This window comes from Dreissena polymorpha, chromosome 6 (genome assembly GCF_020536995.1).
Source record: "Dreissena polymorpha isolate Duluth1 chromosome 6, UMN_Dpol_1.0, whole genome shotgun sequence".
Classification (NCBI taxonomy): domain Eukaryota; kingdom Metazoa; phylum Mollusca; class Bivalvia; order Myida; family Dreissenidae; genus Dreissena; species Dreissena polymorpha.
In genome coordinates, this window is record NC_068360.1 from 51,931,666 (window position 1) to 52,003,754 (window position 72,089).

Here is a 72,089-nt window from a genome sequence, read left to right on the forward strand (position 1 = left end):
AGGGAATACAATCGGTTTTATCATACAAGAACTGTGCACAAGTTCATCGTGTCCACGGAGACATTTTTCTTGAAGTATGCTGTACGAATCGTCTTGATTTGCGTATAAAATATGCTAATGTATTTTGAAATCCAATAATCCAAATATTGTGATAGGCTGAACATAAATATATACTTTCTCGTTATCCATATTATTGACAGGCAACATACGATTATCCTTTAAATGAGCCATTTGATTTTTACACGCGCCACGCTGTCATGATATAATGATTACTATGACGATTTATTACGAAATTTCATAACTAACGGTACAGTTATGGACCGTATATGAACATGAACTTTTACTGCATCCATTTAAAGAATAAAGGACAACTGCAAGTACCCACTGTGACCTTGACCTTTAAGAAAGCGACATTGTTGTTTCAGTCACAATATTGTCTTTATGCTATTAACATTTGTATAGTTTTATTTAGAAATCTTACGATGCATGACAACTTCTTACACAAACATGTATAACACTATCTCAGTTTAAGAAAGCTTCAAGTATCCATATTGATCTGTATCACTATACAAATCACTTTTTTGTTTTACTTATCGACACAAATAAGTAAAAACTAAATCTATATACGGAGTATTTTGAAAATAAATTGCGTCTCCTGTGACATTTTATTAAGCGATGTTGTTAATGCAAACCCATTTATAGCAGCATGTATTGGACTTCTCTTCTGTCTGCTGCTGACTATTGATATATCGGCTGTTTCATTAAAGTGATATGGGTTTAAATCTTACGATATGTGCTTATAATAATATGCTTGGTGCTTGTCATAGTATGCTGTGTGTGTTTTTCATTGCTATGTGTTTGTGATGGTATGCTGTGTGTTTGTGATGATATTCTGTGTGTTGGCAATAGTTTGCCTCGTGCGTGTTATGGTATGCTGTGTATTTGTCATGGTATGCTGTATATTTTTCATGGTATGATGTATGTTTGTTGCACTATCCTGCAGCTTTATCTAACACGATGTCATTTTCATTCGCTATAATGTAAGTTGACGTTATTTTCATTCGGAAAAATCGGTAATTTAACTAATTTTCAATGATCTAATTGTTGCGTCATATGTCTGTCTGTTTGTCTGTCTATCTTCTGTCTGTATGTCCGCCCGTCCGTGTGCCTGTCTGTCCGTCTGTCCGTGCGCCTGTCTGTCTGTTTGTCAATGCGCCTGTCCGTCCGTATGCCTGTTTGTCCGTCTGTCCGTGCGCCTGTCTGTCCATGCGTCTGTGTGCCTGTCCGTCTGTATGTCCGCCTGTCTGTCCGTGCACCTGTCCGTGCGCCTGTCCATGCGCCTGTCTGTTTGACTGTCTGTTTGACTGTCTGTTTGACTATCTGTTTGACTGTCTGTTTGACTGTCTGTTTGACTGTCTGTTTGACTGTCTTTTTGACTGTCTGTTTGACTGTCTGTTTGACTGTCTGTTTGACTGTCTGTTTGACTGTCTGTTTGACTGTCTGTTTGACTGTCTGTTTGTCTGTCTGTATGATTGTCTGTATTTCTACCACTCGGTCTGTCTGTCTGGCTGGCTTGTTGGCTGGCTGGCTAGTTGGCTGGCTAGCTGGCTAGTCGGCTGGCTGGTTGGCTGGCTAGTTGACTGGCTGGCTGGCTAGTTGGCTGGCTAGCTGGCTAGTCGGCTGGCTGGTTGGCTGGCTAGTTGGCTGGCTGGCTGGTTGGCTAGTTGGCTGGCTTGCTGGTTGTATGGGTGGATGGTAATTAAAATTAAACTTATTTGTATAATTGTTCTCTGTCTGTCTCCGTTTTACTGAATATCAGCTTTTATGTGATAAGAGATGGATTCTCTATACCGAGTAAAGTCCACTGTCGTATGTTAATACACAAACAATGCAATAAATCACACATCTACTTTTGCCCATATTTTAGTTTCCGAATCCTGTGGTTAATTTCATGCTTGTTCAAGTTTTAATTGTTGTCTGATTGCATCAAGCATGATCCCTATTCCAGTTTATAACATTAACAGGAATTGCTCACATGCTATCAATACGTTATTAATTACAAATGTAAATACAAGTGTACCTTTGTTAATGGTGTTATGTAAAACTAAGATCTCAAAACAATTTCTTAAAGCTGAGACGTATGTACATAAGAGTAATCATAATCGATTATTCTGACAAAAAAGGCCGACGTATATAAACCATTCAAATAAAACAAAAAACATAGTAATTGATTCTCAATGGGAAGAATCAATATTACATACATAACTTTTAATATGAGACTGAGCAATTTTAAATATGAGACAATACAACTTTAAATGTGACACTATACAACTTAAAATGTGAGACTGTACACCTTTAAAGGTGTAACTATACAACTTTAAATGTGAGACTATACAACTTTAAATGTGAGACTGTACACCTTTAAAGGTGTAACTATACAACTTTAAATGTGAGACTGTACACCTTTAAAGGTGTAACTATACAACTTTAAATGTGAGACTATACAACTTTAAATGTGAGACTGTACACTTTCAAAGGTGAAACTATACAACCTAAAATGTGAGACTATACAATGTTAAATTGGAGACCTTTTTCAACTTTAAACGTGAGACTATACTATTGTATAGCATATCTTAAGAAACAATAGATGTGAGTTGAATACTGTAAGTGTATGAGTACTTGACCACTCACGTTTTGTTATGGATAAGACACAAATGAAGAAATACAGATGGACGTCTATGATGAATTGAGCCTACGACATTCTATCTTGTCTTCAAGGGGCTTTCATAATTTTACTAGTTATTATTGCCTAGCTATTCTGGTTAAAACAATTCAATGTAAGTGATATTGAATCAACACTAGTTATATCTACATAATATGGCATCTTTTTATAAGACAAACCTCAGATTTAAAGTTTCACTTCTAGTCACTCGTGTTTAAATTGTGTGCATAAGATATAAAAGCAATATAGCGCCATTGTTTTTCGCAAACATCTGGGTTCTGATTTGAATAATAATGAAATCCAATTACAATCCAAAAGCTGTATCGAAAGCATTGACTTCACTTAAGTAGAATAGTAATGATTAACGCTCATTGTTAACAACTGTATTATCCATTGTGTGTTTTTCAGGGGTGTTGCAGGCAAACAGCGGATCCGGATCAAAGACAATAAACGCTTTGTGACCAACAACTGACTGATATAGATTCTGCACTTTTATAACAAAGTTTCCTGCAAGTTACTTTCAAGGGTTTTCCCCTTTTTCCCACTGCAATTTATCGCGGACATGTACGACAAACAAATCTGATATTGACTGACACAATTGTATTAATTAATTTTGTTGACAGATCCTTGTCTTGAGAATTCACAGACACTTATCCTGTCAGATCTAAGAAAAAGTGTAATAACAAATTGCCGTTTTATAAAACAGGTGAATATCGATAATTTAATGAAAAAAATAGCACTCATCAGAATGTCGAGTCTGATAAGCCATTTGCGTACCCAATTATTAGTTATTTAGAATGTATTCAACGGTTTAATATAGGTCGCTGTGTTGCAATGGTAAGACATTAAGTATTAAATCCCTGATTGATTCAGCGTTTGAAGGACTTTATCACCTCTGGATCAGCAGACGTCTAGTTCTCGGAGGTCTTGACATTCAGTAGACAGTAGCCCAATGCTGTCAACCTTTCCTGACTCATGGTTATCCGTAGATAGTTTTTCACGCGTGATTATGTTGAAACTTACATCCTACCTTGACAGTTATCAACTGGAATTATTCGTAAAGCGATCGCAAAGTTTGGAAAAGTTGCCTGTAATTTTACGCCATCTAACTTCAACAGTTCACTTATGTGGGTAATGGTTCTGTCTTGGTCCGCTTCTAAAATGGCTTTGAATAAACGAGCTCGTCAACAGAAGACGCCTCAATGTCACCTGCTTTCGATTCCACTAGATGCGTTGCACATTCCCGTAGATCATCCAAGGTGAGAGACTCAGACTCTGTCATGAAACCAAACAGTTTGTCAAGACCAGAATATGCGCTCAACCGCTGGGAAGTTCAACAATGAGACAATCAACTATGCTGTAGAATGTGTAAATTAAAAAATTGTCGCGTGCACTTACTCCGAATTTACATCTGGTGTCGTACTTTCGTCACGAAATAGTTTCCGCTGTTTCTTACGCTTTTTCGCATCCTACTATTCGTTGATTGCAACAGACGCTTTGGCCTTCTCTTCAATGTCGTCAAACGTGTCCAGATGTTGTCAAGACCATACGGGCAAGTCGTATAATAAATAGAGAAACTAATGGTTCAGAATGGATACACAACACAGAGAGAAAACAGATAGCATAGTTAATCAAAGCGAACTTAACGGTTACAAATCGACATACATCGGGAGACTGGTAAAATTACACAGAAAATTTCTACTGCAATCCCGTTAGAGTCGTTCAATGGCGTAATAAAGAAAGACTATACATTGGAAAACTGGTCTGCTGTTGGGGGCCCCTTGAAAATCGGGGGCCCAAGGCTGCAGCCTTGATGGCCTAGTGGTTAATCCGGCCCTGCCTTTCACGACACAAATTATATGGTACAGCTTCCGTACGGAATTGTCTTGTTCCTTCACCAGGAACGACGTAAGTTATCGCTCAAATTAAACCTATAGCTTCCATGCAGAGATGCCAATTCGTTGTAATCGTTGATCTCATAACTGCTCACATTGAGGTCAGATTTAAATAGACAACTGTTTGTTTGGTCAAACTCCGCGTACAGATTTGACTGTTTCGGAGCATAGATCTAATCTCATGAAACATACGTTATGTGATTAAGTCATTGAAGTACAGCCTCGTATAGAGAGTTAAGGTGCACAGTTTCGGTGTATAGGGATTGACCAAGCTTGTGCGCCTCTATGTCTATAATATCAAACCGCCACTTGCATAATTGAACATATTTTGGTTATGTAAAAAAATACAGAGTCGCTTATTGCGCTTTACTGTGCTATAAAGCTATAACATAATCATCGTTCTAACGGTGCATGCAGAGTATTTTGATTCTAGTTTATTTGTCATTTTGTTTTGGAATACCACACATACGGCGATCATTAGAATACTCTTTTTTTTCATTTTACTGTAAGACATGACATAAGGTGATTACAAAAGCTCACCTTGAAACCTTCGTGTCCAATAGAGCTAATAAAATAAATATTTGTACACAGTATAAATGTACTAAAGTCATTATAATTTATATTCTATTTCAGATTCTTCCAAGAGGACTGCAGCGAGGTATCCTGAAACAACCGTCGTTTTATTATAACGATAAAATATTGAAATGAACAGAAAAGCATCATATCATGGTGTTTGTCACTTTCTTAAACACGTACATTTTCATTCAAATGTTTAAGAAATTAACGTGCCTCGAGTACCCTTCATGATATAGTAAAAGCCGGCTACACACGTATATGTGTGCATAAATAAAGTAAATTAAATTGAAAGTTTATGAACCGCGCTCTTTGAAAAGGGGGTTTAATACATGTGCATTAAGTGTCGTCCCAGACTAGCCTGTGCACCAAAGGTGTCGAACAGGGCCCATGGGAGCCCGCTAGCCAATAAGGTGTCGCAGACGTCCTCGAGGTTTCTTCTAGCCACAAAGGTGTCATAGAAAGCCCAAGAGATGCCGCTAGCCACAAAGGTGTCGCAAACGTCTCCGGGGTTACCGCTAGCCACAAAGGTGTCCAGACGCTCCCAAAGGATGCCGCTAATCACAAAAGTGTTGCAGACGTTCGCGGAGGATGCCGCTTACCATAAAGGTGCCAAAGACGCTGCCAGATGATGCCGCTAGGCACAAAGGTGTCGCAGACGCTTCTAGCGGATGCCGCTATCCAAAACAATGTCGCAGACGGCCCATGGGATGCCGCTAGCCAAAAAGGTGTCGCAAACGGCACATGGGATGCTGCTAGTCAAACAAATGTCGCAGATGGCCCATGGGATGCCTCTAGCTAAAAATCTGTCGAAGACGACCCATGGGATGCCGCTAGCCACAAAAAAGTCGAATACGCTCCCAGGAGATGCCGCTAGCCGCAAGGTGGCGCAGACGTCCCATGGGATGCCGCTAGGCACCAAGGTGTCGCAGACATCCCCGGTGATGGCGCTGGCCACAAAGTTGTCGCAGACGCTCCCAGGGGATGCCGCTAGCAACAAAGTTGTCGCATACGCTCGCAGGGGATGCCGCTTGCCACACAGGTGCCGTAGACGATTTCAGGGATAGCCTCTAAGCACAAGTTGGCGCAGACGCCCCATGAGATGCTGCTAGGCACCAAGGTGTCGCAGACGTCCCCGGTGATGCCGCTTTCCACAAAGTTGTCGCAGACGCTCGCATGGGATGCCGCTAGCCACGAAGGTGTCGCAGGCGCTTTCAGAGATAGCTTCTAGCCACAAAGGAGTCGCAGACGCTCGCATGGAATGCCGCTAGCCACAACGGGCCGCAGAGGGCAAGTGGATGTCGCAAAGTTGCCGCAGACGGGCCATGGGATGCTGCAGGCCACAAAGGTGTTGCAGACGCTCGCAGGGTATACCGAGGTCACAAAGTGTCACAGACTGCCCCGAGTATTTCGCTAGCCAAAAATATGTCGCTAAAGGCCAATGAGATGCCGCTAGCAATAAATGTGTCGCAGACGGTCCCGGAGAAGCCACAAAGTCATCACAGACGGGCCAGGGTAGCCGCTAGCAACAAAATGGTCGCACACACCCCAGGGTAGCCGCTTGGAACATAATAGTCAGAGACGGTCCATGGGATGCCGCTAGCCACAATAGTGTCGCAGACGGACCATGGGATGCCGTTCGCCACAAAGGTGTCGCAGACGGCCCAGGGGATTTTGCTAGCAACAAAGGTGACACACACGGCCCAGGGCGGGGGGGGGGGCACTAGCCACAAAGGTGTCGCAGACGGCCAAGTGGAGATCGCTTGCCACAAAGGTATTGTGGACGCCCCATGATTATGCCTATGGCCAAAAAGCTGTCCCACACGTTTTCAGGGGATTCCGCTAGCCACAAGGCTGTCCCAAACGTTCTCAGTTGATTCCGCTAGCCACAAAGCTGTCCCACACGTTCTCAGGGGATGCCGCTAGCCACAATGCTGTCCCACACGTTCTCAGGGGATGCCGCTACCCACAAAGCTGTCCCACACGTTCTCAGGGGATTCCGCTAGCCACAAAGCTGCCCCATACGTTCTCAGGGGATTCCGCTAGCCACAAAGCTGTCCCACAAGTTCTCAGGGATTCCGCTAGCCGCATAGCTGTCCCACACGTTCTCAGGGGATGCCGCTAGCCACAAAGCTGCCCCACACGTTCTCAGGGGATGCCGCTAGCCACAAAGCTGTCCCACACGTTCTCAGGGGATGCCGCTACCCACAAAGCTGTCCCACACGTTCTCAGGGGATGCCGCTAGCCACAAAGCTGTCCCACACGTTCTCAGGGGATGCCGCTAGCCAAAAGCTGTCCCACACGTTCTCAGAGGATGCCGCTAGTCACAAAGGTATCACAGACGCTGGTGTAGATGCACCTAGCCACAAAGGTATCACATACGCTGGTGTACATGCCGCTTACCACAAAGGTATCATAGACGCTGGTGTAAATGCCGCTAGCCACAAAGGTATCACAGACGCTTGTGTAGATGCTGCTAGCCACAATGGTATCACAGACGCTGGTGTAGATGCCGCTAGCCACAAAGGTATCACAGACGCTGGTGTAGATGCCGCTAGGCACAAAGGTATCACAGACGCTGGTGTACATGCCGCTAGCCACAAAGGTATAAAAGACGCTGGTGTAGATGCCGCTAGACACAAAAGTATCACAGACGCTGGTGTACATGCCGCTAGCCACAAAGGTGTCGCAGAATCTGGTGTAGATGCCGCTAGCCACAAAGGTGTCGCAGACGCTGGTGAAGATGCCGCTAGCCACAAAGTGTATCACAGACGCTGGTGTAGATGTCGCTAGCCACAAAGGTATCACAGACGCTGGTGTAGATGCCGCTAGCCACAAAGGTATCACAGACGCTGGTGTAGATGCCGCTAGCCACAAAGGTGTCGTAGACGCTCGTTAAATTCCTTCTCTTTCTGAGCAGCGCCGTCGTATGATACATGTAGGCATCTACCACCTAAGTGAACATAAAAAGTAGTTTAAGAACACACACAGCAGAGTTCGGAACTAGCGTTGTTGTCAAGAGGGATGGCGTAAAATGTGTCTTTTACCATAAACAAATTTGACCTGGTTAACTGTTCGCAGACTAGAGCACATTTTTGAATACAGTATAACAAAGGAAGGGGAAGTCAACTTTTATTCAATACTACAATACAGTCATTTAAAAGCAATATATATTTTGCTAATTAAGATCATTTAACATTAACAATATTATTTTTCATTTTTGCTGTTTCAGTCTGTTGAACGTCGTCGTTCAGCTTCGTCACTGCCATGTTAGATTTAACGGCGGAGCATATATTACACATATGTATTATTTTCACTTAATGCAAAACCACCTTTATTATGATACCATAAAGCACAAATGTCACCAATGTTGTATTTTCAATGAAACCAATCCATCTATACGGGGCTACATTGAAGCATATTCAATCAAAGTCAACCCATCAATAAGAGGTCACTATAAAGCAATATATCACATAAGTATTATTTTCATTTTAAGCCAACCAGCAATATGAGGCTACCCTAAAGCATAGTTGTAGCATGAGTGTTATTTTAAATACAAGCCGAACAATCTAAAAGTGGCTACCCTAAAGCAATTTTATTGTTAATCATATTGACATTATTCGAACATAAAAATGTGTTTACAATGTACACATATAGTAAAGGGTAAACAATTGAGTCAAACAAATAACTTGATACAAAAATAACGTCTTGAAGCTTAACTGCCCGTTAAAGTTGTGAGCAAGAAGAACCGGTAACGTATTTGTGATGAGCACATGGCTAACAAAGTTAAAAAAAAGAATGTGTAAATGATGTATTTTTTTCCATTTAAAAACTTCGTTTGCAGGTTACTCGTGCGAGCTGACGTCAAAATTTTGCCATGGTGAGGTGACAGTGGAACATAAAGGCCCTTGCATTGGCGACTTGTACGTTGGTTAGACGGACAAGTATCGTTAAACTCAGTCATGTTTTATAGTATGCAACTTGCGGAGTTCATGACATTGCAAGATTTATTACTAATATTGTCGACATAAGATATAAATATGAAAATTATATGTGTGAATGGTTTTTGTATACGGAAAGTTCTGGATGTTAAAAGTAGTATGCAAAACAAGAAAAGCTTAAGTTGCCCAAGAAGGAGGGGGAAATACTAGTGTAGCACGCTGTCCTTTATGCCTGGTTACCGATCAATAGTCTTGCACTTTGAATCCTCAAAAATCATTAGACATACAAATAAGCATCAACAAAAAAAGAAAGAAACTTGGGTCACCGCTTTGGAATTTTCAAAGCAAGGAATAATGGATTGTCACAAAATATGGAGCTTTACAAAAGCCTGCCTTTTATTAGAAGATTTTACTCACGTATTCACAAATGTTTTATCTAAATGTTTATCCACATACTAGTATTACGAATAATAGAAGCCGTGCTCTGTAAAAAAGGGGTTTAATGCATGTATGTAAAATTTCGTTCCAGATAAGCCTGTGGAGTCTGCATAGGCTAATCAGGTGCGAAACTTTCCGCTTTTATGGTATTTTTCGTTTACAAAAATTCTCTTCTTAGTAAAAGTCCAGTTTAAGCGGAAAGCGTCGTTCCGGATTAGCCTGTGCGGACTGCAGAGGCTAATCTGGAACGACACTTGACGCACGTGCATTTAACCCTCTTTTCACAGAGCACGGCTCATATATATTAAATATAGAATTATGACATTGATATACACTTGATAATTTGCATAAGTTTAAGAAGTACGTAACATTTATAACTAAAAAAACATCTTATTTATAAAAATCCCCACTTCGTTTATTTATACCGACGAAGAAATTTGGCAATTAAATTTTGATTTGTGACATTTTACCTCAAGTTCCATTCACTACAGAGGCATCAAAATGATTTTTTTTGCACGACCCACCATCTCATATTTTGAACATTGCACAGGCTAATCTGGGGTATACAACATGACTTAAGCGCCGTTTTTCCTGATTATCCTGTGTACACTGCACAGGCTAATCTGGGGTATACAACATGACTTAAGAACCGTTTTCCCTGATTATTCTGTGTACACTGCACATGCCAATATGTGGTATACAACATGACTTAAGCGCCGTTTTCCCTGGTTATTCCGAGTACACTGCACATGCCAATATGTGGTATACAACATGACTTAAGCGCTGTTTTCCCTGATTATTCTGTGTACACTGCACATGCCAATATAGGGTATACAACATGACTTAAGCGCCGTTTTCCCTGATTATTCTGTGTTCACTGCACATGCCAATATGTGGTATACAACATGACATAAGCGCCGTTTTCCCTGATTATCCTGTGTACACTGCACATGCCAATATGGGGTTTATAACATGACTTAAGCGCCGTTTTCCCTGATTATTCTGTGTACACTGCACAGGCTAATCTGGGGTATACAACATGACTTAAGCAACGTTTCCCTGAGTGCAGCTCGTTTGTTCTTATAACTTACAATATAGATGTATAGGGATAAAAAAAACAATAAAAGGTATCAACATTTGGTCCATTTATTCCTTGGTTAGCTTCTGGATCTATGTCTTATCTTCGTTGAGGTTCCATTTAAATAAGAGTTATAATTCTGAAACTCCATCAGTTTTAATTTGAACATCAAATGAGCCGTGCTATGTGAAAAACGAGGTTTAATGCATGTGCGTTAAGTGTCGTCCCAGATTAGCCTGTGCAGCCCGCACAGTTAATCAGAAACGACACTTTTCGCCTAAACTTAATGTTTGCTAATAGGCTAATCTTGGACGACACTTTACGCACATGCATTAAACCCCCTTTTCATAGAGCACGGCCAATATGTATCCTTGGCCGCAACTTAGTCACTAGGTGCAACACTATACTTAGCTATGCATTTTGACAGAGTTTAGTATCATTTTAAATTTTTACTTATTTATGATTGTGGATGGGGTCACACTACCTCATATATACAGGAGCAAGCCTACATATTTCTTCTTTCTCAAAGTAAGCATGATATTTCTTGTACACTGTTTGGTAATCTTAACACCTGGGATGAAGCGGGGTTATTTTTATCTATGGCTTAAATTTTTTCCCAAATATGAATGCGCTTAGAGTTGTTTTTTTGTAATAAATCAAAACTATTTTTTATATTCCTGCTGTTACTTTTTAAAATGTATAAATATGGCAAAACTAAATAAAATTGGTGCCTAGTTTCCTTCAACATTGAACTGAATTACATTGTATTTTACGAAAGTTAAATATTCACAAGAAGTATTGAATATTTGTAATCCACACCAAAACTTTACATACTAATTCATGGTTAGTAAATGTCTGTTGCACTAATGTGTGTCGCCTATAGTCTCTACTAAACATGTGTTAACCGGAAATAAAACCAATTTCACTTTCATTATAGCTTATGAAAAACACACTTTTGACTTTTCAGCCATTTTATTGTTGATAAATTTGATACATTGCGATCACAACTGAAGGCCATAAAGCGTCTACTATTCTTGATCAATACATTTCCAACATGCTAAACAGTGAACAATAATTTATACATATTAATTCTGACATGACTCTGTGCCTAATTGTTTGACCATAAGTTATGTGATTGAAACTTAATTGTCATCAAATGAATAGACTGAAATTATGTGTATGAGTGATTAAAAATCAAATACGCTAAGTACAAAATGTAAAAACAACAACAACAAACAACACAAATATGTGCATGTTATCAGCATGATTACAATAAGAAAATAATGGAATATTAAAGTCTATTTGAGCCGAGCTCTGGGACAATGAGGCTTTATGCATGTCCTTACATTTTCGTCCCAGATCGAGCTGTACTGTCCGCTTAGGGTGGATCAGGAAATACACTTTTACACTTACACTGTTTTTGTTTTTTGTTTAATAGAGACTTCCTTAAACGAAAAATACCTTTAAGCGGCAAGTGTCTTGCATAATGAGCCCGTGCGAACTGAACAGGCTAATCTGGGATGGCAATTTAAGCACATGCATTTAGCCCCGTTTTCCCAGAGCGAGTGTGTATTGTTATTGCTATACACTCAAAATAACACAATTATTACCTTTATCTCAACATTCCAGCTCACACCAAAAATTACTTGCATTTAATAAAACACCAGCTGATGATACCATGGATTTCTCCCCTGAACATTCCTTTAGAGTTTAATTATTTCTTTCTTTAAATGCATTTGTATGATATAATGTTCACATTTATAAGCATTTATACATATACAAGAGATACATTAAAAAGTTTTATTATTATAAGAAGCATTTGGGAAAATAAAGCTTAATGCATAAACGTAAGTTATCGTCCTATATATTAGCCTGTGACTACGATTTAAGCATCCAATCCACCTCCCATTTCCTCATTTGCATATTCATCTCGTTCCGGTCCTTGCTGCGTTCTATGCTTCGCCTCTTACGGTCCTCGGGATCTTGGTCATTGTGTAGGGCGTGGTCACGAGTCGACTCCACGTGGGACACACCCCCGAGACCCACTGCTCCACCTTCCGTTGTAATGTGCTAATGACGTCATCTTCGTCAGTTTCCGAATCGATGTGAAACGTCACGAGTGACACGTTTTTGTTGTACATCAACAGAATCTACAATACAATGACAGTCTTTAAGGCTGATAAAGAAGCAGGAAACCTTATCATTTGATAAAACAAACAACACACATAAAGTAAATGAACTTCGCTTCTTCAAGACCTGCACTACTCAATTACCATTAAGGTCACAAACTAGCACTTAGTAGTAGGATAATATTAAGTTTGTTTTTAAATAGGGCAATGTTGCGTCCCACATTTAGACAATTCAAGCATTTTAATAATTGTATGCTGACTAACAAAATAGTAAACCAGAAGCTCATCTTGAACTATGTATTAAGTTTAATGTGTTACTAAACTCGTTGTTTACAGAAGTTTACATGTTCAATCTTTTTCAAGATATGTAAACTTGAAACTTGGTAAGATGAATCAATCGGAATTGGCCTTCTTACAATTGAATGTACAGTATCAGCGGTTCTTTTCGGGGACTTAATTAGCCCAATCAAAAGCATGCACTGCATAGTTCCCATATCGAGTCTACAAAAGGGTGGCAACTCCGCGCTTACATGTATGAAATTTCTAAGCGAGTTAACGTCCTTGACTGACTCCAGACTTACATGTATGGTATTTATAAGCGAGTTAACGTCCTTGCCTGACTCCAGGCTTACCTGTATGGTATTTCTAAGCGAGTTAACGTCCTAGACGTCCACGTTGCCCACCGCTCTCCAAGCCAGCTCCTGTTCCACAATCTCGATAAGCGGACTCGGATTGTCCGCCCCTCCGAAGATCAGTTAGTCCGCATTTTCGTGCTTGTACGTGGCGGTCGTGAGTGGTACTGAAAAAAACAAAATCGTGGTACATCGGCTGTTTCCGGAATCCTCCGTTAGATAGATGCAATAAATCGTCTGCTGATCCAGAGTGTGAAAAACATTGAATACAGTGTGGTTATTTGAGCCTCCTTTTGGGAAAATGGGCTTCATGCATGTGCGTCAAGTGTCATCCCAGATTAGCATGCGCAGTCCTTAACAAACATGTTATCTTGGAGACTTTTGAAACGCAACACGTATTCAAATCAATATAGCTCCTTTATTTTAGAACGGATTTTGTAGAAATTTGAACTCAGACTTATTCTACATATATCTAATACTTCATGTAAATTTAATTGAAATTCATCAACATTAAAATATAAAACATAACAAATTAAAAAAAACAATCGCTGAAAAAGTAAAATTCTCAAAATCGTACATTGTAAAATTATAACGTGAAAAGAAAAACGCTTTAAGTTACACGTCTTAATGACCGACCGTCTTGCAACATTGCGCTGATGAATACTCATGCGAGCCATGTTGTGTTTCTTATGAATGTTATGTTTCCCTGGTGTAAAACCCACCGAGAATGATGACATTGAAATTTAATTTGAATTACCCCGGTATATAGCTACGTTTATGCAAAAGCGCCCGCTTGTCCCGGATGAATGATTTGTCGTTGTCTTGCACCGAATATAGTCAAATGTTTACATATGCGATTTTATATCTAAAGCTTTACTCCTTACTGAGATATTTAAGTTTGAAAAGAGTTGCCTTAGAAAAGTCCCCAAGTGTATTAAACCACTCAAATCCATTTGTCGTGCACCAACAACTCAACAGTGGGAGCGTTCTTATACAGCAAGGCGTAGATCTGGGTGTTCTCGATGCACACCCTGCCGTCATGACAGGCGAGCGAGTGAACACTGGACTGGTGGTTGTCCGTATTAGAGATGGACACCTTGTCCACTAGCGGCTGGAACGGGGCACTGGCTCGGGCCAGGTACTTCAGGATCATCTTCGTGCACTTTACAAACCTTCTCCTTCCAAACGCTTCCTGGAAATCGTAAAAAGAAAATCATAACTTTCATTATCCTAAAAATTATTTAAAACATAAAGCAGAGACAGGAATTATAATGCAATGTTGTACATTTGTCTGATAAATGACTCCGCAAAACCTGTCAGCGCTCGGGCAGCCCCCGCAGGTGTCGACGACGCACGCTTCGATTTCCGGCATTATGTCTGGACGCGGAAGTTTCCCGGTGCCCGCGACTGACGTCAGACGTCGTTGCAGTATAACGCTGACGTTGTAACGTGACTCGTGCGTTTCCACGCAGAATTAAATTGTCGGTTTTCAATCAATGTCTGTGGATGATGATACATGTGCAGGATGATATACATTAGATTTAAGTTATCCAATAGGCAATTACATTATCAATTTTATTAACTGAACTTCTGCGTAAGCAACACGCTTTTTCAAGGCTAAATGATATATTAATATCGCAGCGTTTTAAGTTTCAATAAGAAATATTGCAATAATGGTATATGCTCTCAATATGTGTGTTACTGCGTTCGCGAAAATGACATCTTATTTAAGACTCATGTAGCAGGGAGTGGTATAAGGAGGGATGGCATGGGAAATTCGTGGAAGAATTTCTCAATTGGAGGGGTGTGTGTAGCAGGGTTTGGTATAAGGAGAACTTATACTGCCTTGCTTTAGGAGCTAGCTTTGATAGCGACGCGCAAGAGTGTCTGCCTGAATTCGAACCGGGAGGTCCCGGGTTCGATCCCCAGTATGGTCGGGGATTTTCCTGGATGGGTTACACCCACACAAGAGGTCGTGTGGAATTTCCAAATGCAGTCATAAACATTTAAATGATCACATTATATTGGCATTTACACTTACCCTTCTTGATCGAGGTCAAAGTTGAAGTAGAAATATTCGCGCCCGAGGGCCGGGGCGTTGCAGATGACAGGGTCGGGCCGGGCAGTGACCACAGACCCGCCTGGTATTAAAAGAAAACAGGACAATAATCAATTTTAGTGCAATTTGAATAAACTGCTTGACATATTATATGACAAACCTTCCAAGTCTCCATCATACATTACATATTGTTGTACATGATATGGCTGTTGATTGAGCCGAGCTCTGTGAAAAGGGTGTTTAATGCATGTGCATAAAGTGTCGTCCCAGATTAGCTTGTGCAGTCCAAACGGGCTAATCTGGGATGAAACTTTCCGCCAAAACAAGATTTTTGCTAAGAATATACTTTATTTAAACGAAAAATATTACAAAGCGGAACGTGGTGTCCCTGATTAGTCTGTGTGGACGGCACAGGCTTATTAGGGATGACACTTTGCGCACAGGCATTAAACCCCTTTTTCACAGAGCAAGGCTCATATAAATCAAGTTTCGTTATACAAACTTGTTTCTACAAAGGAAAATAATTATGCTCCCTTAAAACGTTAAACTCTATAAACACCGTTGTCTTCTGCCAACAGTCAACCAATCTTTTGCCAACGTTTGTTTATCTCCACCTAGTCGGCGAACAACTCTTACCCGTCGTCCTTTGTGCAATTATTCTCTTTGATTAAATCATTTGTTTGATAAATTGCTGGAAGTGAAAGCACATGAGGCATAATGTAAAGACTGTACATTTAAGGTTGAAGGTTTGATTTCCAGGCCTGCAAAAGAACTGGCGCGGTAATTTGCCATGCAATTACAAAACAATTGGGCTCTGGGGAAATGGGGCTTAATACATTAAAACTCTAACAGTCGTCCAAGATTTGCCTTCGCGCATTGCAAATGCTTTTCAGGATGACTGTTCCCGCAAAAACTGGATTTTCGCTTAGAGACATCCTTTAAACGCAAATTGTCTTTCTTGATAAGCATGTGCTAACAGGCTAATCTGGGACGAAACTTAACGCACATGCATTAAGCCCGGTTTTCCAAGAACGCTGCTGAATTTAATACTTGTCTAACATACCCTGCGCAATCATGTCCTGTATGAGCTTCATTCGATTAAAGAGTGGAGTGTTGCCACTGTCCCAAACCTCCACAACCAAAGCATTCTCGTCGGCAATCGGTCGGACGTAAAAGTAGAGCCTGTCGGCCTTGCAACCGACGCCGACACCAATTTGCTGCGTACGCACGCTCTTTGCGATCCGTATGAGGGAAATGGCCAACCGGAACAGGTTATCCTCGGAGGCTACGTCATTGGGCTTTAACTCTACGGCCTGTCCCATTTCGAATCTGAAACCGTCAAATGTTTATTAGATTTGCATGGACAAAAGCACAATACGATAATAATATTGTCATAGTGCGAATCGGACATGTCGTTAGATAATAGCATTGACCTACTCCACGTGTTGATTGTGACCTCCACATTGATTTGATATGCTTTAGTTGGAAACGTTAGCAAAATGGACGCTTTGTTGTCGATGACAAAATATTTATCTTGTTTCCTTTCAAGTTAACCCAATAAACGGGCTTAAAAAGATGCTTAACTGCAAGCAATGTGCCACAAAATATAGCAATTTGTTTCATGGAATATGAAAATCCTCGCCGCTATTAATAATTTGTATAAAGACGTGTGCATCTTACATATCAGATGTTTCCATGCGCCATGTTCATCATCGACACTTGCAAATGCCATGCATTTACATTTTACTGCTTGAGTTGTATAGTAAGAAATTATTTAAGCAACTAATTCAACCTCACCGCATCTGCTCCTTTTCGTGACGAGTAGCTATGTTGTCCAGATTGACAGATCTTGGCCTGTAACCGGAACCGGTAATGACGTAGAAACCGCCCTTAAAGTCATCGTAACTGAGGTCTAGAAGATACACCAACATCGTGTCGAGACGAATGTATCTTTTACCGGGACTGACGAACGCGTTCAGTTTGAAATGTTCTGACACATCGCCGCTGGAGGTCGATACATCGAATAGCCGAGGTTTTCTCGATTCGTTTCTTAAACTTTCGGGATATTCGTGTTCGTCTTCTTCACCGAGTGGGAGTGGAACGGAAATCAAGTTTGCGGTCGGAAACTGTGCCAGATTTGTCTGAATTCCATCCTGAACCGTGACGCACACGTTTATGACGCCATTCGAAACGCGCATGACGTAATCGAATCCGGCCAGGATGGCGTATTGAGTTAACACTGGCGCAGAGAGACCCCCGCCTGCTTTCAGCGTGATTTAAACTGCCCTGGAATGATTGTAGTCGCCAATTATTTCATCAATATTTTCATTATTATGGGAGATACCGGTTTTTCAATTGTAATACTTATTTCTCTCAAATCTCTTAACGTGCACTTCTTTTATTTTATTTTTGGTACGTTTAATCAATTAGTTTTTTTTTAAAGAGAGCTACCGACCGTTCAATCTTTCAGTTTGTGTAAATAAAATGGTACACAACTTCAACAACTCTAATAGAATGAGTAGATCGCGCATTACCTCCCTTCCAAAAACTGCTTATCTTTTACATTTGTAATATTCATCGTTGATGCCTTCTTGACGACAACTGAAAAATATAAAAAGTAATATTCGAATAAATGTATTTGTCTTACGAACAGTAATGTAAACGACATTTAAATTTAGAACACATTTATTTTTTCTGTGTATTTTTTTCGTAAAGACGCTAAGGAAATTTAAACGATTAAATATGTCACAACTAAACAATGGGTAAAAAAAACATCACTGCAATACAGTATGTATCATGTTCTAACACAATAAACGCCGATATGTTTTAAACAAAATTATGGCTGTTAAATAAACAATTAAACAACACAAAAGAGGTTCATAATTTTACAGCGCTTCATAATAGAAAACACGGGTAGTTCTCACGTGAATTGCCAAAACATAATATCATATCAGGATCGAATAACGTATTGCACACACCTCTTTCAGACGACAGAAGAATCTTTGTCAGTCGCTGCAGCCTGGCCGCGAGACGCATGTGCATAGTGCGGGTACCACACCAGTTCCAGTGGTCGTCAATGTCGCCCAAGTGCAGGGTGCAATCCCCATTACAACGCCTCGTTTCCACGCCGCACCACGCTCCCGTGTCGCCCTCAGGCTCGAAGTCGACGTCACTCAGTGGTTACTCGATAAGTCTGGTATGAAATGTCACATTTGAGCCTCGCTTTAGAAAAACGGGTTTAATGCATGTCCGGAAAGTGTCGCACAGGTTCCAGATAAGCCTGTGCAGTTCGCAATGGCTTATCAGGGACGACACTTTCCGCTTTTATGAAAGACTTTGTTTGAAGGAAGTATCATCTCAACGAAAATCGAGTATAGGCAAACATACAGAAACATCCAGAAATTGCGAAAAGTTTACACCCTGATTAAGCCGTGCAGATAGCACAGGCTAATCAGGGACGACAATTTACGCATATTTAGCCCCGTTTTCCCAGAGAGGCGCTCACTTAAACAAGCTAGGTCTTTGTTAGGGAAAGATTGAGGGTCTAAAAAGATACAAGGTGCTGCCAAGAAGATGCACATGGAAAGGCTTGCCAAAAAATGACTAACTCGCAGGTATCTCTTTAAAAAACACATGCGATAATTATTTGTAGGACATTTTTGTTTGAATTGCTCATTTGATTTTTGCAAAAAAAATATACTTATTTCAAAAATATTTTTGTAGACTAGTCTAAGAAGCGGTGGGCGTGACGGGGGTGTGGGGGTGATTCGAATCGGATTGAAATCTTACAATTGGCACAGTCATGATTAAAATGCTCATGCATTGGCAGTTAAACAATTGAATATTATTTATATGTTTTAAATATCTGCACAATATGCAATTGTAATGGTAACATTCTACTAAATGTTTCTATAAAAGCATACAAAATCTGAAATAATTTTTGCTTTGTTAATTATGTGATTTAACAACTATAAATGTGCCTATCGTCTGCAAGAAATGCCATAATAATCGTAACAGACTTGCATTTGCACTTTATGAAGATTTTCATAACTCTGCCGGTACAAACCTATATTTGATAACGAAACATATCACGCAAAAATGTTTGTTTCCTTTTACTATCTCCAGAAATTGGTTCGGAGGTCCTGCTAAACGTTTGTCATTTATTTTATGTAACTTAAGGTAGTCAGTATTATTTCCCGCTTTAGTAAGTATTCATCGACAGAAGGGATTGAATTCTCTAATATTCTTTATATGTAACAGCTTTTGAAGAAAAAACTATCAAATTGAGCTAATATCATCGTGATCTCAATCCGGAATAAACAAAAATATATAATAAAATATAATAATAAACGCTTTTGAACGCAGTATGAATTATTTTTATGAGCAAATCAGGCGCTTACCGTCTAAATCTTTCGGTGTCGTCCTGGGACACACTTCCGGTGAACGCCCCACACGCGACGTCCATGGTCGACCCCTGCGGGTACTGACTGCCAACCGGAAGTGGTAACACCGAGTTCAGGTTTACAGACGGCGATTTCGAAACCGCGTCCCCTATGTGCATAAGAACACAGAATCAGTAAATAAAGATATGCACAATGATTACATTACCTTTTGAACTGAATGCACTGCATTTTACCCTTTAAATATGCAAATGGCTATATACTATTATACGATAAGGTGTACAAAAAACAATTTTTCGAACGATTGATTTTTCTTGAACGTTCCTAAAGTGAAAAATACAGTAACCTAGCGGATTGAACTTACTAGAAGGCCCTTTTTTGCATTTTTTTTTTCTTAACACAGTTTTACCTAGTTTTTCTAGCAGATCTTTCACCATTGTATGCTCCACGTGTCCCGATCTGCGCGTGCGCGAAAGCAGCGACCGCTTGCGGCGATCACGTTTTGGTTTCCTCTCTACGCATGCGCTAACCTTCGCGTCTTCTTTCGCAACGTACGCAAAATTCGCGCACACGGCAAGCTCGCTGAGTCGCCTCTGTACATAGTCATCGGTTTCCAGGGCCGCCGGGGAGAATGCGTTGGCCTTCGTGATAGACATTTCTGCCCCCCGACCTTCATAGAACACTGATTCGTTTTCATGACGACCGTTCGGGAAATCGGACGTGTCTTCATCAAATGCCTCTTGGATTACAAGCTTTCCTGTGAAAAAAAACAGCAACACAACATCGGTTGATGAATATTCTTGAGGGATTCTATACATGAAACAATGTTCACCTGTTTCAGTCCTGCATTCGGGAAGCTCCATATAGCTCTCACCATGGTAAAGTGCACGTGCGTGCTTGAGTCCGTTTGTCCGATTCTGTTCGGGCTGTAACTTCATAATTCGTCATGCAAATTAAAGTAAATTTCTATAATCGTTCACCAGGCGGATAAGGCTTGTAGTATGTGAGATATGTTTCAAATTCTCAGACATTATCTTATTATTTAATCGGACAATTGTAAAAACTACTTGGCAATTGTTACCATGTCGTAACAACGTATGCGTGAAAGCCCTCTTTCTATGGACATGAAAATAGTTGTTATAAGACTTTCAAAGAATGATACACCAAGTTTCCGTATATTACACCTTAAGTCAGTTGTCGGTGACTCATGACCACTGGAAAACATTTTATTATTGGCGTCCCTCTGGAGAGCGGCGACTAGTATGTAATGCATTTTTTTTCGCTTATGGGAGGAGAAGTTATTTTACGGATCAATGTATATATTTTTGTTTTAAGAATATCTTGCATAGTGGTGATTTTTGTGTAAATTAGTGTAAATTAGTACTGCATTTGTGATTATTTCATTTATTACAACATTTATTGCCAATAATGCAAAGCTAATTGTTTTAATTAATAACTAATCCACAACTGATCACAGGGGAAAGATCACAGGGACTGGGCAAATACGCGAAACTTTCTGGTTTTGTTTAAAAGCAAAACATAATAAAAATACATTTATTTTGTGGTTTTTCTAATTTGCTTATTTAGTGGAGAATCAATGTAGTACGATATTTGACGACCTATCGCGCAAGCAAGTTTATTGGAAGGCGTAGTGGTACGAAAACGAACACTCAGATTCTTTCCAAACTTACAGTGTCTTCATATCAATGAGCATTTTTACCTCATTTAAAATGAGAAACATCGGGACAATAAGTCCAGAATTTTTGTCTATTAAATTTGACAAAATAAACCATTTCCACTTGTTTAAAAGATTTCACAACTTTCGTCTGAATCTTTCCAAACTTGTTAAGTGTTTTTTTATCAGTATTACTACAATCCTATTGAAAATGATGAATATCAGATCAATAAATCTATTATGATCTTTTACTGAGTTTCAAAGTATTGTGAAATGCAGCTTCTTTATGCAATTTACAGTTTTCATTCATTATTTTTCGATCTTTTACAGTGTTTTCATATCAATGAGTACTCAACCCCTATCGTAAATGAGCAACGTAAGAATAAGTTCAGAATCATCTCCCCTTGAAGTTGAGAAAAATATGAAATTACGCTTACAAGATAAAGCAGATTTTTTAAAACCTACACAGTTCTGTTCCATTAATGAAAACTGCACACGGATGCCAGTAAAAAAAGGAAACCAATGTAAATAAAATGAACTATGAAATATTTGGGGGGTTACAACACAAAATCATAGATAATGGTTATTTGGGGGTTATAACACAACATCATAAATAATGGTTATAAGAGAGTTTAAACACAAAATTATAGATAATGGTCATACCAGTATCTTTTTCTATTTTGTTTAAAATAATCGGCCAATATATTTATATTTAAGTAGAAAAAAATCGTTCCATGTAACTTCATTGAGTGCCTTTTACAATGAAATTCCCGACGCCCTTTGATGCTTTGCATCAATACTTATCTTGTTACAATATGTAAACGTACTTATTGACTGCAAGTCAGTACACATGTTAAATTAAAATTATAACGCACGTTTGACTAATCTTTTTCAGTCATGCTGTCAATAGTGCGACGATACATATGTTTACGTCATCATCATGACGTAGCAACTGTAAAAACTAAATAAAAACTTAAATTGCCGCATACTGCAAACTCATTTATTTTCGGCGGCATAAAAGTTCGTGGCTGGAAAAAAGGTCTTCATTTCGTTGGTACGTATATTCGTGGATTTCTGATTTTGGACAAACAGAAAGGGATTTGCGTCGGTCACTTCCAACATGTTTGTGTTAAATTCGTGGATCGGTAAACCGACGAAATCAACGAAAATTCAGCTCCGTGAATAATAACAAGATCACAGTATTTAAGGCCCATTAGCACTCAAAAATCAACGAATTTTTCGTAAAATATTTCGCTAAATAAAGTTAACACATAAAAAATCAATGTTCCTTATAGCAATAGCAAAAGTTTCAACGCTAGATGTGGTCTGGTAAAATAGATTTAAAGCGATACAATACGCTTGTTTTTATTTTGTGTGTCACATTATATTCCATATGAATTTCCGGCTACGAAATTCGAACATTTACGAGCGTTCGCGAGATTGTCTTCTGTCAGATTGAGAAGCACGACGGAGTTCTCATGAAATCTTTTTCGAAATGTTCGTTGATTTTTGAGTACTTATGTTACTTAAAATCGCACTCACTGTCTGGCCATTCTGCCTCTATAAATTTCGCAAGTCGCGACACAGACGCTGCCAATTCCGTTGAGACAATACGATCCGCGCATGCGTCTTTGACAGAATCGGAAACCACGTGATCCCGGCAGTCCACGCAAGCGCGACCGGGTTTTCCGCACCACGTTGCGTTTCTTTCCTCGGCGGAAAATAGAACGTAGTTGCCCCAGAGTTGATAGAGACTGCAAACAAAGAAGGCGCAACACTTTTAATTAAAAAAAATACAGGCGAAAATAAACTTTGAAGTATACAATAGTAATCTACAATGAGCATTTCGACGCTGTTTCTTCTCGGTTTAGACTCGTTCTAGAACATACAATATTCCCTCCTATGACGCATGCAAATTTATTTTGTAACATGGGAATATTGAAAAAAATCGTCAAGAAAAACTATGAACAAAGACAAACATGTGTGCTCGATACGACCAGGACGAGTGATTAATGCGTTTAGACTTTGTACTGAGAGGTCACGTCATGGAGCTCCGTGTGAGGCATCTTGCTTAGATATTCGTTGTCTGTAACTATTGTTACTTGATTGCATTACATTAATAAATCTCGAAATAAAGTCAATATTCATTGTAAACGTCTTAATGAGACCGTCCTATCGGTTAATTAAGGGCATTACCTTGAGAACTCGATGTCGTTTCGAGTCAGTTTCTTGCTCGGGTACCCACAAGCGGTATTCATACTGACGTCATTGTTCTTTGTGTAGTTCTCCGCGTGACAATCAGCGTGGCACTTGTAGGATAACTCCGCCTCCATAACGTTTATCTTGCGTGACAGACTGTCCATCACTTTGACGTTCCTTAAAACAACATCAAATCATTGAAAGCAGCGAATTAGCTGTTTAAAGGGACAATACCCGATCTCATACGGAAATGCCTCCGAATATTTGAGCCACGTTCTGGGAAAACTGGGCTTAATTCGTGTGTTTAAAGTGTCATCCTATATTAGCATGTACAATCCGCAAACGCTTATCAGGGACGACACTTTTCGCTTTTATTTTTATTTCGAGTTTAAAGGAACTCTCTTCTGAGCAAAAATCCAGTTAAGGCGGAAAGTGATTCCCAGTTTTGCGAGAACGAGGTTCATTTTATGTATTTGTTACAACTGACATGAAAAACTATGATTACTTTAACTAGAATGATTGACGGAATTACGGTATTATGCCTATGTGATTAAAACTATAACAAAACTATACAAAGTACGGAGAAACAAAACATAAACGTTAATATTCCGACAGTTCTTATAATAAAAGGTTCATAACAAGGGCACCAACTAAATGGTTCATATCTAACTGAAAAAGACAAAGAGAAATTGTTTTCCTTATAATCATGTAATATTTGTGTAGGCATTATGTTTGAAAAATTAATCTTCAGTTCCTAAAACCGGTAGGGCGAGGTAGTAAGACCGGATGAAATTTGTAAAACAAAAATTAGACCATACCAGCAATACATATACTAGTAATGTATGTGCGTAAAGTGTCGTCAAAGAGTAGGCTCTGCAGTGCGCACAGGCTTATTAGGTACGACACTACGCCTAGCCTGGATTTTCGGTAAGAAGAGACTTACTTTAAAAACAATGTTAAGTGCCATCCCTGATTTGCCTGTGCGAGCTGCACAGTCATATCTGCGACAAAACTTTGCGCACATTAACCCACGTTTTCCGAGAGCGAGGCTGATATTTTTGCGTACCAAATATGAATCCCGAACGCATCCACGGAGAAATCTGTCTCCGCTACAGTGACGTTGGTATCGACGTAAACGTGAACGCGGTTGCAGCGTTTTACCGTATCGCCCGTAGAGACGGCGTTGATCGTAGGGCGTGTACTGAAAACAAATTAAAATCGATATTCCACCAAATCCAATAAATTTTCTTTTTATTTGATGCTTACAAATGATTTTTTTGTACTTTTGCCATTCTGGTCAATATAATTCTCCGTTGGGAGCCCCGCTATCTTATTACATATATTTTTAAAGGAAGCTTATCCATATGTTTTTATAAACATTAATTCAGAGAAGTCGCCCTTGCTAAAATTGCCTTTAATTGGGGAAACCAAAGATATCTAAACATAGTTCCGATAAAACAATTACATTTATCGATAATTTTCACTGTTAATTTTCACTGTTTGAAACAGTAAAATATCAGTTTTAATTCACTGATATTTCTCTATAAACCATCGGAAAGCATAATATAAAAGTTTTTATTAATTGTATACCAATGAAAATAATACTATTTTCAAAATTGGTGTTTATTTACTATCGTGCAAAAAGTGCTTGTTAAAATCAAAGAACACTTCGGCCTAAAGGAGGGTGAGATATTGTATCACTTAATATATATCGCTTGTTCTTTAAACAATATGCATAGAGAGTAAAGCGAAGAAATTAATGCGCTTACGTCTAGGGAAAAAATCATTGTAAACTATTAATTAAAAATGGGCAGTGCTCTGCGAAAAGGGGGTTAAATGCATGTGCGTAAAGTGTCGTCCATGATTACCCCGTGCCGTCCGCACAGGGTAATCAGGACGACCCTTTCCGCCTAAATTAGATGTGCTAAGAAGAGACTATCTTTAAACGAAACATAAAATAAAGGCGGAAAATGTGGTCCCTAATTAATCTGGGAAGAAACTTTACGCACGCATTAAATCCCCTTTTCACAGAGCACGGCTCAAATATAAAGAAATTCAAGAAACGACATGATGGAACATTCTTCACTTTCACACAATAATCAGGACAACTTTCATAGGGATTAAAAAACAACAACATATACAACCTTATTTGTACTGATGGCCCCAGTTTCATGTCGATATCCTTCTGCGCCCAGGAGATGTACGGCGTGATAGTCATGTTCTGGTAGAAGGCAAACGTGGCGTTGAATGTCCGGTTGGCGTCCACGCTCTGGTCAGTAGTGGTTACTGTCCAGTTGTACACCGTTACGTCATTCTTGGTCGACGTGCCCTCCACGAAACTTTGAGCTGGAAACGCAATTGTAATACATGTATAAGCCTCGTTATGGGCTTAATACATGTGCTTAAAATTTCGTTCAAACACAGGCTAATCTGGGGCAACACTTTCAGCCTTAACTGGAATTTTTGCTACGAAAAGACTTACTTTAATAGAAAAATACAATAAAAGCGAAAAGTGTCTTGCTTATTAGCCTGTGCGGACTGCACATGCTAATCTATGACGACACTTGACGCCCATGCGAAAACTCGATAACGCGGAAGACTCTTCTACGTATTTCCGTATTAAGCAACAGTCGTATATATTCGAAAAGATTAGAACGATAAATGTTCACATACACAAACACAGTATATGAAACGTTTTTCGACTAATTCCACATTAGTAACTCATTTCCTTGGTATGAGGTTCACTTAAACATTGTGAAAACACAAACACACGCTCATAATGCAAAAACTTTATATCGTTCGGCGCTAAAATATAATATAAAAAAAACACGAATGCTTACAGATAACTGTCCTTCCTCGCAACTCCACATTTCCCTTGTAGTTTGTGGCGTGTTTAGTTACAGCCTTGAGCCCGATATTGGCCTGGGTCGACGCGTTCACGGTAAGCATTATGGGCGAAAACGTCTGGAACGTCGCTAGCGGAACTTCGAATATCGGCGTAGAATGGTTCACAAGTAAAACGCCGGTCTTTGTCAGGGAAATTTCTTGGTCAGTTGTGATGCTAAAGAAAAACTGTATTTTGAGGCATGTCATTATGTGCCACCACGACGGAACAACAATGGCTACGATTTCACCACCATCATCATCATCATCATTATGACGTCATTATTATAAACAGAATCATCAGCATCATCATCATCAGCAGCAACAGCAGCATCATCAGCATCATCAGCATCATCAGTTTCATCATCAGCACCACTTTTGTCATCATGATCATCCCTATTTTATCACCAACAGCATCAGCAACCATCAACATAACCAAACACAAACAGTATGAATACCGCAACCAATATCATCGTTATTGTCATCATCATCACCATCACCATCATCATCATCATCATCATCATCATCATCATCATCATCATCATCATCATCATCATCATCAATATAATCATCATCAATGTTATCATTATCATCATCGTCATCATCAATGTAATCATCATCATCGTCGTCGTAATATTCCCCAGCCTTATGCTAAGTATTATAATAACCAGTATCATCATTATCGTCACTCCATAACCATGACGTAATCAACGTCATCTTTATGATTATACATCATTCTCGTAAAATTCTAGATAACGGTCTACGACAATGCCGTGTCAGCATTTTTATCACCACAATCATCATCAACAACAGCAAAGCATCATTCTTATCGTCGAATAGATACAATCAGTATGTTTACATTCTCAACATTTGAGCCGCATTCTGGGAAAACGGGGGGTAATGAATGAGCGTATTTATAAAGTGTCATTTCAGGTTAACATATGCATTCAGGGACAACGCTTTCCACTTTTATGGAATTTTGCATTTAAACGAAAATCCAGTCCAGAAAACTGTCGTCCCTTACATGCCTGTGAGGACTGCACAGTCTAATCTGGGACGACACTGTTTCTTTGCCATGTGTTATATGTGGAATGATGGGCATATTGCCATTTTTCCTGAATAAAGCATATATATCTACTCAAGTATGTTCGACAATGTTAGATCCCTAATTCCCTCGTGACCTACGTGTACTCGTGGGTGATCTTTGTATTCACGTCCATCTCCATCATGTATTTCTTGATGACGGGTTTGTTGTCCACTTTGTAAATCACCAGCTCCCTACAATCACAGTGGGATACTCGTGATACCTCTGGGTTAGCGGGGCTTAACCCTTTGCATGCTGGGAAATTTGTCGTCTGCTTAAATGTCGTCTGCTGAATTTCTAAAATTTGCATTTTCTTCGAATTTGTTTTCAAAGATACTATCAGAATAGCAAACAGTTTGGATCCTGATGGATCCAAACTGTTTGCAAAGTCCTTTGACATTCGGTTCCAGCGCTGTAAGGGTTAACCCTTTCCAACTTAGAAACGTATTTTGGCGTGTTTGCACTCCCTTAGAAAGTTAAATTTAATTAAATGCCTTTCATACTAGATTCAAGTTGTAGGGGCTTTATTTCCAACCTTTAGATACTGATGAGCAGCAAACAGCATACCTGAACAGACTGCGAGTTACTCGCAGGCTGTTCTGGTTTTATGCGGTTTGCACATATCCATTTTCACTTTGCTTCTAAGTGGGAAAGGGTTAAGTGTTGTCCCAGAATGGTCTTCGATGGTATTTTTCGTTCAAAGGAAGTCTCTTCTAAACACAAATCTAGAAAAAAAAGGCTGAAAGTGCCGTTCTTAATCAGCCTGTGCGGAATGTTTAAGCGACACTTTCCGCTTCAAGTGGATTTTCGCTTAGAAGTGACTTCTTTGAAACGAACTAAACAATACAAACGAAATGTGCCGTCCCTGATTAGCCTGTGCGGATTGTATAAAATTTTCCGGGACAACACTTAACGTACATGCATAAAGACTCGTTTCCCCAGTAAAATGTTCATGTTTAGGATAAAATACATCAAAATACATAAGGTAGCTTTTAAAAGTCAACACATGGATGTGAATGGACCAACGATAGATTAAATGCATGAACAGGTGTTAACCATTTGGATGACGTATAAACAAGGTTCCTTACATGTAATATGAAATCTGGCTATAACCATGGCAATTATGACACCGGAACAGGAAGTCCTTCCCATCATAGGTGGCGTTGCTGTCCGTGTCAACATCCGGTTCATATTTTCCGGTGCGTTAAAACAGGTTCACCGTTTTATGCGCCTGCGTGTAGAACATAAAAATAATGGACCAGTTTTTAAAAAACTTACACTAAAGTACGTGGGAGATCCAAAGCGGGTGGGTGGGGTTTCAATCTTTTAAAAATAATTAACAGATAGACTATAAATAATAGTCCGAGTCTCACGCGCAAGGTTCGATCGGGCCTCAAATAAAACCAAGGCTCCTCGCTCTACCGTCAAAGTCAAAGGTTAAGGTAGTTAAAATATCAAAAATCAACCCTTGCACGTGAGCCTTACCCTTGGAAACAGAGCTTAATTCATGTGCGTAAAGTGCAGACTGCACAGGCTAATCTTGGACGACACTTTACGCACATGAATCAGTAAACCTCGTTTTTTCCGAGCGAAGATCACTTTGTTTGAGCATGGTGGATTTAAAAAGAAATACAACTAAATTTACAGACTTTGTCTTGTATTAACAAGAATTACAACAATAAAAAGATCTCTTTTTCTAACTTCATTGTAATACTTTACTCTGTTTCTAAGAACATGGTAACACTTCACTCTATTTCTAAGATCGAGGTCACACTTCACTCTATTTCTAAGATCATGGTCACACTTCACTCTATTTATAAGATCACGGTCTCACGTGACTGTAAAATGCCAGACATACAAAATCGAAACGAAACAGTTTGTACTAAGCATAACTTTGTCACTCATGGATGCATATTTTTAATAGGAATATTTTTTATGTTTTATTTGCCAGTGTGTTTCCGTCACAAAACCCGAAAACCTTATATCAATATTATTAATTAATATTAATATTATTTCAGTTCGCGGTCAAAGGTGAAAACATAATTACTGGCATACATTGAATTGTCAATTTTTTTTAGAAGTTAAAAGAACGCTGAGGAAGAAGCAGGCCTTTAGATTGAAGGTCGATGTGACAATTTTAGGTCATATATGACATAAAAGAAATATCGGCAATTATCTATAGAGACCCGAGACTAAGTCCAAACTTTATTGTAAGAGAAACAATTGATGGACAGTCTTGCAATTTCTTTCTTTTAAATGAAAGAGTCATTAAATACAATTTTGTAAAATTACCTCGTCGTCCCCCATGTTGTTGAATGGAATGTTCCTTGTGAACGACGCGTTGTAGTCGACACGGTTTAGAACGGTCCTCAGCGGGTTTGACAGGTAGCGTTTCTGTCGTGACGGAATCAGCTCCCCTTGCTGGTAATGGACCTTGATGACTGCGTTATCGAATACTTCGAGGGAGCTGAAGAACAAAGGCACATGCTAAACATATAGAATAACATTTGTGTGGCATAAACATAATGATAATAATGATACTAATTCTCATAATAATATTACGTAATACCTGTTTTTTTGTTTTGTGTTTGTTAAGCAAAACAAGATCACAAACTCGTTATTTGTAAATACTAAACGTATTGAGCAGATCTTGGTTAGTAAACAATATCTGACAAGAATTGCTTCCTGAATGTGCAACGAAACTCCGCCATTATGGACTTTTTGGTTTAAAGGAAGTCTCTTCTAACCGATAATCCAGTTTAGGCGGAAAGTGTCGTCCCTGATTACCCTTTGCGGACTACACAGGCTTATATGAGAAGACGTGTCACGCACACGCATTAAGCCCCGTTCTCCAAGAGCGAAGCTCAATTACGGGTCGAAATACTCAGTCTGAATAGAAACATGTTTGTAAATCGTACCCCGCCTCTGTCGTGTGTATTTCCACGACTCTCTCCTTTGGTCGCAGCAAAGTCCCGATTTTGGCGTAGATCGTGCGAGACTCCGGCTTGTAGACATTGTGCGAGCAGTTCCACTGCGGTCCACCAATCAGAATCTGCCCTCTTGTCCACGTGACAATCGGTTTGTCGTCGTCAAGGCGAACAAGTATCTTGTTGTCTTTGCATAGCACCCTCTGAAGTGAACTTAAAAATTTATTTTTAGCCACGCTCTGGGAAAACTGGGCTTAATGCATGTGCGTAAAGTGTCGTCCCAGCACAGGCTAATCAAGGGCGATTATATCCGCCTAGATAAGGTATTAGTTTAAAAGAGACTGTTTTAAACGTAGAATTCCGTAAAAGCGGAAGCATCGTCCCTGATTAAACTATGCGAACTGCACAGGCTTATTATGGACGATACGTTACGCATTGAGCGTGGCTCATATTTTGTTTTTAAATCGCTTGAACCAGTTGGATAAGTGCTTCAGAAATATGTGAGTGATGTCTGTCCGCAGAACTGCATTTAGACACTCAGCAGTATGTTAACCTACGCCACCGGGGCATTGTACAGCAGTGGATTTAAAATCACTCTTCATTTGCTTTCTTAACATACATGTATATTGAACATAGGAAAAATGACAACCTGTACTTGAATAGTTTATCGCGTCGTTAAAATTTACTTCCTCTTCCCAAATCAATAAGAGTGATTAAACTTCGGCATATTGATTGATTTGGACCTTCTTAACTGCTTCATAACGAGTGATATTTAAATGAAATAATACTAGAACTTATGTACTCCAAATGAGTTTGCGTTTAAGAGAAGTAGTTGAAAGTGTTGTCTAACGTGTTGATTAATCCCTCATGTCGTTTAATATCAATAATTAATGTTCGGTATGCGTAAATCTAATAAACAGCCGGGTTTATGTACATGGAATATTCTTTACCATATTTTTTCCTTTCAATATCCCTTTTATCTGTTTTGTGTAAAATAGAGATATCTAAATTTCGTAAATAATAACTCGGCGCGATTTAAAATATAATTGATTTTAAAAAGGCATCAAACGTTTCTACATCGTTATCATTAACTATACATGAGACTATAGGCACGTATACAGTTTTCAAAATATTTTATCATTTTTATATTTAATCGTACGAACATGAAAAACTGATCCTTTATTGTGTTTATTGAAGGCTTTCAAATAGTGCAAAGAGTGCAATAAGTTGTCCTGTTTATGAAAGTCCTCAAACCATCAATTTTTTTGCTTTTATTTTTATAAGATTAACGCATTATTTCTTCACATTTGACATAGGATATATGAATTTTAGTTTATGTTTCGAAAATATATAAAATACTTCAAGATAATTATTTTACAAATAATTTTATGACCCCTCCCGCCTACCCAACCTCTCCCCCGCACGCCACGAAGTACAGGGGGCTGTCTAAACCCAACTTTGCTAAACCCAACCTGTCTAAACCCACCCCGAGGCTTTGTATCTTCATCGATATAATGTTAGTGGAATATATACCATGTGTTTCAACATTGATATCTATTAAATCATCGGGACTTAGTGCATGAGCGTGAAGAGTCGTAACATATTAGTCTATGAAGTCCGTTCAGAGACGACACTTTCCACTAAGAAACAAAACGATACAATAAAGTGAAAAGTATCTCCCTGACTAACCAGTGCGGATTACACAGGCTAATCTAGACACACCGCGCACATGCATTAAGCCTTGTTTTTCCAGAGCGATTCTAATATGTTAACTATAAAACTTGCCAAAGATCGCGCTCACCTTGACGCTTGCAATTCTGTCCAGGTCAATGATGTCTGCAAGCGTTCCTCTACTCTGCAGCCTCAGCCGCCCGCCGGTCTCTTGCTCCTCGAGATGAATGTCGTCGTCAAACTTTAACGCTTCCGATGACCTCACTAACGACGCGTCCTCGTAAGCGGCACAAATGGCCGCCAGAACCGCCGCGACAAGAAACAACGTATGCCTGATAGTTATAAGTACCTTCGAAGAAGTAGAAGCGCGTGTTCGGTAATTATTTAACAATTACACATTGTGCACAGCATTTTCGACAGACTGCGTTGTCTTTTTGTTATATCCCCGTACAACCATTTTCGGATCCCCTAAATGGTTTCCAGCAACACAAATATCAGCTATGCTCAAGACATGCTAATTTTTGTTGTTGAATGACAAGAAAACAAATCATTTCTACAAAGCAATGGAGCTTTTTTGTAGTTTACCAACACTTAATGGTTCTGCTCCACATACATAACTTACCACAATGTTTTAATTATGTCAAACTTGACACTAGGAAAGTCCTACTCTAAAACAGTTGTTATAATGAATTTAAAACGTTATAACATATGATCAGGTGGACGTTAACGTTTAATGTTCATCAACTGTGACGGATCTTGAGCATATCATGGGTAAATAAGTGCATCTTTTTTCTTAGAAGTCCTGGTATACATGTACATTGTTAAGGACTTTGAGGCCATAGGGCCAGTAGTTTGTGGTTATAGGGTCTTAATGAAGCCTTAAGTGTATTTTTCTTGAATTCGTTTAGAAAAAGATAACTTATTAGTTAAAAATAGTTTAAAAAAATTTAAAGTAACCAGTCATGCCATTTTGATTTCTTTTTCGTATTGATGCAGATTAGAGAAGACCCAGTTTTGTTGATCAGTGTTTGTTGTACAATACACTATTAGCACGTTTAGCAGCCGATAATTGCTACTAATACACATTCTTATTGTAAAGTGAACCTGTTTCGTTTGTGTTCTTATTTTTTGCGACTCGAAACGACTGACGCGTGACCGTTATTTTAAGTTCAAACATGACTTTCGGAGTGAAATATACTGGCCTTTTGCTGTTATGGACAATTGACCGTTATTATCAAGTGTAATATAGAGTAGTTTTCGTCGGGGGGAATCCAGACCGACCGTTGTCTGAATTTGCCCATTATTCTCAAGTGACCGTAAGGTCAGATTTGATTGTATATGCAAATGTCATTAAAAAAGTGTAGTTGTATAAAATTAAAGTGCATCTGCAAAAGAGATTTAAAGCAAATTGACACAGATTTAACAACAGATAAATGTCAACATCATATTACATATAAATACAACTTACTAAATGAGCAATTAAATCAAATACGTGAGCAGCTCACTTCCAATGGAACGTGTTCGCTTCGGGAGGCGGGGGGGGGAGGGGGGGGGGGGTAGAGGGTTAGGGTAAGGGATAGTGGTCGGGTTTGGGTTAGGGTAAGCCTTAACCCATACCTTAACCCTTACCCGACCCCTAACCCTAACCCTAACTTACCATAACCCAGGGTTATCTCTCCTATACCATGCCTCGCTCATTGTAATTGTCCTCTTCTCCTTCGCTTCATTCACAATAACAAATATAAATTGTCGAATTTATCGATGTTAAATATTAGCAATTTTCCGATTTCGATAAAGGGCTTCGTGTAAACGTGAAGTATAAACTGAAAAGGCCGAAGCGTCCATATTAACAAATAATATTTACTGAAAAATCCTACTCTCGCATGTTAACGATTAATTATGCACCGAAAAGGCCTTGGCCACCATTTTGACGAACAGCATATATCAACTTACAGGCAATGTAATCAAGTGAAAACTCTTTAACATATACTGCATACGCCTAGGCCATATTGTAAATTTAAGTATTCACTAAAACATTATAAAAACACACTCCATACACGTAGTCTCAAATTGTTCAACAAATATGTAAGTTGAATACATTTTATGAATGACTTTATATATATAATCTCCGTACCTCAGTTATGAAACTCCATGGAAACCTGGCATCCTGTGTACGAAACAAAACACTGGGGTCATCATCGAAAAATATTGTTTTGTCATATGTATTTTTTTTTCTTAAATCCCGGTGTCGTGAAACTGAGATATGTCTATATCGATTAAAAAATCAGAAGCAATATATCTGTTTTAACCGAGTACAAATAAAAAAGTTGACTGCGTGTTAGAATACGAGCGCTTTATTGTAAAAAGTGATACATTCATTCATTCTGGAATTGCGATGTCGAGTATACAGAGAATATGTATTTACAATTTGGTTAGATGCGTTAATTCACTCATAAATACCCAGCATTATAACCGGTCTGGGATTCGATATGGTATTTTGTTATATTTAAGAGTTTAAGAAGGATTGTTTTAAAAACCGACTCGGTCTTCAAACGTGTAGAGACTAAATGGCTGTTTTCGCATATAAACTATAGGTTCCATGCTTTGAGTGTATCGTTTACAATGGATTCCCTTATGCCACACGTACACAACAATTAACCGAGAAATGTATTTTAGGAAATTATTGGAGAACATCTTGAATGAATGTTTTCGGTTCAGATTTTATCAAAGTGAATATTTCAGATGTATATTTATCCACCATAGAGAAGAAACTAAACAAGAAATGCGATCATCAAATGTCTCGATTACACTGTTATGAATGTATTGTCAACATCTTCATCTACATCTATGGTATACTGCTGACAATCGTTAACGATTATTATTAGCAGGCTCGTTGTCTGGAAACAGTGTTAGAATTTGTGTTATGTGCAGATTGAAATCAGAAGGTGAAGAAAGGATAAAATAAGTCTAATATACAAGGATAAAAGACAAAAACACAGTTATTATTTAGAATTTAAAGGTTGGAGGAAGCTGCTTAGCAAAGATGTTTAAGCTTGGCGCTTGATTGGATTGAGATAGATAAGCTGTTCCATAGACGAATGCTCCTAGGGAAAAAAGAATTTGCATGATAGTTTGTCCTAGAATGAGGTATCAGGAAGTTCAGGTTCTTGGTTGGTATAAGATGATCATGATCAACATGTACAAGGTTGTGGTGGATTTTGAAGATGAATGAGACTTCGCTTAGTTTGCGGCGTTGTTCATGGGTTTACCAGTTCAACGAAGCTATCATGTTGGACACACTGCTGGTGTAGGTGTAATCTTGAAAAATGTTTCTGGCAGCTGACCGTTGAACCTGTTCTACCTTATAGATAAGGTATTGTTGCCAGGGATCCCAAATTGTTGAGCAGTATTCTAATTGAGGTCTTACATAGGTTATGTATGCTCTTTCTTTTACTGCTTTGTTTTTGGTTTTTATGTTGCGTTTTATGAATCTTAGGGAGCTGTTAGCTTTTGAGGTGATGTTGTTGATGTGTTTGGTCCATGTTAGGTCGTTTGTAATCGTTACGCCTAGATATTTTGCGGCGTCAGTTGTGTTGAGGTCAATACCGTGAAGTTTATATTGGTGGAGTATGGGCTTCCGTTTGCGAGTAATCCTAAGTACTTCGCACTTGTCCAGGTTGAACTGAATTGACCAATCTGACTCACATTTTTCGAGGCGAATGAGGTCATTTTGGAGTGTTTGAGCGTCATTGGAGGATTTGATTGTAAGATAAAGTATGGTGTCGTCCGCAAATAGTCTGGTTCTGCTTTTGATATTATCAGACAGGTCGTTTATATAGGATAGGAATAAGCAGGGCCCTAGGACTGACCCTTGGGGGACACCTGAGACGACTGGAAGATTGTCAGAGTTTTGACCTTCAACGACGACCTGTTGGGTTCGGGCTTGTAGAAACGAGTAGATCCTTGAGGTAACCTGGTCATTTATGCCTAATCTTCTAAGTTTATGGACAAGTTTATGATGACCCACCTTGTCGAACGCTTTACTTAAATCCATGACAACAACATATGTTTGTTGGCCATTTTCGAGACTGTCATGGAGTTCCTGTGTGAAACAAATCATTTGCGTCTCACAGCTGTGTGTGGATCTAAAACCATGTTGGTTAGGGTTAAGGATGTTGTTTCTGTCATAGAAGGACATGATATTAATATAAGATGTGAGGAGGTGTTTCATTAATTTTGAGGCTATGCAGGTAAGGAATATAGGTCGATAGTTACTGGGATTACATTTGGACCTTTCTTGAAGAGTGGGGCTACTAATGCATGCTTCCAGTCTTCCGGGACAATACCTGTTTAAAGCGATATCTGAAAGATATGGGTGAGGACAGGGGCAATTTCACTGTGAAGTTCTTTCAGCAATCTTGGAGGTAGTTGGTCTGGCCCTGAGGCTTTGCTCGGATTTAGGGCTTGAAGCAGCTTGTCTACACCGTCCTGAGTAATGTTGACTGGGGGCATGAGTGGGCGATCAGGTGTAGTAAGGACTTGCTTGCAGGACTGGAGTAGACTCATGGGTTGTGGTCTAGAAAAAGCAGACTCAGATTGTTGATTGAGTATTTTGGCTTCGGCCTTTGGGTCTGTGAACGTTTGACCATTACTTTTTAGGGGCGACGCCACAATTTTCATTTTGGTTGGATTAAATAAAGGAGTAGAATTTCTTGTTTTCTCCAGGTTGAGAGTCCTGAGAGAAGATGACAGTGTCTAGGTAGTTCCAGTAGGCATTCCTGATTTCTTTTTGAACAAGGCACCTTGTATGCTTAAATTTATTTGCTAGGTTAGGGTTGCTATGTTATCATATTTTCATTCTTTTGTATAGTTGGTCTCGTTTCCTTATTAGTTTTATGATTTGGTGGTTGACCCATGGTAGATCGCGACGGATTTTTGTTGTTTTGGTTGGGATGTGGATTGAAATGAAGCGTGTTAGATCGTCCTTAAATTAAGACCAAGCAGTGTTTGGATTAGAGTGGTTTGCTATTAGGAAAGAGCTCGAGAAGGTCTCAAAGTCTCTTTTGAGGTCATTCCACTTTGCTTTCCCAAAGCATTTGATGTCCCTGATTGGTTGAATTAATAACGATAAAAGCGATTAAGAGGAAAGATTATATAACTTCTTCATCGTTCGCGAAGACATACAGCATAAGATAAAATATGTTTCTGGCATGGTTGGCATGGCTGAGCACAGATGGAATTTTCACAGGTGACTAACTACATCAAAATAAATTATTACACAAATAAATCAATGACTATCGATGCGTTTTTTCATTTACATTATTTCACTATAAGCATATTTCTTTTTTTACAGAATATCCAATTGTAATCAATTAAAAAATAACAACAGAGAACCGGGAAATATTTATAACGTTAATCACATATTCACACAATCTGGTGATGTTGATCACGTTTCTGATAAAGACCTAAAATTACTCGCACTGAGTTTGTTACTTTAAAAATCGAAAAGCTGGCAATATTAAGCAATATTTTAATGGATCCAAAAGCTCGCGAGCGCTACATTTGCATTTGTAACGGTGTTAAAAAGCTAAAGTTTGATGTTTAAAGTATTCATTGCATCAAATTTCTTGAATGTTCATACATATATGTGTCGCATTCTCATTTTTTTAAACAAATATTTTTGTAAGACGCAGCGGTTTAAAATACATGTGATTAACATAAACATACTAATAATTTAATGTATTATTGTAATAAGATTGTTTTAAGATAACAGGAGTATTCACTGCTTGAAATCATAATAAAAGTTTTGATAGTTTAAAATTTGGATGCCTTATAAGCATTATTACAGATTTATCAAATACTGAGTAGTATTCTGATGGTGCTGTCAAACAAGATGGCAGTATCATATTTTGGATAACAATTGACTAAAAAGCTGTTCACATTTCTGTTATGGACAATTAATGTGCACATTATTTTTGATATACTTTTGGAGTGACAGCTAGGAGATTTATTCCACAAAGCTGCCTGCGTCACTGCGTTGTACTGTGGATGTATGTGAAACGTGTAGCGAGGCTTTCTTGTTGTATTTTAGTTAGGATGGTATAATTTTTTTCCTCACTATATTATTTACAGCCACACCACAATTGTGTCCAAAGACCAATCATGTCCAAAGATCAATCTATAAAAAGGTTTAGTTTATTTATAAATCTTTGTTTTGTTGTATTTTTTACTGTCTTAATTACATATTCTTGATAGTATGTCCTTATAAATTCAACAACAACAACAACTACTACTACTACTACTACAACAACAACAACAACTACTACTACTACTACTACTACTACTACTACTACTACTACTACTACTACTACTACTACTACTACTACAACTACTCCTACTACTACTACTACTACTACTACTACTACTACTACTACTACTACTACTACTATTACTACTACTACTACTACCACTTCTAATACTGCTACTACTACTACTACTACTACTACTACTACTACTACTACTACTACTACTACTACTACTACTACTAGTACTACTACTACTACTACTACTACTACTACTACTACTACTACTACTACAACAACAACTACTACTACTACTACTACGTCTACAACTACTACTACTATTACTGCTGCTGCTGCTGCTTCTGCTGCTGCTACTACTACTATACTACTACTACTACTACTACTACTACTACTACTACTACTACGACTTCTACTACAACTACTAGGACGACTAAGAAGACTACGACAACGACGACGACGACTACGGCGACTACGACGACGGCCACTACGACGACGACGACGACGGGGACGACTACTACTACGACGACGACGACGACTACGACGACGACGACGACGACGACGACGACTACGACGACGACTACTACGCCGACGACTACTACTTCGAAGACTACGACGACTCCTACTAGCACTACTACGACTAGGACTACTACGACGACGACGACGACGACTACGACGACGACGACGACGACGACGACGACGACGACGACTACGACGACGACGACTACTCGACGACTACGACGGCTACTACTACGGCGACGACGACGACTACTACTACTACTACGACTACTACTACGACTACGACTACTACGACTACTACTACTACGACGACGACTACTACTACTACTACTACGACTACTACTACTAGCTACTACTACTACGACTACTACTACTACTACGACTACTACTACTACTACTACTCTACTACTACTAATACTACTACTACTACTACTACTACTACTACGACTAGGACTACTACTACCACGGCTACTACGGCTTTTTACTACTAAGACTACGACTACTACTACTACTACTACTACTACTACTACTACTACTACTACTACTACTACTACTACTACTACTACTACTACTACTACTACTTCTTCTTCTTCTTCTTCTACTACTACTACAAGTACTACTACTTCTACTACTACTACTACTACTACTACTACTACTACTACTACTACTTCTACTACTACTACTACTACGACTACCACTTCTACCAATAATAATAATAATAATAATAATAATAATAATAATAATAATAATAATAATAATAATAATAATAATAATAATAATAATAATAATTATAATAGTTATAATAATAATAATAATAATAATAATAATAATAATAATAATAATAATAATAATAATAATAATAATAATAAATAATAAAATAATAATAATTCTTTTTCTTAACGGCGTGAAAATGAACAACGGTGAATTATATACTTTAAGTGTGTTTTGTAACCCTCAAACAAAGTGATTTATAGCCATTTCCAAAATGGCCGCTGAAAGAAATGTGGAGTTGGGGTTTGTCGAAGAAACAGAGAAATTCCTTCTGAAAAGTAGATTCTTCCCGAGCAAAGTAGGTGGTGTACCTGCGTGGCTGTCACTGAATCCACTTCCGAGCGCTGAGGAGCTGACATGTCGTGTTTGTTCGAAACCAACCGTGTTTCTTCTACAGGTTTACGCACCAGATTCGTCAACAAGTTTCGCTTTCCATCGGACAGTTTTCATATTTATTTGCCGCAATGATAACTGTTGTAAAGCGAATTGCGCAGACAATTTGATTGTGCTCAGGTCTCAGCTACCAAAAGTAAACGATTTTTTTAGAAGCCAGCCTCCTGCAGAGGTTCCCATTGAAAATGAGATAGATGCCTCTAAATATGCCAAGCTGTGCAGGGTGTGTGGGGGTGTTGGACCTAAAACTTGTGGGAAGTGTGGGTGTGTGTCATACTGCAGTAAAGAGCATCAGGCCGTTGACTGGAAAGCTTACCACAAAAGGGAGTGTTCAACGAACAAGACAGGTAATTACTTTTTTCAATATATTTATAACTTGGTAAATTGTTAACACAGAGTCTTCAAAACTAACTTTCGTCTTCATAGCCAATGTTTGTAAAGGCAGCTCTTGGAGTCCATATATTTAACCCTTAATAAACACAACCTCAGTTCTCCGCAACTGATCAGTGGGCATCACTAAGCTGAAGTTATTTGTGACCAAAAGGAAAAACAACGCATAAACTTTTAAAACAGATTAAATTTACCTAAATGGAAACCTACAGAAATTATTCTTCACATGCACTGTAAACAAACAGGACGATGTGTCAACATACTATACTTGTTTACATTTGTATGTTGAAATTTGGAACAGTGTAAATATTTTACATCTGTTCAACATCGTTATCAATGTACAGGGCCCTAAATCTATCAAATCTGCGGCCAAATTTAGGCCGCAGTCCCCCAACTAAAAAGTATACTTTTTCCCCCTTTCCCTGTGGACAGACATTTCACAAATTTGACAGGACAATTGACATTTATCTAACAAGGCTGCGATTTTTTTTTTTTAATGACCATTTTAAACTGTTAAAAACCGACTTTTTGTGCTCAAAACTGTCAAAAACGGCCATTTCACAATTTAAAAAAATCGTTTCGTTTCAACGGTTTTAATTCCGAATTTGAAATTTTGTTTACAAATCATTCAACTGTCGTCGTTTGTTTTGATCGATTACAAACGTGAATCAATTAAAAATTTAAACTGGTGCAACCGATGTATTAGTCAAGCGCGGCCGATCAACCTCACCATCAAACAAATAAAATGGCTTCGCAAAACTCTTGTTGCAATGTTAAAAAGATTAAAAAAACATCAAGTAATCCTGCTTTATTGCAATTCGCGATTACAATAAAGAAACTAAACGATTCCTACAGTGATTTTACAATTCACTATTAAAAGTGACATGGATTAAATTATAAGGAAAGTTATTTGAAATTTTGCTGAAAGCACATGATTCATGAATTGATAACTGAGAGCGATACTTGTTATTCTATATCTTATCCGTTTAAACAATTGTTAATATTGGTTAAACTACAGTATACAACAGTATAAGTATGATCCATTTATATGAACATTAATTTTAATGCATTTTCAATGTTCGAACAGTGTTTGTATTTACAGTATGCTTTGTAAAATCTGAAAAAATAAAATAACTGGTTTTAATTTCTTACATAAGTTTATTAAGCAAGACAAGATATTTACAGGGGTTAGGCTTTTCTATGGTTTTATATAAAGTTTATCAGTGAGAAAAGTGTTTATCTAACTGTATGTGGTTATTTGTTGAAAGTGTCAGGACAATGAAAACAATATTTTGATGCATTGTTTACAGACATTTCCATATGATGCAAGTATTAAACATGCTTTAACTATAGTAATTCTTAAACAACTAAATTTGTACAAGTTCGCGACTCGTTTTTCATAATTTTCAGAAGTTTGCAACTCATTTTTTTCACTATTTTGGAAAGTTCACGACTCATTTTTCATAAAGTGAGGGGGGCCAGGGCCGCTTCACAAAATCAGGAAAAAAGCCCTGTCTTGAAGCGGGAAACATTGCAACAGTTTTCCATTTAGGTGGATAGAGCGTTCGAAAGAATAGCTTTAATGGTACCATTTTCATGAGTTTTTGCATTAGACAGGTAAATGTTGATAAGTTTTTGCAATATCAGTGTTCCTTAACCCTTGCAGTAGTGATCAAATTTTGAACCTTAGGACAGTAGACAGCGCATTGCAACTCGCAGCAACCCTTCGGGTTATAAAGCTGAGAGTTGAATTATTGCAACTATATAGCCCATAGATCTGTCGCTAATGTTGGATCAAATGTTGTCACAGGCACAGATTCAAACTTGACAGTTAACACGTCTGATATTCTTGTGCTTTTAAGAATACATCTTCTGTCTTTAAAATCAAAAAAAGGAAAAAGCTTTGAGATTACAGACAGATGAATACATAGATCATTGACAAGTTGGTTTGTAAGCTTGGAAAATGAATTACAGCAGCACAAAAATAGAACAACCCCAACACTTTAAAATAAGTTTCCTTTTTATATAATAGAAATTATATCAAGTATTTACTATAAGGTGTATTTAAACTTAAGTGTGGTGTTTCAATTGAACTGTTCATGTACTTTGTATGTGACATACAGGTCCCTTCGACCTGCGGGTAACTTGAACCGTTCATGTACATTGTATGTGACATAACAGGTCCGTTCGACTTGGGGGTAACTCATGATGAACCCTTTTAGTGCCTGATGAACCCTTTAGGTTACATCTTTGTACATTCCAAGATTGATTATTATGAAAATCAATCAAAGTAATTGCTTTCCAAATGGATTGTTGCAGATTTAAAAGCGGAAAAATCGTATGCAGTCTTATTCCCAGAATTTGAAATTGTCACTGAAACTGAAATTTACACACCAAAGAAGGACGCTGGTCAGACTAGTGAAGAAGAGAAAATGAGGCAATACAAAGAGTTCTTGGAGTCAAATAAGGGCAGCGATTTTTCCACAAGTTTTCCAGAGAAAGAGCTCCAAAGTATGGCTAGTCAGGAGACAGTTGATGACAAACAAATTCGGAAGTTTAAAGAGAGGATTTCTGCTGAACCAGATCAAGTAAACACTTATCTTAAAAAAATATTGATACCTCTTTTGAAATCTTTATTACAGAGTTGTTCAAGATCAGGGACAACTTTATTCTATTTTTGTATATTTTTAGCTTCACTGTTCACCTTGTAGTGTATATCTATCCTACTCCCCCAAATGTTGGCGTACTTCTCTGAATAAGGTAAACCTGCAACATCTCCATATCTCTATTTTCCACCAGTATTCAATTAAAACTTCACAAGTATGTTTGTGGTCATTGTGTGAGGTCACTGATAATAATTTTGACCAGCAATTTAGCAGAATTATGACTTATTATACCTTGAAATTTAGTTTTGTACATCAAAATTTCACAAATATAGTCCAGGTCATTGTGTACGGTCATTGACCAAGTTTCATCATAACTCTTAATAGGCAATTTAGCAGAATTATAATATGCCCCTCTCTTACATTTTGAAATTTGGTTTAGGTAAACATGAAACAAATCCATATTATTGTTTCTACTACAGGTTTCAAGTTGAAACTTCATATGGGAACATTGGGTGAGGTCACTGACCAAGATCCATAATATTTACTTGCAATTTAGCTGAATTATATCCATGTAACAATTGTTTGGTACTAAGAAAAAAAAGCAGTTAATATACTCCATAACTATATTTACTACAGGTATTGAAATATAATGTTACAAAATTGTGTTTTTAGGGTTTTTAAAACCTTAACCAACCAAGACTAGTAACTGTGACAAGCTTGTTATCAGGATTACGCCCCCTTTAGTACTTTAAAATTCTGTGAAGTTTTCTTGCAAGAGATTCATGTTGCTGTTTGCATCTAATAAGAACATAAATCTGTAACCACTACAGATATTCAAATGAAACTTCACTTGTCTTTGAGATTTAAAAAAATATGCAAGGTCACCCACGAAGGCCTGTAATTCTGATGTACAATTTAGCAGAATTATCTCCATTTGTTTTATTAAGTAATTTTAAGATAATGTGTCATGAAACAGCTCCATATCTTTATATCTACTAAAGATATTAAAATCCATGTAATTGTTACAAATATTCCATTGAAACTAACCGCATCTCTTTGGTATCAAGGTAAGGCTAGTATTCCATCTATCCGCATCCGTATCCGCAAAATCATAATACGGACGCTATATTCCATTTATCCGCATACGTCGAATGTATCTTTCTTTTTTGGGAAAAACAATATACGGATAAAACTTAAAATTATAATTGAGATACTTATTATAAAGGACAAGCGTGAATTTAAGTAGATTTAAGGTACAAATCATCATTCTGCCTGTAAAAGTATACAAATGGTAAAAACCTGAAACATCTTCTAGTGCCTTGGCTATGCTTTTCAAACATTTGAAGTGAAATCAGAGTCCCGATATGCAAAACTGCGTTGGTTGTATAACTTTGGGTAATTCTCCACGAATTCGATTACTTTTTCAGTTGATTTTTGAGATGACAGCTTCCCTCATCGTGCTAAATGCCTTATGTATCATGTCCGCATCCGCATTAGAATGCTCACTTGAGTGTTCTTTTGCGGACGCCTATTGCGCGTGCGGATATGCGGATGGGGATGCGGATGAATGGAATAAGCGCAGTGCATTTCAACTGGTTCTATTTTTTTGAGGATGCCGATATGGGGATGCGGATACGGACAAATGGAAAAGTAGCCTTACTGTACAAGCCCATAACTCTAACATGCAAATGAGCAGAACAGAACCCCTGAATATACTTTTTGTACTTATGAAATTCAGGTAAATGTTTGCATGGAACATCCACTATGTCTATCTTACATGCAGAGTAAGCATGGGGTTGCATATGGGGGGCTGTTGGGTCAAGATCAAGGTCACTATTGCTAATAATAGATGTAATGTTTGTGCTGTTAATCTTCATCTTTCATGGAAATGCTTAAATGTTATGCATATGCAGATTACAGGCTTATCTGGCCAAGTTCCCTGTTTTTGAAAATAGCGAAGGGAGTTTTTCTGCCCATTAACTTGATTTTGAATGGAGGCATGGTTCAGTAATTTTGTTTGTAAGACGATTACATGCAGACCTATACTGGTGAAATGTGGATTTAAGAAATTGTACTGTCAAATAACTCTTTAGTTGGGACAAAATAGTTTCAACTTTGACGTATAAATTTTGCAAGAACTGTTGATAAAACATCAAAAGGTCAAACAAGCAATTGAGGATTTTCTGAATTTTAGTGAACCACTGCACTGGTTGATTCCAGTATTGTGTTATTGCAAAGGTGACAAACCACTATTCTGTATTTTTAATTCTAGGGCTACAACAAAGGCGGTGAACCACTATTCAGTATTTGTTATTCCAATTTTTGCACTACTACAGACTGGGTGAACAACTACATTTTAATTCCAGATATTGCGCTATGACAAAGGTGGTGAACCACTATGGATCAGCCAATCAACGTGTCCAGTTTCAATCCCTGACTGTTCCTGTGGTGCTCCCAGGCAGTTTGAGTTCCAGGTAAGTCACCAATGCAAATTACTGAATAATCTTCATACTTGTACCATTTTATGGTAGCTTCTTAAGTTGCCAGGTAATAAACAAGTTAATTAGCTTTGGAAAATGGTGAATTATTCTACAGTTGTGTTATAGTTAATCAGGAGGGTAGTTTTCAAAAAGTGATGGTAACTATAATCAGTAATCTGTTTTATGCTTTGTGTATTTAAACTTACAGTAACAATGTTATTGTTAATGAGGACTTTTATGCCCCCGAAGGAGGGCATATAGTGATCGGACCGTCTGTTCGTCTGTCTGTCTTTCCGTCACACTTTGCATTTAGGTTTCGAATTTAGGTTTCGAAAAATGCTCATAACTTCTATGTCGCTTCAGATAGCAACTTGATGTTTGGCATGCATGTGTATCTCATGGAGCTGCATATTTTGAGTGATTAAAGGTCAAGGTCATCCTTCAAGGTCAAAGGTCAAACATATGGCTTCTTAGTGGCGCAGAATGGGGCATTGTGTTTCTGACAAACACATCTCTTGTTTATACTTATTAATGTAATCATGACAAAGATGTTAAACAAAATGGTATTTTATGAATTAGAAAAATGTAATCTGTGCATCATAAACTTTTGTTTAGCACTTCTTAAAATGCAAGATGCTTTGTTTATTACTTAAACAATTTTTCTCACGGACAATAATTCAGTCAACTTCATGTAAAAAATATGTGAAATACTTTTTAATGTCATAAATACATACCTACTATCCCTAGCTATACCTCCCCATGTGGGTGAGCTTCTCCAGAAATCTTCAAGTGCCAGAATTCGGCCACCTCTCCTACTGAAAACAGATTCAGGTTAAACATAGTACAATGTTACCTAACCGGAAATCAAGAACCGTAACTCATCTTACTTTTCTGGACAACACACCGTGCAGATTGCCATATTTTATCGGCTTTATATTTGAACTTTAAGTTCAATTCTGCGTGGTGGAATTGGGTTTGAAGTTGATGAAATGTATATTTTATCGTTTCTGCTTAATTCAGACATCTTTTCTTGTATTATTTTGTTGATATTTCATTGTTTTTCACTTTTTGCTGGTTTTTTCCATGTGCTCATGATTTGAGCATGAGGATTTCGTGATTTTTGTCAACAAGTTATTGACAATTTTTGTACATTGTAAATACTTTGTTTAACTGATTATTTCATTTATTTTGTTCTTATACATTGTTTTCTTATGCGGATTCTCTTCTTTTTCTACTTTCAGAATAAGAATGAGTTTACAAACTAGAGGTTCGTGTGGGCATATTAAGGCTTCGTGGGATTCCCACAAGACTTGTTTGTGGCACTAATTGCTCCTTTGAACATAAATGCTCTGTTTGTAGTGCGAAAGACGATGCGACGTGGCAGCAAGCAATCCGTCACAGAATGTTTCTTGCAGAAAACGTACAGATGAATCTTCATCAGATGAGAAATTCCTGGTGATTTTGCAGCAGACGTCAGATGATCAATAGCAGCGTCAGTCATGATGGCATTGGTCAAGATCGTACATAGGTGTTCTTCTCTACAATGACAGAATGTTTATCATTTGCCATTGCGTGCAATAATGATTTTACTTTCCATATGACAATCTGTTTTGAATTTAACTTTGTTTAATTTATGATCTTCAGCAGTCGTATTATAGGTTATAGGTACTATTGACTTTCTCTTTTACAATAATAATAAGAGAATGTTTGTTATTTTCATTATGGGCAAATAATTATTTTATGTACCGTTTGATAATCTGGTCTGTGACCAGTTTTATTGTTGAATATGTTTTACTCTTGTCTTTCATATAATCGACTACATGATGGTTGCAGATACAAGAGTGGATTAATACCCGGTGACTTTGAAGACCACAGATGACACATTGCAGACATCAGTCACCGGGTATCAGGCAGGATGGCGATCGTACTTTACCATTGGAAAGTCGATCAACATCAGACCTTATGGCGACAATCGTCAGCCGGTCTTTGCCTGATGGCATTGGTCAAGGACATCGACCAATGCCAAACCAATTGGCAACCGCCATTTGGTCATTATCCGGTGATAACGCTGGTAATTTCATGACCCGTACATCACCGGGTACCGGACAGGTCACCAGGGACCGGTCCGGTCACCGGTCCAACCTGGTCACCGGTCAACAGAGACAGGTCCGGTCATCGGTAAACATTGACCGGTCCGGTCAATGGTCAGACCCACCCGTCACCAGTCAACAAAGACCGGTCCGGTCACCGGTCAGAAACACCGGTCAACAGAGACTGGTCCGGTCACAGGTCAGACCCACCGGTCACCGATCAACATTTACTGGTCCGGTCACCGGTCAGACCCACAGGTCACCGGTCAACAAAGACCGGTCCGGTCACCGGTCAGAAACATCGGATACCGGTCAGACCCAGCGGTCACCGGTCACGGGTCAATAGAGACCGGTCCGGTCACCGGTCTGAACTACCAGTCACTGGTCACCGGTCATATGTTACTGATGACCGGTCACCGGTCAGTATTACAGGTCACTGGTCAACTGACCAGTCACCGGACACCGGTCAACATGCACCGATCATTAACCGGTCAACAGTTGCTAGTCACCGGTCAACGATCAGAAACAGACGTCGTCTTCATTGGATTATTCCACTTCTTCGTCGTCGAATGCACATTCGTCGTCGACTAGTTCTGATGATAGAAGTAGACGTTGAAGTCGGACACGCTCTTATTCATCGAGCAGTCCTCTTTCACGTCATCATTATGATCATCATCGATCATCATGGAAACGATACTCAAGGAGACGTTATTCCCGTCATAGCCGTTCTAGCTCTTGGCGTCGTAACCCTTCTAGATCTCGGCATCACAGGAATAAAGGTCGTACACAAGCTTCACTGAAGCATTGTCATTCCGACTTTTATGACCGGTCACATTACTATCCTAATTCTCATTGTAATGTCGCCATACCCTATGCACCAGTTTCCAGTATGATGTCAACACATGTTGCAGTGACTGATCCGATTTCACAGCCCTTCAATTCTGGTGTTCATTTCACCACAATGGCTGTTATATCCGCAGCGAGGGTATCTACTACTATTCCTAGTTGGAAACCCCCGGCTGCTACACCGTCTATGCGTGACACATGGGTTCAAGATTCCTTTGGAAATTATGTACCTGTCACTTCTGATAATTCACCGTCTATTTCTGGCTTTAATTATCAGTGTGTTGATTTTGGGGATAGTCATTCTTCGATACTGAAGAATCATCATTTGGTGCAGGATAATTCTCCTATCATTCCTACCACTGCCTACGGACGAGAATTGGTAACATCATTCACCGGGTATAGGGCAAGATGGAGATCGTACTATTCTAACTTCGTTAGAAAGTCGATCAATATAAGACCATATGGTGACAACCGTCAGCCGGTTTATGCCCGATGGCATTGGTCAAGGACTACGACCAATGCCGGACCATTTGGCAGCCGCCATACGGTCATTGCCTGATGACAACACTGGTCATAGCATGATCGGTACGTCACCGGGTAATTCACCGGTCACCAGTCCATGGCACCGGTCATCGGGGACCGGTCCGGTCACTGGTCTGTGGAACCGGTCACCTGGGCCAGTCCGGTCACCGATCACCGGTCCGTGGTACCGGTCCGGTCACTGGTCAATACTACCGGTCACCGGTCAATACTACCGGTCACATGGCACCGGTCATCGATCAAGAAGAGACATCGATATTCATCATCGGATTATTCATCCTCTTCTTCTTCAAAGGCATCTGGGTCGTCAACTAGTACCAACAATATATGTAGACGTCGTACATGATCTCCTTTATCGAGTAACCCTCATGCACGGCGTTGATTTGATCGATACCGGTCCTCCGAGACTCTAGGAAACGTTACTCTACGAGACGTTATTCCCATTGCATACGATCTATTTCTCGGCTTCGCAGGTATAAGCTTGTCATCATGCTTCACGTAGACAGTCTCGCTCTGACTACTCATATCTTACACATTACTACCCTGTCTCGGATTGTAATGTTGTGGTACCCTATGTACCAGATCCAGTTTCCAGTTTAACATTAACAAATGTTACTATGACTGGTACTACTTCACAGACTTTGTCGTCTGGTGTTTGTCTCACCACTACAGATACTTACTATGCTCTATGGATATCGGCTACGTTACCTTTTTCGGGTACCTCATGCTCCGGCACCATCGAATCTGGACACGTTAGAGCTTCAAGATTCGTCTGGGCAATTTGTACCGATCAATTCTGATAATTTACTGTCTTCTTCCGGTTTTAATTATCAGATGGTTGATTTGGTGGATGGTCATTCATCGTTATCAGATACTCGCAATCTGGTGCATGATACTAGGTCTAGTATTTCCAATTCTGTTTCCGCTGATTCTTTGCACACTGCTGGTGTTGTAGACAAATAGGCCGATTCAGAGGCAGATTCCAATGATGTCACGGCTCAATATTTGTCATCAATTAATCGGATTTATGAAATGATATTTCAAAATCTTGGTTATGATTATTGCCCAAGACCTGCGAAGATGTCTACTAATTTGACGAGCTCTATCACGGAAATTAGTCCGTACATTATATTCCAACAGGCTTTCTAAGGATTCTTATCGAATTGATACAGGCCTTCCTAGTGGTTCTACTGTTTTATCAGTATTTCAATCGTTGGAATCAGCTAATAAGACATTCCAAAACGAGAAGAACTGTGGAAAGTGCCTTAGGATTTATCTGATCCTAAGCATAATGAACGGACTAGAAGCTCCAAACCTCTCAGTTTGTTGGAAATGGTCTCCGGACAATCTGTTATCACAGATTCCAATTCTTCCAGAGTTAATACCACATCTTCAATGGTGGCTAGACGAGTAGACTCTCTTGGCAGGAGTGCCCCTTCTTCCGCCGCAACCGTCTTTGTATCTTATGACGGACGCGATCAAAGAAGGGTGGGGTGCTCATCTGGAACCACTCAGTCTGACAGTTTCGGAGTTGTGGTCTCATCAGGAGTCACATCTACATATCAACAATCTAGAAATGCGAACGGTCTTTCTAGCTGTATCTCATTTTCAGTCACATCTTCGAGACTCTTGTGTATGGTGTCAACAGACAACACATCAGTTGTTACTTACATTCAGGCACAGGGGGGAACACATTCTCACTCCCTGTATCTGGAAACCAAGTGGTGTCTAGACTAGAAGTTTCTTGACAAGAGTATTGCACATCAACATCTTGAAAAGCAAGCATTCTTTTTTTAGCTGTTTTTCTTTAAAAAATAAAACTTGTTCACGATTTCTTTGTGACGGTTTCAACTCACACACATCGGTTGTTATTTACTTCCAGACACAGAGGTTAACATTTTATCACTCTTTGTGTCTGGAAACCAGGAACTTTTTCATTCTTTGTAAGAACATCAAAAATTCTCTATTGTCTTACACATACCAGGTCATCACAACGCCCTGATGGACGTTTTGTCTTGCAGTTCTTTCTGTCGAATAAGCTTCCGTTGGGTTTAATGAAATATAATTTGCGCAGGCGCGGCAGTATTTTACAATTGCGTGGATGTATATGCATAGTTAATCGAAGAACTTTGTTTATCATCGAACGCTAATAATAAGCGTAATGTGATCGTAGATGGCAGTGTAATACTGAACAACGTCAATAATGCATTTCACAGAAATCGATCCAGCAGGGTGTGCGATTGTTATACATTCGTCCACTTGACATAACTGGAAAAATCTTGCCTTCTTGGTGAGTGTTTGCCATAATTTCATGGAAACTAATTAATGAACCACGGGATTATTGTTTTACGACCTTTTTAAGTCTCCTGTACAATTATTTTCAGGAAACTTCTTCACAGGTCAATTTCATATCTCAGAGAGACATATTTATACTGATACAAGCTATGAAACGTCAACATTATGTTTTTTGTTCATTTACCTTCTTAAGAGGTTTTGGCTTGTGTTATTGGGTTGCTTAATGAGCTTCCTATGAACCTTTTTTCATCTGGCTTATTAACAGTCCCAATATATATTTTAAGACTGTTTTCCGTCTAATTATGGCTTTTACCATAGGGATCTGTAATTTTGTTATGTCAGCCAGGATTCCTTGCTTAAAATAAACTCCCCTCTATGGCTTCTAACCCTTCAAAGTTCCAAATCTTTCTAATACTTGTGGACATGAAGATGATGATAGACTTCTTTGCCCAGTCAGGTCGTTAAAATTCTATCTTAAGAGTAAAGTCTATTTGAGGTTCTCGTAAGAGACTTTTCATTCCGTTAAAAGGGGGGGATGTGTCTGAGGCTTCGAATTCTTGTTGGGTATGCTCGACTATTAAGAAGGCGTATTCATCTCTCTCATCTATGGATTTATCCCTTTTTAAGATTAGACCGCATGAATTAAGAGCTCTTTCGGCTTCAAGGGCGTATATTAATAATGTTCCACTTTCTGAAGTGCTTCAAGCTGCTTTCTGTAGGAATCCGACCACCTTTTCCTCATTCTATCTTCGTTCTCTTGAGTGTCAACAGGACAATTTATATATGTTGGGTCCTTTTGTGGTTGCTCAAACAGTAGTTTCTTCCATGGCGTAATGTACTGGTCATATTCAGAAACTAAGTACAATACTGTACTAACGCAGATTGTATGAGGACACATTTCTACTATCTCTGGCTGAAAAACCTGATTATTGGTTTTTGCTGTGATGGGAGAATATAACGAGAACCTCCTGCCACAGCTACAAAATCAGCTAGGGATAGCAGGTATGTATTTATGACATTAAAACAAATTTTCTAAAATAAAATTCATTTTAATTATTAAATACTTACCTGCTATTGGTAAGTCCCACCTCCCAGCCCCGCTCATCGTTTTATATTTTCATAATTGTATGAAAAGTAAGATGAGTTACGGTTCTTGACTTCCGGTTAGGTTACATTGTACTATGTTTAACCTGAATCTGTTTTCAGTAGGAGAGGTGGCCGAAATTCCGGCACTTGAAGATTTCTGGAGAAGCTAACCCACCTGGGGAGGTAAAGCTAGGGATAGCAGGTAAGTATTTAATAATTAAAATGAATTTTATTTGAGAAAATTTGTTTTAAAAAACATGTGAAATTAGTCACCAAATAAAAACGGAAAAAAATCATATGTTTCTAATATTACTTCTTTCTTTTTAGGCTTGCATAACAAACCAAAGTATTGAAACACACAAATACATTTAACTAGATTACACTTTAAATGCGTCATGGGATTATGCAAATTTATTTTTGATCTAATATCGGTCATCATTTTAAAATGCTCTTTTCTTGGATGGCATTTGCTAATTAAAATAAAAAAGTAATTAAGGTACTTTTCAATATTTTTACACTAAATAAGGTATTTCATTTTTCTTTAAGTGTTTCAGTAATTTGTGTAACATATTCTTTTTTATTAGCCGGATTTTTTTCGAAAAAATCTCGGCTTATAGATTGATGTTGTCGGGCGGGGGGGCGGGCGGGCGGGCGGCGTGCTCGAAAATGTTAAAGTTCTTATTTCATGGTATAACTTTGATATGCTTGGACCTAGAGTCTTCAAACTTGACATGAAGGTTGGCCAGGATTAACAGATGACCACTGGTCATTTCAAGGTCATTCATTTGAAGGTCAAGGTCACTGTGACCTTCAATATAAAAAATGTTAAAGTTGTTATAACTTTGGTATGCTTGGACCTAGAGTCTTGAAACTTGACATGAAGGTTGGCCATAACTAGTTAGTAACCACTGGTCATTTCAAGGTCATTCATTTGAAGGTCAAGGTCACTGTGACCTTGAATGTAAAAATGTTAAAGTTCTTATTTCATGGTATAACTTTGGTATGCTTGGACCTAGAGTCTTCAAACTTGACATGAAGGTTGGCCAGGATTAACAGATGACCACTGGTCATTTCAAGGTCATTCATTTGAAGGTGAAGGTCACTGTGACCTTCAATATAAAAATGTTAAAGTTGTTATAACTTTGGTATGCTTGGACCTAGAGTCTTGAAACTTGACATGAAGGTTGGCCAGAACTAGTAAGTAACCACTGGACATTTCAAGGTCATTCATTTGAAGGTCAAGGTCACTGTGACCTTGAATGTAAAAATGTTAAAGTTGTTATAACTTTGGTATGCTTGGACCTAGAGTCTTGAAACTTGACATGAAGGTTGGCCAGAACTAGTAAGTAACCACTGGACATTTCAAGGTCATTCATTTGAAGGTCAAGGTCACTGTGACCTTGAATGTAAAAATGTTAAAGTTCTTATTTCATGTTATAACTTTGGTATGTTTGTACCTAGAGTCTTCAAACTTGAAATAAAGATTGGCCAGTACTAGAAGATGACCACTGGTCATTTCAATGTCATTCATTTGAAGGTCAAGGTCACTGTGACCTTAAATGTTAAAATGTTAAAATTGTTATAACTTTGGTATGCTTGGACATAGAGTCTAATAATGAAATTGATGGAAACTTCAAACAATATGTTACTAATTTGCTAATAAAAAAATTGAGATCAAACTTTCCTAATTGTCAATTCAAGTTCATATTTGTGACCTTAAATGTTATTGTTGTTCATGTATATGCATGCATTCAAAACATAACACAAGGTTTGCTCATGCCTTGAAAAGTACTTACATTTCATTTTGACCTTTGAACAATATTTCAGTAATTTAAGTATTGCATTGACAAAAACACGAAAGGTTCTTTCCTGTCATTTAAATCAAAAATCCGGCTTCAATGCGGTCATCTCCGACCGCGGAACTCTTGTATAATTGAAATTTCAGGTGCTACCCCACTTGTTGTCTCATCTCCAAGTTGATAAGCTGGGTACCAGCCTGGATTGGGGCACACTCTGTGTATATACCTGCTCCAACAGCTGTGATGTGGGGAACCAGTATGTGAAGGAATACATCTTCAAGCAGGACGTTGTGTGAACAGGAGGGTAGGGTTGCATGCTTTAAACAGAAGAGCCCTTTTGCGTACTGTAATAATGTATCATTGTGTTATTGTTTAATTCAGGACGTTGTGTGAATGGAAGGGTAGGGTTGCTTGTTTATAAAAAATAGGGCCCATTTTCATGCTGTAATAGTGTTACTTTCTGTAATCTTGTGGTATTGTTTGATGCATTACATTTCGTATGGTTTTGGAATGTGTATGTTTTCAATTGATGAAATATGTAATGTAATTGTTTTTATATCTTTAATAGCCAAAAGAAACTAGTTATATTTTTCGTATTTATAACATATGAAAAGGGACAAAAACAGGTTGGGGTTGCACTGCAGGTAAAACCCTAACAAAAGCTATAGAAGTGATTCTTCTACTGTTAGATGGAACAAGACGAACATTAGTACAATTATCAGATAGTATCTTGTTGATACTGTGGAATGTTGTTTTTGGTGAAAATGAAATAGTTGTTGTTAAATTATGAATACTGGTGAATGGGAATAGTGAAATATTTAATGCTCGTACTTGTATGTGTGCATTTTTTCCAAACATGTCACTCCATTATTAGTGCAGGTGTGAGAATGTAAAATTTTTTTTTTTAAAGAGGAAAAGTTTTACCTAGGGGCCAGGTGGCTTGAAGGCCCGTTCAGGGCGATGCCCTGACCAGAGGGCCGGAGGCACCCGGAAGCTCCAGGAAAATAGCATTTCAGATGGCCAAGGAATGCACTATCCTGACTCAGGGTTCGACACTAAGGCACGTCCGACAGACATTGTCTAGTAAGATCGGTGGTCGGGCTAGTAAAACTGTGGGCTAGCTTGTCCGACTGGTCGTACATACAAAATCTATACTGATTCATATAACTATAACTAACCGAAAACCTTTTTCTCTTAATGTGTAAAATAACTATTATATCCATTATTTACATCAGAACAAAACTAGCGTATATAAACGCGGAGCATTCACATGATTCATCGCTATTTTTAGACGCGAAGGAGAGCTTCCCGCAGAAATAGCTTGTTTCCATTGGTAAAGTTGTCATGAATATTAACCCTTTGCATGCTGGGAAATTTGTAGTCTGCTAAAATGTTGTCTGCTGAATTTCTAAAATTAGAATTTTCTTTAATTTGTTTCAAAGAATTCTATCATAATAGCAAACAGTTTGGATCCAGATGAGACGCCACGTTCTGTGGCGTCTCATCTGGATCCAAACTGTTTGCAAAGACCTTCAAAATTTGGTTCCAGCACTGAAAGAGTTAATGATTTTCTGCAGTGTCGTAGAACTTTACATCATGTTTTTACGACTTCTATCGAAAATCGGTATCGTCAATGTAAACATTTTGGCATAGCAGACGAGAGAATGTAATTTAAAGAATGGCTTTGTTCAAGATTGGATTTTCGTCCGACAAATAAGTTAATAAAGAAGAATCGGACGGTAAAACTGAAACAGATTATGATGGAAAAGGGCCTTGGAGCTGTGGTAGCATGGAGCACAGCGGTCAAGGAGGCCAGAATTTGATAACGTTTGATAAATGTCACCTGCTGTACAGACATCATGTGTTTAACTGGTGATAAACAGTGAAATTACAACAAACAATTTATGTTGTTAAATAGTTTTATTTTATGTTTTACTCTGTGCATCAAAATAACTTTCTTGTGTTCACCAATTATTTTCTGATAAAACCTTATTAAACAGTTACACGACACAATTCTGTTTATTTGCTATGTCATTTATGGTCTAGTAGACATCAGATTCGGGCTAGTACATTTTAAGAGGAACTGGTCCCATGGTCTGGCTGTAAAAAAAGTTAATGTCGAACCCTGTGACTTTATTTTTTTTTTTTAAAGTTCAGAAATGAATATTTACATTTAACTTGAGTCACTTTCACAACAGTGTATTTTCATGAGCAGTTAGAGAGTTCAATCATAATGAATACCAAAAATAGTTAACATAAATTGCTGGTAAACAATGAAAAAAAAAACTTTGTGTAAATTAAACTTTTGATTTCATACTTTTCTTCATAATTAATTGTGGCAACAAAAATTTAGCTAATTTGGATCCTACTTTTAATATTATTTGCTGATTATAAATGGACTAGATTTAGTATAATTAATCTCGGATAACTTTAATTAAATATGATAATTATGTATTTAAAAAAAATGCAAGTACTTGTCTTAAAGGTAATGACGATCTTATTGCAGAGAACATTAAAATTGAAATAATTGAATAGAATAACAAATAATACTAAAAAAGTTTTTATCTAAGACTTCTACTACTTAAAATTTGTTTTAACACGTATGTATTCACAATGGAAACATTACATTAAATACTTTATCACTTTGACGAGAAATGAGTGCATTTGGGAAAACACAAACATCTTTAGAAAACATAGCATCATTGCAAAAGGAATAAATTGACTAAGCACATGTTATCATTGAGGACAACAATCCAAACAAGGTACATGTTTTGACCTTATTCTGCCATTTATGTTTTCATCTTTGCATTTTGAAACAAAGTTTACATAATATGCAAGAACTGAAGTTTAATTATCAACAGATCTGCCTTAATAACAATGTGACATCTGGTAGGCCTTTCCTTGGTAAGATGCAAATACTTTGGCATTAACTGTGTAAACCTTTGTGTTTGCTACGATGTCTCGGCATGTCATAGTCTCTGGACAAATTGTTCCTCAAAATATTTAAAAGCTTTCAACGACTTGTAAGCTCGGACACTTCATTTGCCAGATGACTTTTCCCAGCTTTCTATCAAGTAATGTTAAAGTTTTTCAATGTCAAAATCTGGTACACCTGTTAAATTATCTTTCCACTCTAGCAATGAAAACAATTATTTATCGAAAACTTTATCTTCCATTGTGTTATGTCACATATTCACGTTCGAGTACACAGCAATATAATCAGGAAATGAAGAGCCCCCAGTTTTGCAAATCTCGTCGGGTCTAGCGCAATTTTTAAGAAGTATAAAAAGTGACCATATTTATTTGACTTTTACCAATCAATGCTTGAAATAGCTAGATGCTCACAGATTCTAAAAATGGATCTATTTATTGCGATATTCTTATGTTGCAATGTATAGGACATGTATGCAAGTAATATTTCAATTTCTTTCTTTTGTCGTTCAAGCTCTCAAGTTTTGCTTTAAGCTGTCTTTTCTTGGCACGTTGCGCTTCCAAGTCCAGATGAATTGCGTAGTTTTCTCTCTGTTGGGTAACTAGTTTTCGATTTTAGTGCAGATTTCAATGTTTAAATTGCGCAGTACGGTGTTATGTTTAGACTTGCAATTTTGCTCTACATATGATCTCCCATTGTATTGAAACTCGATTGGTCCATGGAAAATTGATGATGCAGCAAACACCAATTTGCACAAGGTTGGATAATTGCCATTTTTTAGCTCATCTATAAAAAAATGTGCAGCTTCTGTAGTCTTTGATTTCTCTCATAATTATTTCTTGCTCCGCTTCGTTTAACAGGAGTGCAAAATAATGTGCAAGATCCTGAAGTCTTGTAACACCTTCTGAGTGGTGCAGAATTAACGGATAAATGCAAGACAATGCTCGTAGGAGTCGGCTATTTATGGGCCGTTTTGTCTGCATTGTTACAGCACAGCTTATGTAAGCTGAAGTTGCGGACTTGAGAAATTTGTGAATCACTTGCACATACTAGTTTCTTGACTTTATGTCCACAATACATGTCTTCAAGTTTCATCAATTCTCCATTGTTGTTGCCCTCCAACTACAACTCCTGCAATTGCTTAGCAGTTTTTTCAAATAAATACTCAGAATTTTTAAAACAAGCCAGAAATTTTCTTAATGTATCCAGCTGCATATCATGCAGTCGATGCACCAAAACTCCACTTGACTGAAATGTCATCACATAGCACTTTAGTATACAACTTGGTTTTCTTTTCAGTGTGAAACAACATTGATAATATCTTTTTCTGTCTTGTTTTTCCAAAGTCTGTCATATTTCATTTGCGAAGCTGGAAGTGCAATTCTTGCAGCCTGTTAAGGCCTTGAGTTGTAACACCTTTTCTTTGGTTAATTTTACACACACACTATACCTTTTATCTCGGTCAGGAAAATCTAGTAACGGAATACTCGTCAACCGTTCTTTTAATGTTTCAAATGCAATGTGACATTCAGCTGTCCAGTTAAATCGTGCATACTTTTTAGTTAGAGCAATTAGTGGTGAAGCAATTTTGGAGAAATTCGGAATAATACGTCTATAAAATCCACACATGCCTATGAAATATCAAATTTCCTTAACCAACTGGGGAGCAGGAATTTGTTTAATAGCACTAACCTTTCCAGGATCTGGTCTGTAACCTTGTTTGTGAAGAATAATTCCTAAATATTTGGTTATCTCCTCTAAAAAATTGCAGAGCACTTGTTAAGCAAAAAATGCAGTGCCAATAACTCCCGAAAATTTATCGGACAAAGAACCTTTATTTATAAGCAGGAAACCTACATTTTTGGGCAGTGGCCAATCGCCATACAGATCAATGAAATAATATACATGAAATATTGGCAACAAAAAATGTGATCATAACTGAATTCGTCACTTTCAAAACGTCATTGCAAATCATTTGGAGTTGAACTGGTTTGAAGTTATGTTGAACCATACATTCATCCCATACTCAATCAAAGTACAATAATATCTAAATAAAACTGGATCAAAGTTGATACCAAATTAACTCTGAAAAATTGCCAGTAACAATTATAAAAGGGAAATATCAAATAAGGCTTACAAAATGGACTAACATGACTTGTATTCAGGCCATCCTCAATTGCGGTTAGCAGAGATTTCCTTCCTTCTGTCGCACTTAAGTATCCATTTGCCCTTCCATAGGAGCACATGTTTATCTGCAATGAACAAACAATAAATTATGTTGTTTACGGGTATAAAACATGTTGATTTTCAAAAAGAGGCATTATTATTCCAAAGTAAATAACTCGTTCAATATATAGAATTGTACCATATATGTATGCAATACGAGTAAAGTGATATGAATTCCAGTGATTCCGGATGAAAATCATCCAATAATAACAATACAAAACATCGAGAAAGACCCGTCCCTTGATCTGCCATACTTTTCCACTCATTTGCATAGTGTGGAGTATTTAGACAGTTTGCCAAAATGCCACACTTGGGTATGGCAAACAGAAAAAAATGAGCAGGACCTGGCTTATGCATGTTTTCCACTAAATGCCAATCATTTCCACTTATTTTCCACACATAGTGGACATAAGTGTAGTATTTAGACACTTTTTCATTAAATGCCACACATTTAGTGGCAAAAATGATTGCCAGTTAATGCCACTCATTTCCACTTATTTTCCACACATAGTGGAAATAAGTGGAGTATTTAGACACTTTTCCACTAAAAGCCACACATTTAGTGGCAAAATAAATTGCCACTAAATGCCACTCTTTTCCACTTGTTTTCCGCACAGTGGAAATAAGCGGAAAACTCATTGACAGAAATTGCCATACCTTATATAGTCTGAAAAGGGCTGCAGGACCTACAACCTGGTATGAACTGCTCTCTGTAGCAAATCCTTTCATGTATTTTTACTTTTGGTAGGTTAATTCAAGAAATATCAGAAAAATACAGATCCTCCAAATATGGTCATCAGATATACAAAATATGGTTATAATCTGTTGATTGTAATTTCACAACAATACAAATTGAAGGATTAAAATTATTTATTGACAGTATAAGTAATATCGAATGTTTCAGACTGTTATTTTTTTTTAATTTTAAGTTAATATGAAACCATTTTTAATTGAAAATCAAATGTTTTTTTTTATTGTTCATTTGTCCATCACTGCAAGGTGTTCCTAGATGGCTTCAGCAGGTGGCGTAGAACAGACCAGGTGTCCCGTTGTTGTACTTCTGGCCATCTTTGTACTATGCACTCTGTTTAAGCAATAAAAATTCTTGTTTAAGCATTAAAAATTCCGTGTAAGTTTTTTGGCATCATAAAATAGCAACATAGTCTTAACTGAACAATAATATGCATCAGTGCCACCTGATATTTGAGTTTTTGTTCAAACCTTTAAAAGTACATAGTGCAAGCAAAGTTAATTTAAGACACTTGTTTCAGCATATTGACAAGAGTTCATTTTATTTCAGACAAATTGAATGTGCCTCTGATTTGAACCTTGAGTTGATGTGCTTTGTAAATTTGAGTAAAAAAGTTGGTAAATGACTTTAGTAAAAAACCAGATTTACAGTTTTAGTTTAACATGTTACATACAGCCAGAAATTCAATACCTTCCAGGAACTGCAGTTTGTTTCTGTGTTCCAGTCCTGGCCTGTTGTCGGTGCCTAATTTTGGCTGGCCAAATAATGAGCTGCCTTCTGTTAGTTCTTTTGTGAAGAGCATGCGAAACAGGCGCGAGGTACCCTTCTTGGCTGTTTTGCACGCCTTCAACTCAGATGCAACCTGCTCCTGAAACACATATATATAGGCACTAATATAAGCATCATGTTACATTGTATCTAAGTAGTTATGCTTAATTATTATTTTAATTTCAGTCCATAAAAAGATATCCGAGTCCCTAAGGGCCATAAAGTTTAACAAATAAAAAATCTTAAGACAGATGCAAAAAAGTGTTTGTTAACAATGCATAAATTCCACTGGTATTAGTGCTAGAAAACAAAATATTCTTGTAAGTACCCTGGTAAATCCATTGTATACCGCTGCAGACTGTAAATCAGTGTTAATCTGCGATAAGTTAAATTGTAATTTTCCTTTTGTTAAGTACCAATAGGTGATTTTTTTAAGACAAAATATATCACAAAGTTTACTTTTTAAAAAATTGATCTGCAGAATACAAAAAAGTATTTTTTATATTTTCACTCATTGACATGCCTCAACACTCAGATTTATCTTCATTATCTCATTTCTATAATCTTTACAGAGCTATCAAATAAAAAATTTGATTCAAATAATATACCATTGTGCCACTTCTATCATCAGAAGAAGGAAAGTTCTGGCCTGATGTTTGTAGGACAGGAGTGATGGTTGTGTTGACTGAAGTAGGGTTTTGCTGTGACTGCTGGACATTTGCTTTCAGAGATTCAATTTCAGTCTTCATTATTTGCAATCATGGACACAACTGTCAAATTCATATTCATTAATATATTTCTTATTTTGCTCTACTTGCAATACAGAATTTATGTTCTTGATTGTGAAAAAACAGATATATGGATTAAAATGTCACATAATTCTATCCTCTCTGTAATTAGTAATTCAAACAAAAAAGGCAACTTCCAGAAACTGACCTGCATCATGCTCCACATGTACAGCATTTGATATTCAGAATACTCGAGCCTGTTCCTAAGGTCTACAATATCCTGGTTGGGCGGACTGGCATAGCTGCAGCTGGATTGCTGAAAAGCTGTAGAGTGCGAGCTGTTCAGAAGGCTCAGACTAAATGTCCAGTTGACCCTTCATCATCTAGTGTTTCTCTTAAACTAATACAGAAGAAGTCATGAATATAAATTTATGCAATTATAAAATATTTATCTTGTAGTTTTAAGGTGGTCTCTATATATAACTCTAAGTTTATCTTATCAAATTAATTGTTATGTAACGTGCGCGGGCCCACTCGTTCTGTCGTATTGGTGGAACTTTTAAGAGTTCGAGCTAATGAGTTCCAGCCAATGAGTTTGAGCTAATGAGTTCCAGCCAATTAGTTCGAGCAAATGAATTTCAGCCAACGAGTTCGAGCTAATGAGTTCAAGATTATGAGTTCCAACTAATAAGTTCCAGCTGATGAGTTGGAGCGTTCAAGTTAGAACTCAATGAATCAGACATACAAACAATCACTACTATATAACTAATTTTTCTCAAGCCTTCTCGGACTATCTGATTTCAACAAGTAATTATAACAAGAAATCTATAAGTTGAAAGATATTTTCCTCAGGTGTACTTTGACCACTTGATTAAATATTCACGACCATACTTGCAAACATACTTTCAAACATCGACTAGCTGCAATCACTCATATACGATAAACCATGTGTGCCAACGTACACACAAACTTATTACTACAGATGGCTTCAACTCTACATACGAGAGCCTTACAGTGTTGCCATCAACAAACTTCACAGGCCATTCTCCGAACTACAACCCGGAATCAATAATGTCTACTTTTCACCAACCCCAGATAGCTATGCTTTCATGGAGTGTGGTTATTGTTTTTAATGACTCTCAAAGTTCCAGCCAATTGAACGCCAGTAAGTTGAAGCTTAACCCAGGAGTTTCCTCAACTCCGTTATCACTATGGTTCCCTAAGGAGAGTTCCAACTCCTAGCTCCACAACTTACATATACGATCTGTTTCTGCTTTATATTAATTGCAGCTAGTCGACTGTCACTCACACGATGATTTATTCTGGCCACAAATTGAAATCAAACTAAACTAAAAACTGAGCGGTCTCCGGTATTTATACCCTATTCGGTGTGCGATCGACTGGAACATATTCTGATTGGTTGCCCGCTATTTTAACAATTTGATAAGCATCTAGAGCTACGTGATGTTAAATGCGCGTCTACTGATCACAACAAAATGCAGTGATATCATGCATTATATTGAATGCTCTACTCTAAAACAAACTATTAATATCAATTTATGTGTTTTGAAGATGAACTAAATTCAGATGAGTCCAATTATATATCAATTATACTTACATTAATTACAGTCGAGTTTCGAGCAACTTTGTAGAAATGGAATAATTAAAACAAAGGGACACAACTTCTGCAAGTGAGGGTTACGGTCTACCAAATTTCGTCACATTACCCACGCCTCCGAACTCAGTCGTCCCGACTGCTCTATATCAATGACTTTGATTGCAAATAAATAATCAACACCAATTTAATTGAACAAATACGCTTTCTTCCAGCGCAAACAAGAAATGAAGACATGCTGATTAAAAATTAAAACATCAACTATCGGTAATGATCAATTTAATGAACTTTAAGAAAATGTATCGTCAAATGAACAGAAGGTTCAAAAACCGGTCATAACATCTATAGAACTTAACATTTAGAAAATGTGTTGAATTTCCTCATCTAAACAATGATCATTCAGGTCACACAGACAATCACTCCGGGTCACACTTTTCTTGGATCTCAAAGAGGATTTCTTGGATCTTCAGCTCGCAAGCCTGCGATACCTTGCGTTCTTCAAGTTCTGCAATTCACAAGCAACATGCCTGCCAAAGATAACACACTCATCATCGGTCGATAACAAATGCCCTGGTTCTTTGGCAGGTTCATCTACCTTCGCAGCTTCTTTGGGTGCATCAGAGCGACCCTTTGATTCAACACAGGACTCTACCAGCTTTATTTTCTTTACAGGTGCCCTGATGGTGTTTGGTTGGGTCCACTTCCTGTAAATTCTTCCAGCAGCTATATCTCCGAAGTCATTCTCATGGTTTTCAGAGCGTGTTGCCCCACTACAACAGGGTTCAGCTACCCTATCAGTAGCTGTAACATCATGGGGATCGTTCACATCCCTGTCTTCATCCTCAGTGTCAGTCCCGGCTATTGCCGCAGTAACATCTACCCCAGGGTCACTGTCTCAGTCCGAGGCAGGGGATCCGTCTACCTCAACATGTTCTTCCTGCTGTGTCTTCGGAGTACTACCTATCTTTTCGTGCATCCGTTTCTTATGCTGTTGTAGGTACGCGTTCTTTTTGAAGGTCTGTCCGCATTCTTGACATGAGAATCTTGATTCGGTACAATCTGCAACGTGCTTCGCGAAATGCTCTCGTTGAGGAATCGATGTCTTGCACAGAGGGCATATCAAAAGTGTAGGTACCTTCCGTTCCGTAACTTTAGTCTTAGCCATCCTGAAAATAGATGATACAAAATCTTTTAAGAACGACGGCTTTATAATTTTTCTACCAAAGCGATTGGTATTGTTTGTTTCTGGTATGGTTTGAGTGTCTTCCTCTGACTCTGAAATACAACGATCATCATTAGGTAAAATATCCCTAGTCTGCAAAGGCCTTTCATCTATCGGTTCTTCTCCTGTAAGCGTCTGCTTTTTTAACCTACGCATACGTTCTACATGCACAATTTGTACAGAGTTTGATCTACCACAGTCTACACTATACAATACATCTGACATTCTACTCTTAATTGTGTAAGGACCTTGCCAGAAAGACATAAATTTTTCTGTGCATCCAGCTTTCTTAGTGGGGAAGTAAACCAGTACCCGATCTCCAACTTCAAACTTATTAGTCCTTGGACGGCATAATCTTCTCCAGCTTCAATCTAAGACTAGTCATAAACTCCTCCAGTCCCGCAGAACTCAGATGAACACCGTCACACAACCAGTGGACGTCCCTATCACACACATACACCATTGACGACACATGAAAGTAGCGTATTACATATTTCGCGATAGCACTTCCAATCCTAGCAAACTGGTCTGTCGTGAGTGCGGGGGTCCCGGAACACCCACCGCCTACAAATGTCAGCCACCACAACGGTGGCGACACCTCTTGCTCTCACAAACTGACACAATTTGAGAATACCCAAACCGATGTCTCGGGGCTGGCAACTGGCGGTTATATCATTCCCCCTCAGGCAAAGTATGACAACATCTGGGCCCCACTGTAACATATCCTCCAAAAGGTCCATATTTGGTCTTGATACCCTCATGCCGCCCTGGCCTAAAAACTGATAGCGCCCAGGCACCTAATAAGCAAAAGAAAACAACATTAATATAAACGAAAATGTAAGGCTACTAAGAAAATAAAGAATAGAAGGGGATAGCAATATAAGAATTTAAAAATATCAAGCTAATAACCACAGTAATGTAACTTGTCTGTTAAGTGACACGGGTCGGTAAACTCCAAGGACAATTAGACCAATACCACTCACTATGATACTAAACCGGAATCAACTCAACATCTATACATACATTGGAAATCCCTCCACAGTCGGACATCTGTGCGACATAGCTATCTCCGTAAAAAGCTATCTTTGTAGTTGAAGTCGTCATATCGGCTAATAGAATTGAATTAAAAATGACTCCCGCTTAACTTATTTATACCCTGAACAGTGCATACTAAGTGACAAATAAAACCAAAATAGAGATAATTAAAATTTACATCCCCTGCACCTGAAACGCCGACTAATAAAGCGCGATAAACAGCCTTTAAGCACTTAGCGCATTAACAGAGGTGAACATTCCACACCTAACTCAACCGTGAACCGCCGTCTTTAATCGCGAAACTATTACCCGTAATTGCACACCGCCAGAGACATCAATCAGCTTACTTTAATTAAAAATAATACATTAGATACATTGTGCCCAAGTCAATCTAACAAATGACTTCAGAACTATTTTTAAATGATTTCCCACCGTGATACAAACATGACTTTAATCTAAAATTGACAGGACTCTAGAGCTGCAACGATTCACCAAAAGCTCGATTCGATTTGATTTCGATTTCAGACACTCCGCTACCAATTTTTTCGATTCGGTTCATCTTCAAACCTAGTTTTATCATATATTCACTCTTATGCCTCAAAATTAACATTTCTGATCAAATGTGATTTCAATAAAACACATAAAAAAGAAAAGCAAATTAGGAATTTGAATATAAAAACTTCTGACTAGAAGATTGTGTTGATTACACAATAATATAAAAAATAAATAAATAATCATACGAACGTATCTGGAATCAGTTGAATGGTAGTACTATCACATAATACACATAAAACCGCAATAAGCATGTCTACCATTGTGACATGACAGCATCACCTGTTACCTGTAGGACAAATCACATTCTCTAATAAACCTAACAAAATTCCAACAGAAATAGAACTACTTTTCTGGCTCGCGACTTCAGTAGTTGCACTTGTGCGACCTCTTAGTCTTGCTAAATCAACGTTATGTTTGCGTTTGACATGTTGCATTAGATTAGTGGTTGAGCCGGACTTTGCGTACGCCACATCCGCGAAGCAGTTTACACTTTGCTTTATTGGTAGGGCTACCATCCCGAAACCCAAAATACTGCCACACTTTTGATTTTAGCTTCTTAGGCGCATCTGATAATTTCAATTTGTCGGCAACAACTTGTTCAGCCATTTTGACGCTTTTTTCCGAAAGTAGACCTTAACACGCTTATTGATTGGATGACTAAAGTAATAAGCAACCAATCGCGCGGGTCGTAATTACAGGTAAACATAAAACCTTCACCTTCCCGTATCAATAGTCAGAATACAGCGTGCTTTACGTGTCTATGTATATATGTTAAAGAATCAAATAGAATTTGGTAGGTTTGGTATCGTAATTGAATCGAAGCATTTCGAATCAATTTTCAATGAATCGGATCGAATCGTTGCAGCTCTAATATAGATGCAAACACTTTTCTGCAAAGGTGCATAAATGTGAACACTGACTCTTTCCTAAAAAATTTCTTGCAAAATTTAACAATCCAATAATATACCAAATGTATACCGATACCACAATTGACCTAAAAGATACGTCAATGAACCTCTAAATATATGCCTTGCATTATGGTACACAAGAGGTTTATCAATTTAGAAGAGCTACAACTGAAATTACCATAAGACTGAAGAATGATTTGTTAGCAAGGATACTCTTTTAACAGTAACTCTGATTGCAATTGTTTAATCAAGTGTTATTGACTTACTAACAAACAGTGTTTTCTCAAACCCTTATCACTCTAAGTCTGTTGCCTATGATAGTTCACTGCTCTTTGATCAGATAACTTTTTCTGCATTTTGGATGCATTTACGTTTACAATTAATTCACATAAATAGAGTACCCTGGCTGTTGCCACATGATCGACTACTGGGTCAGTGTCTCCCCGTTCCAACTCCATGGCAGAGGCAGGGTTGTTTGCCAGCTGGTCCGAGTTCTGCAAAATGATAATGATATACTCATATTAACTTCCTTTATGTTTTGTTTTCCCATTTTCTCTACTGTGAATGACAGTTGCCATCTCATTCCTACTGTGCTTATTAACTCATGTTATCCTAGTATTTTAATGTTGAAGATGGAATATCATGTGAATGGATCTCAAATGAGAAAGGACTTATAGAAAAGCAAGAATTGAAATTACCATAACACAGATGAAAGATTTGTTATCAAGGACACGTTTTTAACAGTAACTCTTATTGCCGTTGCTTCACGATTGTATAAGCAATTGTGTCTTACTGACTAGACAGTGTTTTCTCAAACCCTTTCAATCTAAGTCTGTTGCCTAAGATAGATCACTGCTCTTTGATCGGATAACTTTTTCTGCATTTTTGGATATATTTATGTTTACAATTAATTCACATAAATAGAGTACCCTGGCTGTTGCCACATGTTCGACTACTGGGTCAGTGTCTCCCCCTTCCAAATCCATGGCAGAGGCAGGGTTGTTTGCCAGCTGGTCCGAGTTCTGCAAAATGATCATGATGAACTCATATTTACTTCTTTAATGTACTTGTATTCCCATTTTCTCTACTGTGAATGACAGTTGCAATCTCATTCCTACTGTGCTTATTAACTCAAGTTATCCTAGTATTTTAATGTTGAAGATGGTAATCATGTGAATGGATCTCAAATGAGAAAGGACTTATAGAAAAGCAAGAATTGAAATTACCATAACACAGATGAAAGAGTTGTTATCAAGGACACATTTTAACAGTAACTCTTATTGCTGTTGCTTCACGATTGTATAATCAATTGTGTCTTACTGACTAGACAGTGTTTTCTCAAACCCCTTTCAATCTAAGTCTGTTGCCTAAGATAGTTCACTGCTCTTTGATTGGATAACTTTTTCTGCATTTTTGGATATATTTATGTTCACAATTAATTCACATAAATAGAGTACCCTGGCTGTTGCCACATGATCGACTACTGGGTCAGTGTCTCCCCCTTCCAACTCCATGGCAGAGGCAGGGTTGTTTGCCAGCTGGTCCGAGTTCTGCAAAATGATCATGATGAACTCATATTTACTTCTTTAATGTACTTGTATTCCCATTTTCTCTACCGTAAATGACAGCTGCAATCTCATTTTCTACTGTGCTTAATTACTCATGTTATCCTAGTATTTTAATGTTGAAGATGGAATATCATGTGAATGGATCTCAAATGAGAAAAGACTTATAGAAAAGCAAGAATTGAAATTACCATAACACAGATGAAAGATGTGTTATCAAGGACAACGTTTTTAACAGTAACTCTTAATGCTGTTTGCTTCGCGATTGTATAATCAAATGTGTCTTACTGACTGGACAGTGTTTTCTCAAACCCTTTTCAATCTAAGTCTGTTGCCTAAGATAGTTCACTGCTCTTTGATCGGATAACTTTCTGCATTTTGGATACATTTACGTTTACAATTAATTCACATAAATAGAGTACCCTTGCAGTTGCCACATGATCTACTACTGGGTCAGTGTCTCCCCCTTCCAACTCCATTGCAGAGGCAGGGTTGTTTGCCAGCTGGTCCGAGTTCTGCAAAATGATCATGATATACTCATATTTACTTCTAGGGCTGCAACGATTCACCAACAGCTCGATTTGATTTCGATTTCAGACACTCCGCTACCAATTTTTTCGATTCGATTCATCTTCAAACCTAGTTTTATCATATATTTACTCTTATGCCTCAAAATTAACATTTCTGTTCAAATGTGATTTCAATAAAACACATAAAAAAGAAAAGCAAATTAGGAATTTTAATATAAAAACTTATGACTAGAAGATTGTGTTGATTACACAATAATATAAAAAATAAATAAATAATCATACGAACGTATCTGGAATCAGTTGAATGGTAGTACTATCACATAATACTTTTACCCAAAACCGCAATAAGCATGTCTACCATTGTGACATGACAGCATCACTTGTTACCTGTAGGACAAATCACATGCTCTAATAAACTTAACAAAAATAGAACTACTTTTCTGGCTCGCGACTTAAGTAGTTGCACTTGTGCGACCTCTTAGTCTTGCTAAATCAACGTTATGTTTGCGTTTGACATGTTGCATTAGATTAGTGGTTGAGCCGGACTTTGCGTACGCCACATCCGCAAAGCAGTTTACACTTTGCTTTATCGGTAGGGCTACCATCATGAAACCCAAAATACTGCCACACTTTTGATTTTAGCTTCTTAGGTGCATTTGATAATTTCAATTTGTCGGCAACAATTTGTTCAGCCATTTTGACGCTTTTTCCGAAAGTAGACCTTAACGCGCTTATTGATTGGATGACTAAAGTAATAAGCAACCAATAGGGCGGGTTGTTATTACAGGTAAACATAAAACCTTCACCTTCCCGTATCAATAGTCAGAATACAGCGTGCTTTACGTATCTACGTATATCGTAATCGAATCGAAGCATTTCGAATCGATTTTCGATGAATCGGATCGAATCGTTGCAGCTCTACAGGACTCATGCGCAAAGAAACACAATCCTCTTAATAAATTGTCAAAATATATTGAGAGACTCATAACCCTTTGAATGGACGAAGTTTGAAAACAATTCCGTGTCAAATTCAAGCCTCACCCGTCAATTTTCCCCGAGCTCAAGCCGCAAACTATCAGGGCAGATATTTCTTGCTCGCAGGTACTGGCCAATGTTAAAACTGTTGGCACCAGCCGCCATATCCCTCCTTACTAGCATTGAGTTTTCAAAAACATCTTCCCCATCCTCTTTTATCTTAACACAATGACTTGTTATATATTATAGTTAGTGTCACTCATGATTGTTTCTCTCCTTCACTTGCTAATGCTCATGTGCTATCAGTTCCAAGCATGAGAACTAATATTGCATGTTTGATTCTTGTTCCTGATGTTTTTGACACATGGTCAAGGACCTTGTTCTTGTATGTTTTAATAACCATGTGTAGTTTTATTTGTTGTTTATTTTCAACTTTCGATCACAATAGTAGGTTTTTCTCCTTCTCCTATCCGTCCATGTTCTGTTGGCGATATTTTATACGCATGTCCACTATGTGATTTCTACACTCAAGCTTCTGTGTCTACACAAACAATTGTTTTAATTACTGTCTCCCTAGGCAATATTGGATGTAAACCTTCTGGCATAACCACCTTGCTCAACAATCTGCAAATTAAAACCAGAAAATCCATTAAAAAGTTGCATCACTTTGTAAAAAACAAACAAACAAGGGGCTCTTCAATATACATAGTTTCACATGAATAAAATACAATAGAAAGGTAAAATCTGTTCAAACCTGTTCAACATACATGAAAGTTTGGAGCAATTTCGAAGGATATTTGAATTAAAACATGATACTGCTTATGAACCTACATCTCTTAGCTTTGTGGTTTCATTGAAAATGTTATCAGTTTTCACTGTTTGTTTATTTTGGTTTGAACCAAAACAATTGGCTGCTAATTAAGATTTCTGAGCACCAACGTAGTTAAAAGTCATATAATATATTATTTAAATAACATTGACAGACCCCACAGTGGATAACATGATGATGTTTTAAGCATAATATCTAAGCTATAGTTGCGTTGTTTCAGAGACCATTTATTAGCTGTTATCACTCTGGTTGACTTGCTAACATAAAACTAACATAAGAAGCCTATAACCTCAAGACTACTCCCACTTACTGATTGCAAGTTTATCCATTTAAGTTTTGTTTGTACAGGAATTTGTTGAAATAACTTTTCGCATAGTAACGTGACCCTTGCTACCAGTATTGATCAGTCAACGTACTTTCACGCTCGAGTTAAATTTAAGTAAACAAGAAGTCAGGTCTTGTTCCTGCAGATTATTATAAGATAAAGCTTCGTTTGCTCAAATCTCTAAACTTATATACTATTATACAACAACTACATACCCATTGAATTTTGTACTTGAGCCAACCAGTTTGGTAGTCATCTTCACATTACTACCCGCAGTTTTTCCTGTCACATTCACTTGTCACCATTAGTCTTTTCAGTTTTAAGAGATTTCTGTCGAACGTAATACATTTCCTCTCCCTCACTAAGTCCACCACCTCCCTCTCTTGTATGTCTTCTCTGTTGGTATCTCCTCTTCTTCTGGTTGATCCGCTTCCTCCTCCTCACTGACATCAAAAATCATGTCTCCAGCCGCAATAATCTCCATGTGGTCATTGTCATCAATTAAGGTTGCAATTTTGGTCTGATCATCATTAAACTTGTCAAAGCATTTCTACACATAAGTTTGAAAGTTGTACATGTAGGTGTAATGACGTTCATTTTAGAGACAACGTGAAAGTTCTCCATTGCGTCAAGTGACCTTGACAGTAAACCTAATAACCAGAAAGAGGTTGTGCATTGTAGAAC

At 38.1% G+C, this 72,089-nt stretch overlaps 1 protein-coding gene and 1 pseudogene across 1 annotated transcript; one reads left to right on the plus strand and one right to left on the minus strand.

The window, feature by feature from the left end:
- Window positions 1-11,676: 11,676 nt before the first annotated feature.
- On the minus strand, window positions 11,677-32,142 carry LOC127835680 (uncharacterized; annotated as a pseudogene).
- A 7,988-nt stretch (window positions 32,143-40,130) lies between these two features.
- On the plus strand, window positions 40,131-55,263 carry LOC127836431 (programmed cell death protein 2-like). Its single transcript, XM_052363067.1, has 4 exons — window positions 40,131-40,656; window positions 43,019-43,287; window positions 45,672-45,779; window positions 54,588-55,263. Exons 1-4 carry the CDS (start codon window positions 40,131-40,133, stop codon window positions 54,735-54,737), a joined length of 1,053 nt encoding a protein of 350 aa, XP_052219027.1. The 3' UTR covers window positions 54,738-55,263.
- Window positions 55,264-72,089: the final 16,826 nt, after the last annotated feature.

Bases quoted from the DNA above. Each gene is read 5' to 3' on its own strand.
- LOC127836431 (XM_052363067.1), top strand. From the start codon at position 40,131: ATGGCCGCTGAAAGAAATGTGGAGTTGGGGTTTGTCGAAGAAACAGAG. The intron at 40,657-43,018 runs GTAATTACTTTT...GGATTGTTGCAG, and splicing joins GTGTTCAACGAACAAGACAG to ATTTAAAAGCGGAAAAATCG. The intron at 43,288-45,671 runs GTAAACACTTAT...TTTTAATTCCAG, and splicing joins TTTCTGCTGAACCAGATCAA to ATATTGCGCTATGACAAAGG.